The sequence below is a fragment of the Papaver somniferum genome, chromosome 5, assembly GCF_003573695.1.
Source record: "Papaver somniferum cultivar HN1 chromosome 5, ASM357369v1, whole genome shotgun sequence".
Lineage (NCBI taxonomy): Eukaryota > Viridiplantae > Streptophyta > Magnoliopsida > Ranunculales > Papaveraceae > Papaver > Papaver somniferum.
In genome coordinates, this window is record NC_039362.1 from 135,605,399 (window position 1) to 135,677,487 (window position 72,089).

At 36.7% G+C, this 72,089-nt stretch overlaps 3 protein-coding genes across 5 annotated transcripts; 2 read left to right on the forward strand and 1 right to left on the reverse strand.

Moving 5' to 3' along the window:
* Positions 1-7,012: 7,012 nt before the first annotated feature.
* LOC113282823 (CBL-interacting serine/threonine-protein kinase 24-like) lies at positions 7,013-12,288 on the forward strand. 3 transcript variants are annotated; one of them, XM_026531926.1, is made up of 15 exons: positions 7,017-7,676; positions 7,773-8,007; positions 8,501-8,563; positions 9,131-9,202; positions 9,277-9,384; positions 9,491-9,565; positions 9,684-9,734; positions 10,208-10,333; positions 10,465-10,554; positions 10,651-10,773; positions 10,943-11,059; positions 11,204-11,320; positions 11,553-11,609; positions 11,720-11,794; positions 11,894-12,288. In XM_026531926.1, exons 2-15 carry the CDS (start codon positions 7,849-7,851, stop codon positions 11,987-11,989), a joined length of 1,329 nt encoding a protein of 442 aa, XP_026387711.1. In that variant the 5' UTR covers positions 7,017-7,676; positions 7,773-7,848; the 3' UTR covers positions 11,990-12,288. The 3 variants fall into 3 exon arrangements, with proteins under 3 accessions (XP_026387712.1, XP_026387713.1, XP_026387711.1); XM_026531927.1 differs by having other exon boundaries at positions 7,013-8,007; positions 11,754-11,794; XM_026531928.1 differs by lacking the exon at positions 10,208-10,333 and having other exon boundaries at positions 7,016-8,007.
* Positions 12,270-14,032, reverse strand: LOC113282822 (pentatricopeptide repeat-containing protein At1g52640, mitochondrial-like). The gene has a single exon (XM_026531925.1). The coding sequence runs from the start codon at positions 14,021-14,023 to the stop codon at positions 12,341-12,343; it is 1,683 nt and encodes a 560-aa protein (XP_026387710.1). The 5' UTR covers positions 14,024-14,032; the 3' UTR covers positions 12,270-12,340.
* Positions 14,033-37,011: 22,979 nt separating this feature from the next.
* LOC113279648 (protein MAINTENANCE OF MERISTEMS-like) lies at positions 37,012-37,803 on the forward strand. The gene is made up of 3 exons (XM_026528323.1): positions 37,012-37,262; positions 37,340-37,505; positions 37,585-37,803. The coding sequence occupies exons 1-3, from the start codon at positions 37,012-37,014 to the stop codon at positions 37,801-37,803; spliced, it is 636 nt and encodes a 211-aa protein (XP_026384108.1).
* The last annotated feature ends 34,286 nt before the right edge of the window (positions 37,804-72,089 follow it).

Consider the following 72,089-nt stretch of genomic DNA (forward strand, 5'->3'; position numbering starts at 1 on the left):
CCCGTATTAACCCGAACCCGTATAATCCGTAACGGGCAAGCCCCGACCCGCCCGTTTGCCATCTCTAAGAGCAACTGCAGTGGACGACCAAACCTATAATTATGGTCCATGGACGAGATGCAACGGGACGGAGTAAAGATTAAAATCTGGACCAAAACCAAATTCAGGACCATATTTGGTCTGGGACCAAGACCAAAAAAGTATATATAGTGGAGCGGATGTATAATCACCGTTTGTCATCGGGCGTGTATATAATCTACGCCTGTTGTGAAACGCACGTAAAGTCACCGCCCCATAAAGAGGCGTGTATATAAGTTACGCCTGGTTGAGGCGTTGCTGAAATGTTCACCTGTTGGGACGTTGCTAAAGTTTACGCCCCACGCCAGGCGTTCATAAAATTAATGCCCCATTGAGACGAAGATTATACATACGTCCCAACCCGGCGTTTATATAGTTAACGCCCCACGCCCGGCGTTTATATAGTTAACGCCCCAACCCGGCGTATATATAGTTAACGCCTGTTGTTGAGCGGACTTAATAGCTCCGCCCCATTTACATGTGCATAGAACAGAAGATCAGCGTTGAGAATTCTAACCACAGCTTTTATTGCCAACAACTACAAAGCTTGAGTAGGAAACCACTTGGCTAACAACAATTTGATCTTTTCTCACTGAACTCTTCTTATTGAAAAAATAGAAATGGAGTTATTTACTTACAGTTACTGTTTCCACTGAATAATAACCACGATCCACATAGTCTCCCATAAACAAATAATTGGTATCTGGACACTACACCAAAAGAGAAAGAAAAAAAACATAGATTAAACCCCAAATTCATCAATGCATGCATGTGCAAGAGATTTTCAACACAAACAGGATTATCACAAGGAAACCCAGTTAACAATAGCCTTCTAATCATCGAACATGTATCATGTCCCCACTCAAAACAATGACCTTTGAACTCATGTGTTCTTCCTCGTTCAAAAACTGCTACATGAAAAGCACGATTAGAATGCTTTTGTACATCTGCACACGATCTTATCATTATGTAAGCATGTGATTTCCCCAAGTTTGCATGCCGTTTTTTAGAGCAGTTGCAGGGGATAAAAGCTAGGAGAGCATTAATTGAGTAGGAGGCGTTGATTATACGTACGCCTGAATGAGGCGTTGATTATACGTTCGCCACACCAGGCGTAGATTATACCTACGTCCCTTCTCCGAGCGTGAACTATATGTACGCCCCACAACCAGCGTATTCTTTACCAACGCCTCACAACCAGCGTAAACTATATCCCCGCCTGGCCCAGACGAAGATTATACGCACGTTCCACATGCAAGCGTAAATTATACATCCGCCCGACTAAATATACTCCACTACCGTAACGTGACACTACAGACTAAACTCAAATTTGATCGTTTGTTTTGGTCTTTGATCTTTGGTTTTGATCGTACCACTGTGGACGCTCTAATCCCATCTAATATTCTCCATATGGGAGTATTTATAGTTATGGTTTTATTTGTTGTTTATTATTTAGTCTTTACTGTTTGCTTTAAGTCGGTGAAAAAGTACATGAAAAGAAAGTTAAACAGAAAAAGGTAAAAGAAGAAGACAACTTAAATCTTTTCTCTACTTGTCTTTTCATTTCTTTTATGAATGCTTTTGATTAAAAAGGTGCTTGCTTTACTCCTAATCCCATGATTATTGATTATGTCATAAGTATATACCACGTTGCTAAACGACTTAAAATGAACTTTACATGATTTTCGTTTTGATTCAAACCCTTTGTAGGGTGATTTAAGAACATTGCGTCGACCACAGAAATAGGAAGTTCAATTGACCAGCTTAGATTAGCCAAGCGGACCAAAGTTTAAAATTTTAAACTTGACACCATTTTTCATTTTAATATTTTTTTTTTGTTGAGAAAGGTTAAAAACTTAGCATCGCCTACAATTTGAAATCGAGAGTCTATTTACAATCTATGATTACTTTCAAGTTTCAAGTGGGTTATTACTAGATCTCGAAAAGTTACTGTCCTAAACTAATTCCCAGGCGTGCCCCCAAGGTAAGTTGATGACAACTGCCTCTGACCAGGGACTTTTATTTGCCATAATTATTGGTGCATAACGGTCGAGTCGGTCAACGTTTCTAGGCCAAACCGTTGGCTGAACCGTTGACCATCAACGAGCAGTTTATGGCTCAATTTGAGTCGGTTCAGGTTTTTCTTTATGGTTTTCACATATTATAAATGGATCAAAAAAAAAAAATCTGGAACTTTAAGTTTTTATTCAATCTCTATTACAAAAATTCAACCTGAGAAATCTCCAATTTTTACGGTTTGAAGAAGATATGATCCAAAGAAGAAGAAATAGAGGCAGAGAATAAATTGAAATAACAAATACCCAGACGCTGCCTCTCAAATCTCTTTTTTATTTCTAAAATCCATCACTGAATTTAGATAGAAATGTTCAATTTCCTTTCATTCTTCATCAAGAATCAACATTAACAGCAACCACCTTTTATAGTTTCTTGGCCTGTAATATTGGGTAGAAGAACAAGAATCAATAAGGAGAAGAAGAAGATGGTGATTGCGGTGGTAGTGACTGTAATAAGAAAATAGGCAGAGACGCAAAGGCGAGTGTGAAGAGAAAGAGGGAGAAAGGCGTGAGAGACTGCTGCTAATTAATTAGGGTTTGGGCTTGTTTATCAATGGTGGGTTGTGATTAATAGAAACTATAATATCAATGGTGATAAATAACCGGTTTTATCGGTTCCGGTCGGTTGGTTTTGAGAGTGAAATTGTTGATTCAGCCGAAGATCCTACGGTTATAAATGTTGAAATTGCCACCGACCGTTGGATGAACGGTTCAGATCGGTGCAAGTTTGGCCGATTTTGTTCCGGTCAGTCGTTCCGACTCGAAACAAGTGCTCACTCCATGGAACAAATCCTAATGACGGTAAATATACATTTATGTATACATTCGATAATATTTGAGCCTAAGAATTTAATGAGAATGACATTTGTTCTTAAAAAGGTTCTCATCTTATAGTGAATGAAAATACGAATCCGACGAGCAAGAATCATTCAATTTTGTGCTATAACGAATAAATTACGAGTGATTTATTAAAAAAATACTTTTATGTGTGGCTAAAGTTGATTTCGTGAATAGGAAATTGTACACGGAATTTTAGCAACAGTTCGAAAACTAAAACCGTGAATACCTGACTAAAGGATTATTTTAGTCAAATATTTGGTATTTCCTTTCCTATACAAGGTAGCTTTGTTTCCAAGCTACCTAGCCTTAATCATTCACTATAAATAAAGGTTTCATGTAACCACACAAATCATCCCTTGGGAAATTTTGTGTGTGTTGCATAAAGTTATTTTTCATATCTTTATTCTTCATAAACAACAGTGCAATTTCAAAAGACTTTACTTGGGGATTGTAAAGCGTAGGCAAGCTATCTTCTTTGATAGTTACAGAACCTGTTTTCCAAGTGTTTTTCATAAACCTATATTTAATAGATCAAGATATCTCTAGATTGTTTCTAAATGATCTTGTGAGGAAGAATCAATTAGGTTGCGGAAAGTGTAAACCCTAATTATTGATCGGAGTATCCGCTAAAGAGAATTAATGTTCCGCTAGAAATTTTCAAGAGCATCTTCTAAAGAGAACTGGCGTTCTGCTAGAAGATTCACAAGAGCAACTTCTAAAGATAATCTGTGTTCTTCTAGGAGTTCTACAGGTGTACGAATACAATAGTCCGAAATCTGGTAGTAGGTAATTGGTGTAACAACTTAAATCAGTGTGTGTTCAATCTGGATTAGGTCCAGAGGTTTTTCTCAAAGATTGTATTATTCCTCGAAAAACAAAAATCTTTGATGTCTGTGTTATTTCTTTTTCACATTATATTGATTTATCTTTATAATTGAAATATCGAAAGTTGTACGTATTTAAACCTAGATAGTATTAACTCAACTGTAAAGAACCTACAAGACTCTTTCTTGTTGAATTCGTATCTTGAAATATATTCTGCAAGACTTTTTCTTGTTGGAATTTTGTTCGTGAACAGTTCAGCTATGTTTACCTTGTTAAAATAATCTTAAATACGGTTTCTTAACCAAATGTATAGATTCTACAAGGATTGTATATATAAGTTCTCAAAGGAAAAAGTTGTTGGTGTACTAGTTATCCTCTCCTTTTCAATAGCGCTAATTTCTTTCTTACCCTTTGCTTAGCAGGATTATGGCCAAGCCAATAATAACCATAATGTTTGTTTTAACTTGTTTTCTACGTGCGAGTGTCGTTGATTGTCTTTTCTGAATGTCAGTTGTACATGGCTAATATTCTCTACATGATATAATCATATTCGATACGAATAGAAAAAAGTCTATTTGATTTTGAATGATTGAACTCTATCAAATTCGATTATTTATTTATTTATTTTTGTATTTTTTCAACATCTCCCATGAAACAATGGTCGGTAATTATACATTCTTCTAAAAATCTATCGAATAAATCAACATATTTATTATTAAAATTTTGATCGTTTTGATTTAGTTTTTTAAAAACTTAATTAATATCTTTTAATTGATCAATTGTAATGATTTTTTTTTCAAAAACTTTTTTCAGAAATTTCAATAGATATAAAAATAAAAATAATAGATACAAGTATGCTTTTGGGGACATATATAAAAACTAAATTCTACAGAATAATTTTGATTTTAGTGAAACATAGCTAGTACTTTTTGAACGCGTAAAATTAGCAAAACCTCTCTTTTGAGGTCGAGATTATAGCATGTTTGGATACACATCAAGAATTCAAAAAGCAAGAAGTCAGTTTGAATATAAAATTTCAGAACGAGTTCTAGAAGAAGAAAAGTTGACTTTTTGTGAAGCAATATATCTGGCCTTCTGCTTCTTCAGAAACAGAAGTCAGAAGCAAAATTGTATCCGAATGCGCTATTATAGGGTGTTTGGCAACATCATGAGAAGTTATTTCTTGACTTAATTAAGTCAAAAAGAAATAAATTAGACATGGTGTAGATCAACTTCTGGAAGCAAAAAAAAAATATTTTCAAAACGAAACAAATATTTGTTGCTTCTGACTTCTCCAGGAGCTACTTCTCGGATTTTGAGAGAAACTAAAAACGACCCCTTCCTATACTTCTTTCTTTCTTATGCTTTCTGGATCAGACTCGTCTTCTTTCTAAACTATGTTTTCATTATATTTTCTATGTTTGAAATGATCAGTGCAACATCGATTTAGAGGTATTTAAAAAGAAGTTAGAGAAGAGTACAAATACAACCAAATAAATAATTATCGTATCAATTTCATGAAGAAATCTGAGACATCAAAAAATGATGATTTTGTATGATTTGAATAATTTCAGTTATTAGAAACTGATTATGAGGGTAATAATCAAGTTATACTATGGAAAAATGTGGGTTGAGATTAAAGTCTAATAACATATTGCATGCTCTTAAAGAATTTTTTTCCAGACTGGTTTTCCCAAATATTGATTAACCTTGTTGGGTTATTAATAAATTGTTTATAGTACTTGAATCTCGGTTAGTAAGTTTCATGTATAAAATTAAGTTGAGTGCATAAGGGTTTATGGCTTTGGATGAGGAAGATGATCTTCTAATTTTGATGAAACCAATATAAATTGGTTGTCATCTTCAATTTTATTTTCGTCCAGAAAAACACATCAATAATCATTACAATTTGAGATTGGGTTGTAAGTTGATGAATCATCATCCACTCTTTACAAATTATTGATTCACGGTATGAAAATAATTTACATTTTTTGCACAGAGGGGTGCAATTTCTAAAATGTTACAATACAAACTTTAAATTGAGTTATTGACTAACAGAAGTAAGTGATTTGCCACACTAACTTCTTTGTCCTTTTACTCCTCAGAAGTACTTACGAGAAGTCCAAAAGCACAAGCAGAAGTCCCTCTGGTTGACAAACACCCAATTACTTTTTGAACGCGTAAAGTTAACAAAAACTCTTTTTCAGGTCGAATTGGACTTAAGATATGGTACGTCTGCTAAATCATTTCCATAAAATTATGTGTGATTATATGGAAATAACTTACATCTGGTTGTTGAAAAAAAGCTCCAAAAATATGTTTTATATGTACGAAGATTTTTTTCTTTGGGGATCTCTTTATGTGGAAATCGTATGTGAACCAAAAGCTAAATCCTCGGGGACTTGAACTTAACTAATACTCTTATTGAAAAAATGTTCTAACTTGTAACTGACTATTGTTCTAATGCTAGGTGTAGAACTAGAAGTATGTTTTTACTTCTCTAAAAATAGAAGTTAATTTCAGAAATTAGAAACAAATTATTTTGCTTCATGGAAAATTAGTTTTCTTTTTCATTTTGAAATAATATTGCCAAACTAATTGGTTGCTTTTTGATTCCTAAAAATGGTAAAGTTACTCCTTCGTATAAATCCAAACATGTTATAGAACTCCTGTTACAAAAGGAGTGAGGGTCGACCTCGAAAACTTACCAAACCTTCGGCAAGAATCGACTGTAGTCACTGTACTTACCAAACCCGGCATTGTTTATTTTCCCTTTCTACATCAACTTTTCGCCAAACTCTTCGTGGCGGGCCTGACTAATGTCTCCAAAAGGACATAGATGATGACACATATCTGACCTACAAACAGTCAATTATTTTATTAATTGAAAATGCTTTATACCCGCTTTTTTGCCCCCAAACTTTGCACCCGCGACGTGTCATCGCATTAGTGGCTAATCCAACACCAATGGACCCCTGCTTGCTCCAGCACCAATGAAAAATGCCACATCGCGGGGAGAACGGTGGGTACGAGTGGGCATACGTAGCACTGTCGTTTATTAATCCTCCAATTACCTGTCTTCTGACAATTTCTCTTGATTTTGTCTTTCTCTTAATCTTTGTTTATTTTTCTTAATGAACTCTTAATCTTTATTTTAACCGCCAGAAAAGTGTACTATTAATAATATTGTACTTGTCAAGTCCATATTTCGTTTTCGCCGTTCCATCAAAAAAATAAAATAAAAAAAGAAATGAAGGAGTCTCATTTCTGTCCAGCTATTTCTCAATCCGACTCCTATCGGAAATTTTCAGCCGTAAATAATTTATCGGTTCAAAATTAATGAGTTCAACGAGATTTTTGAAGTTCAGGGTTCATGGCTCACTCTTAATTTCGATATAAGAGTCATTCCAGTTCGATTGCCGGGGCCATTGGAAAAAAAATGTTAGGATGATATCTCAAACGCACATGCCATTTAAGGAAGGATCCTTAAAGCAGTTTGATCATTGATTTAGTATTATTTCTCCACCATTTTTCACCAAAATCCACCGGCGGCCAGACTAAAGTCTCCGACCAAGATGACATTTGCAAGATTGTATAGCCACGTCTGAGACGCCTGACTGATGTATTTTAATTTTTAGTAATAATTAAATCCTCTTGTTATTACGTGGCCAATTTCTCTTGCTATCTCTGTCTTCTCTGCCTGCCCAATCTATTTTTAACCGCGAGAAAAATAAATATATTTGCAGGTCAAATTCCAGTTTTGCCATTCCAAAATCCTCTTTTCAATTCTCTCTGATTTCTTCCTTTGATTCCAGTATTTTCTCAGTCGAAATCCTGTTGAAATTCTTCAGTTTTCCGGTGGGGTTTCTGAATAGTTAAAAGAAAAACTTTTTGTTAGTGCTGAATCGAGGGTTTATGTTTTGATTTTATTGGATTTTTTTTTTTTTTTTGAAGAATTTTCATTTGTACTAGTTGAGGATTGTCTGGAAGAAATGAAATTGAAGAGATTGTGACAAAAGGAAGAAAAAAAATGGTGACAAGGAAGCTTGGTAAATATGAGCTAGGAAGAACAATTGGGGAAGGAACTTTTGCCAAGGTTAAGTTTGCTAAGAATACAGAAACTGGAGAAAATGTTGCTATTAAAGTTATGTCTAAAGCTACTATTCTCAGACATAAGATGGTGGATCAGGTAAAAAAAAAACACTTAGTTCCAATTTGTATTTTTACATAAAATGTTATGTTTAACTTCTGAATACAGCACGATCATTATAGCTTGTTCCAATTAGACGAAGTTTTCTGGATGGGTATAGTGGATTCAAGTGCAAGATTTTGATGTAAACCGGGGTTGAGATCGAATTCTAGTACACTAGCATAGTTGTACTTGATCCAATTAGACCAAGTTTTGTGCATGGTTATGTTGATTGAGTTCTATAGAGTAGGAAAGATTTTGATGTAACGTTTAAAGAAATGATGGTAGCAAATGTAGTTTTAGGCATTGTTGTTCTAGGTTAGTACTACTATGGCTTGAGTTTGGAACTCTTCGGCATCTTAATTTTATATTGATATGGAGCAAAAATAGCTATAAAAAGGAAAAGCTAGTAGGCTTTTATACCTTATAGCTCACTATCTTTTGGGATTATTGATCGATTAATTGGGCCTTATGTTTATGATTTGTTTTGCAGATCAAGAGAGAAATTTCCATAATGAAGATTGTGAGGCACCCGAATATAGTTAGATTGCATGAGGTATTGTTGGTATATTTGCTTAAAGGGAATGACTACCAGGGGGTTAGTCCACGAGTGAGTTTGGGGGAGTTTAATGTATTTTGAATCTTGGAGATTTTGAGGGAGTGTAAGAGAGTGTGGGGAGTTTGATAGAGTTTGGTGTTTTGAGTGTGGGGAGTTTGAGAGACTCTCCAGAAATCTTTACTTTTTTGAGAGATTTGGAGTGAGGAAAAAATACACTATAAACTCTCTAGAACTCCCCAGAACTCCCCCCCAAACACCAACTCCCTAGCATTCTAATTTTAACGACTAACAGGGAGTTTGAGAGTTTCTTTCAAACTCCCCCACGACTAACAGGGTTTTCTAGGGAGTTTGGGAGACTATTCTAAATTCTCCCACGACTAACAGAGATTTCGAGAGACTCCTTTGAACTCCCCCACGACTAACAGGAAAAAACCAAACTACACCCAACTCCCCCAACTCCCTTGAGGACTAACACCCTGGTACACATTGTTTTTGCTTTGATGATTTTCTTGATAACTAACTAATTATGTTATAATGCTCTTTTGGATATGCTTTAACTATCAGGTGTTGTCTAGCCGGACAAAGATATATATCGTTTTGGAGTTTGTCACCGGAGGAGAACTATTTGATAAAATTGTAAGGTTTTTGAAGATTATCATTGCTCAATTGTGAAGAAATGTCGTTCTTTTCTCACTGTTATGATTTTGCAGGTTCACCAAGGAAAAATCAAGGAAAATGAGTCCCGGCGATATTTTCAGCAACTTATAGATGCAGTAGATTATTGTCACAGGAAGGGAGTCTATCACAGGGATTTGAAGGTGTGGTTTGGAATGGTGCTTAACATTTCACTGCCTGTACTGCCGAGTGGCAGTTGTATGATTTTGCTCTAAACCCTGATCTAATTGTTTTATTGTTTTCCTGTAGCCTGAGAATCTTCTTCTTGATTGTCATGGTAAATTGAAAGTTTCTGACTTTGGGCTAAGTGCACTACCCGAACGAGTAAGCTTGTTGGAGTTGTTTACTGCATCAATCTCATTAACTCGAGTTCTTATATTCTTCCATTTTCTTTTAAAGAATAAAATGTACTGCAGTTAATTGGTGTTTTGGCTGTCTGCAGGGAATTCTTCTTCATACAACATGTGGTACCCCTAATTATGTTGCACCTGAGGTACTCTTCCTGTACTTCCGTCTAGGTTCTAGTGATTGAATTATGTATGCTTAGGCTATGCAACTGTGTTTTCCTAGAGAAGCGAACTACGTTCAGCATAATTTGTTGGTTATTTGTAATTCAAGATGATACTTCGGGTGCCATTTATGGCTTATCTCCTCTGCACTGTCAAGCTCATAACTTCCCTTATTTGGTGTGTGGGTCAATTTGTCTACCTAGTGTATTATCCGTTACACCAGTTTCGGTATACAACGGAATACTTAATATCTTGTAGTTTGGTGATTGTTTCTGTTTTGCAATATGTACTCTGACAAACATTGGATACAAGACTTTTTTATTTGCATATCTAAGTATGACGTACCAAATTATTGTAAATCGTACTTTGTTTTAGTACTTCAAATAAATGACTTGTCATCATTTTGGTGAAAGCTTTGATGTATCTCCATTCTGATATACGTTGTTCTTACCTTTAGGTTCTTAGTCACCAAGGTTATGATGGTTCCAGTGCTGATGTGTGGTCGTGTGGTGTTATCCTTTATGTCATAATGGCAGGATACCTTCCGTTTGATGAGACAGACCTTCCTGCACTATACAAAAAAGTAATCTACCTTTCTATGCCTATTGGTGTTTCGGTTGTGTAGGGATTCATCATGATAATCTCTTGTTAATATTAGTAAAAATCTGGGAAGACATGATTGAGGAGTGTCTGACCACTTTCGTTCATGTTCAGATTAATGTAGCAGAGTTCTCGTGTCCAATTTGGTTCTCTCCTGGGGCGAAGGCATTGATACTAAAGATACTTAACCCCAACCCCAAAACAGTGAGTATTCACAGCATTACTTCTATTGCTATATTATTCTATATTTCATTTCCTGGCCTTGTCATTTTTTTTTTAATTCTCTCACGCTTCATGCAGCGAATATCCATCGAGGGGATAAAACGTGATCCATGGTTCAGGCAAAGTTATGTGCCTGTTAGATATGGCAACGAGGAGAAAGTCAGTCTGGATGATGTTTGTGCTGTCTTCAATGACATTGAGGTTGGTAGATTACAGCTATCAGTTTATCATTTTTGCCTAAATAGAAACTGTTTGCGTGTTGACATTATTATCCAGTGCTATCCCATTATGCCAAGAAAAGTACTCTTATTATCCTTTGCTTCTATCAATCTGTGTAGCTGACGTTTCGTTGCTCTACGGTTTCTCGCAGGACCAATATGTATCTGAGAGGACGGGTAATGATCAAGGCCCTTTGATTATGAATGCGTTTGAGATGATCACGCTTTCTCAAGGACTGAACCTATCAGCTCTCTTTGACCGGAGACAGGTACATTTCTGTACATTTTTAATTTTATCAAACACATGATCTTTCTTTATCTCCCACATCTCAATATATAGCTTCCCAAGATATACTAGAATAAGAGTTTAAAAAGGGAAGTGAATCAAATTTATCTTACATTCTTTTGGCCAGGACTATGTAAAAAGACAGACCCGCTTTGTCTCTCGCAAACCAGCGAATGACATCATTTTAGCTATTGAAGCTGTTGCTGCGTCCTTGCACCTCAGTGTCCATTCTCGTAACTATAAGGTAAACCTAAAGATGATATCCTCTCTATAGTAAAGACTACTGCATGTTATCTCGGCTTATGGCATCTTATCTCGGAACTGCTCTTTTTACCTTCTCCAATTGACGTTGTTCGTAAAGACTACTGCATGTTCCTCAGAAAATTGATTCGCTTTCTTGAGTGGTGGTGCTTTTGGTAATTGATTATCCTTGAACTTGTCTAATTTTCCCTTCGTCTATTTCATCTTTACCACAGATGAGACTGGAAGGTTTATCTGCTAATAAGATCGGGCGGTTTGCTGTTGCCTTGGAGGTACCTTTCTGTCACTGTTTTTCTGGTATTACTTATCCATGAAGAAGCTGTTCATGTTGAAATATTCCAAAATAATTAGTTCTTACTGCAACTTATTGTTCTCGAATCAGATTTACGAAGTTGCGCCTTCTCTTTTCATGGTAGATGTTCGAAAAGCCTCCGGAGATACTCTTGAATATCACAAGGTGAGCTTGCATTTCTTTTTTTGAAATTCTAATTCATCTGCTGTTCACTATATAATTTAATCTTTACTGGTGTAAACTTGCATCTTGCACTTTTGACAGTTCTACAAGAATTTGTGCTCGAAACTTGAGCATATAATTTGGAAACCAACAGAAGATAGTGCACCATCTGGATTGCTGAAATCAATGACTTGCTGACCCAATCCAAAAGGGTGTGATGCAAATCCAAAAAGCAGACAAGCTAATTCTTCGTAGGACCTAAATAGCCAACTGTTTGATCATCTTTGCGGAAAGCCTTCTCCCCTGTAATGTTGTACAATTTACACTAACGGTAAATAAAGGGAATGCAAATAATTGAGTTTAGTTTATGGGTTTTAGTTTTTGTTTTGTTGTAAGTGTAGCAATGATGCGGTTCGTCGTTAAGTTTGCAGAAGTACGAGTTAAGAATCCCAAAGTTTTGACCTTGTATAAAAATAAATACTCAAGTTGATTTTATATATTTCACTATGCCAGTAAACAAAAATGTTCCAACTCTATTCAGGCGTTCTATCATCCATCTGATGATTCTGATTCACAATGTTCATACCACATTCGTTTCTGCACTTCTTCGTCTTCCTTTCTCGATACCCCATCAATATCTTCTTCACCCCTCATTGTGCTGGACAGCTCCTGGATAGTGCAAGACGTACTGCGTTGCATTTTATCCGCAAGTATCCGAGTTTTCTCCTCAAGTCCTAAGCTCAAAAGACGGTCTCTCAGCAACTTGCAAGTACTACGATATGGTGGTATGCCTTCATCGACCATCATTTCAAAGAATTTACACGCATCATCAGTTCTTCCTTTCTTTTTACAAAACCCATGGATCATTACAGCATAAGTTGATGCAGAAGGAAAGAATCCCTTTTCTCCCATACTTCCCCAAACACCCATAGCACGATCGAATCTTCCCACTCTGATGAGCATTTTTAGCAGCATGTTATAAGTATGTCGATCAGGCAAACAAGAATCTTTCTCCATCTTAGAAATCAACTTCAATGCTTGATTAACTTCAGTGCGATTGCAATGGAACGCCAAAATCGCGTTATAACTCCACACGTCCTGGTTAACGCCACCTTCAATCATTTCATCTAATAGTAAATAAGCCTCATCCAGTTGTTCGTTCTTGACATAGAGCTTGATAATGGTGTTAAAAGTGAAAACTTTTGGAACTAAATTGTACCTCTTCATTCTATCAAGAACTCTAATAGCGGAATGTATATCATCTGCTTCGCAGGCGGCATGAATAAATATCGAATAAGTAAATGCATCAGGCTTCAAATTGCACGAACCCATTTCGCGAAAAAGCTTATAAGCTTCAGCTGGTTTACCCCCACGGCATATAGATTCCAACAAAGTATTAAACGCAACCAAATCCATTTTACATCCTCTTTCAAGCATTTCATCGAACAGTTTTCGTGTCTCATCTGAATCTCCCAAATCACCCCAACCCATCATCAAAATGGTATAAGTTTTAGGACTTGGATCAAATTCCAACTTAACTTTATCAAAAAACTCTTGTGCCGGTTTAACAAGCTTTCGTTTGCATAATGCAAACAGAAGATTATCAAGATCAGTAATACCAGGTTTGAGATCGAATTCTTTCATTCTTTTAAAAGCTCTAATAGCATCACCAGGCAGATTAGCTCTAGCATAAGCACGAAAAATATTCCAGAAATTCTCATGGCGAAGTTGATGAATACCATCTTCTTTAATCTCTGTAAGAAAATCCCAGAGCAATGGAAACTGTTTATTACCACCAAGGATGTCGATAAGAATGTCATAACTATCTTTACTGTGACTGAAATTTTGTAAATTTTCAGCCCAGAGGAAAAATCTGTATGCTGAAACACCCAGATTCTTGCATCTTTTTAGAACTTGTTCAACTAAATCTGTTGATATCTTAGTTGAGAATGGATTCAGAGCTGATTCGATATCGTGATGAGGACTACGGTAATCACTAAGTACACGAGATATCTCATTCACATCGTTGGTGGGATTGTTTTGAAGATTTGATTGTGAGAAGTATCTGAGAAACTGAAGAGAATTGTTTGTACGAAACCCATTTGCAGAAAGTGAAGATGAGATTGATAGAACTCTAGCTGGTTGAAGATGGCAAGTTCGAGAAGAAGAATGTTGGCAAAGGAAGAGTGAGAGACATGTTCTAGTTTTAGAAAGGAGCATTTTGACTGCCATTTGCTCCTAGGAAAGGAGACTAACATAACAACATTCTAATCCGCAGATTAACTGGTTTTGTTGACACATTTTTCAAGGTTGCTATTGGGGAAACCGATTTGATTGGGGTGTACCAAAATACAAATAAGATAAAACAACATTGACAAATTGATACCCCATCATCAGCCTTGCATTTTTTTGGGGCCAAGCCGGTAATGGGTAAAAGCGGGGAAGTTGCCTAGCCAGGAATGGCCAACCAGTTTCCGAAACCTACTTACACGGCTACGTACGATAAACCAACGGAGGGGTATTTACATTTGTGAGAATTTTGATAAAGTACCCCGCTTTTTGGATACCCACTAAAAAAATATCCACATTTTTTAAAACTTGTTAAAGTACACTCACGTTAGTTTTTCCATCTAGTATTAGTTAAGGCTAATTTACTTTACATATTTATTCTTTTATTATTGCCACATTGATTTTATACATTATTTTTCAGGTTCGTCGAGTTCGGTTCAGGATCGTTACACTGCTTTCAGGTTTTTTACATCATTTCCCATAAAGGGTTCATCATTTCAAGAGTTTTGAGATTTTTGGTTGGAAGAAAACGACCTTCTACAACATTTTTTTTAGGTTTGTCGAGCCTAGTTTAGGATCGTGACAACGCTTTCAGGTTCGTCGAGACCGGTTCAGGATTGTTACACCGTTTTCAGGATCGTCGGATCATTTACCCTTCCCACCAAGAAGATGTAGTTTAGGGGTAAATAGGACTTTTAATTGGAAAAATAACTGCCACCTAGCACTTAACTAGATGAAATTTGTCTTTTGAATAAAACATGGTATTTTAACAAATTTCTGAAAAACGAGGACACTTTTTTAGTGTAATGTGAAAAGTCGAGATATTTTATCAAGAAACCCTACATTTATTTAGGTTACTAACTATTATTTTTTTTATTTACTATTTTTTTTGTCCTAATACGGTAATTACACCTTGCACCTCAGGAATGTTTTCTATCCATCAATAAAATAGTTTAATTCGATCATAATTCGGAAAGACTAAATTAGTTAAATAACTATTGGATTTAAAATACAAGTAAAATATGACTATTATTTAAATAACCAAGAATTCAAATTCTATCCTTTTTGGATATTTCACCCAACCTTTATGACTGACTTTTTTACTCACTTACTAAAATAATACATTTTTATCATCAACGACGATAACATCTTTATTTTTTTTTAATTGAAACAACCTCTTCTTTTTCTTCAGTTCATCACCGGAAGCTATACTAGTGTAGGCAATTAAAATAAAAGAGTTTATTAGATCATTAATAATTTTTTAATCTAGCACGAGAGAATTTGAAGATAAGAAATAGTTTTCAGGTAAGTAATTTTCCAATTTTATAGTATCCTAATCTTTGTGTTTTTCAATGTTCAATAACATAAGTAGTACATTTTGAAAAAGCAGAGGTCTAACAACAACACCCAATATTTCCCTTAGCAATATGTATGGACTAACTCCGAAATACTTTGCTAGAGCATCAACTAGACAGTCAGACTCAATCTAGATAAAAGTATCTCAAGGAGTTAATATCTCTCTCTTGTTTTTGATATTACTCTAGCTAATAGAAATCAGTGAGTCCTAATCAAACACAAGGAATACTTGGACGGTACCAAAGACCAATGTCCAAGGATCAATCAATATCAATCAACAACAGAAGGTTGGATTTCCAATTGATGATCACGAACGCACAACCTGTATTATTTCAATTATATTAAATATAATGCGAAAAAGAAATAACACAGACACCAGAAATTTTGTTAACGAGGAAACCGCAAATGCAGAAAAACCCCGGGACCTAGTCCAGATTGAATACACACTTTATTAAGCCGCTACAGACACTAGCCTACTCCAAGATAACTTCGGACTGGACTATAGTTGAACCCCAACCAGTCTCCCACTGATCCAAGGTACAGTTTTACTCCTACGCCTCTGATCCCAGCAGGATACTGCGCACTTGATTCCCTTGGATGATCTCACCCACAACCAAGAGTTGCTGCAACCCAAGATCGCATACTTGATAATAAACAAATCTGTCTCACACAGAAAAGTCTATCAATGGATAAATATGTCTCCCACAGATAAACCCTAGGTTTTGTTTCGTCTTAAGAATTAAAATCAAGGTGAACATGAACCAATTGATAATCACGTCTTATATTCCCGAAGAACAACCTAGATTAATCAATCACCTATCTACAATCCTTCTTGACTACACAGGCGGTTTCTCGAGGAATCACAAATAGTGAGACGAAGATGTTTGTGACTTCTTTATCTTGACTATCGGAGAACTCTCACGATCTCAATCCAATCAATCGATTGTGCTCGTACGACAGAAGATGCAAGATCAGATCACACAACTAAGATAAAAGTATTATCGGTCTGGCTTCACAATCCCAATGAAGTCTTTAAGTTGTTAACCTGGTTTTAGAGAAGAAAACCAAAGGTTAAAGGAGAATCGACTCTAGCGAGCGCACTAGTATCACACAGATGTGTGGGGATTAGTTTTGCTCAAAGCTAGATGTCTCCTTTATATAGCGTTCAAATCAGGGTTTTTCCTCAGTTACAAAGCAATCCATATTCACCGTTAGATGAAAACCTGATTTAGATTCAAGCTAATATTTCTCAACCGTTAGATCGAAAACTTAGCTTGTTACACACACTTGGGTAGACGTTTACTGGGTTTGCGAAAATCATGCCCAAACGTGTACGTGTATATTGGTTCAACATAGTAACCCAAAAGATTAACCATATGAGCATTTCATATTAACCTTGTTCTTCTTCACCATAACTAGTTCAATTGACTCAAATGAACTAGTTAAAGAGTTGTTCAATTGCTATGAGATCTTATGTAATCACAAGACACAATTGAAACAAAGATGATTCGATTCGATTGAATCGGCTCATGAACATTATAGCCACGGTTTGCATAAAGCATTCCTTAGTAATTTGATGTTTCATGTTCAGAGCACATCTTTAGATCATAACCTCTTAAGTTCACAAACAAGTTCGCGAACTTAAGTTAATCGGTTGAGTTTTCCAAACTCAGCAGAAATTCTCGGAAAGAGAACTTCCTCCAGTTCGCGGACTGAGTTCGCGGATTAAGCACACAAACGAGTTTTGTAAAATCCAGCAGAAATTCTCGGTCGAGAACTTCCGACAGTTCGCGGACTTGGCAAGCCAATTCCACAATCCTTCCGATTTCTCTTGATCAAAAAAGTTCGAAAACTTCGGTTCAAGGAATACATGGTTATGTAATCTAAACTCTCATTTCAATCATTGAGACATTCTTAGAGACGCTATGTAGTCGTTATTCAAAGACCGATTCACGTCAGAGCGATTCTCAAAGTGATTGAAACTTTTCATGACTTTCGTCACTAGGTAAAGATAAACTTGATCAAAGCGAAACGCTTTACCAACACATGATTTCGAGAAAAAGATAAGCAATGAATGCTCAGCTCGAAATGTCAAATGTGTATAATTTAGTTTATATAGCATACGAATTTTGTCTCATAAGAAGTAGGAGACAGAATAGATAGACTTTTGAGTGATAGATAAGTTTAAGTCTCCGCATACCTTTTTGTTGATGAAGTTCCACGGTTCGTTGTATAGATCTTCGTCGTTGTATGATGAATCGCCATGAAGTCCTTGAGCTCAACTACACTTTTCTATCTCCGAGACTTAACTATGTAGGATAGAAATCAAGACTCATGGTTTTGATCACTAACATTGACAAACATGCTTGAGATAGCAACGCATGCGAGGTCGACCGAGCAATGCTCTAACAATCTCCCCCTTTGTCAATTTTAGCGATAAAACTATTAATACATATGGAATACAAAAAAGATAAACTTTAGTGGCTCCTATTCCATAGTCTAATCTTCAACGTTCCCTGAAATCTTCGTCCTTCCAAGTACTCCAATGATACCAAAGGTTGTAAGTTTAGCATCACCGTTGTTGAAGATCCGTAGCGATAACAATGAGAGAAATCGAGATTCTCGATCATCATTATACAGTGACATAGTATTATTATGTAACATCAAAGTCCAATTGTATCACGACTTTAACAATAATACTACGGTGATATGTATCACTCCCCCTTAGTCAATACTCCATCTCGATCATGGAAACCACTCCCCCTTACACAATGATCCGAAAACCATATGTATTTGTAGTGTGAACTATATTATTTCTCCCCCTTTTTGTCAATAAAATTGGCAAAGGTACAAGAACGGGATCATAATGAAATTTCCACAAGAGACATTGAATAGACTAAAAGAAAAATACATACCAATTTAATTTAGATGCAATCATAAAGCCGAAGCTAAATGCATTCATCAAGAAGTTTTAAGATACAAGATAACCCCTATAAAATTCCACAGCCGCACACCCCGCAAGATATTACCATTAAGCACAAGTTCAAAAGAACTCTCTCCCATTTGATGTCATTCCCGAACGAACAACAAGAGCGACCTTAATTTTGAAAGAAAAGAAGGATTTTTAAATTGGACACCAAAAACCATAGGAATGATTTTCTATATCCAAAATTCAACCAAATTAATCACAAGTAAACCCATGATTAAAATTGGAATACACAACCAAATCAAACCACAAAAGTGATCAATTTAATTGAAGGTGCTCAACATAGGTAACCTTTGACTAAGATAATCATACGGAGATAACTAACTTAATCGTTCACATGCTCAACATAAGGAAAACCTTACGGAATATATGACTACATTAACCAATAGAACATGATTTGTAGCCGCTCATATACTCAACACAAGAATTTGTGGAATATATGAAAACTCAACTAGACTAAATACAAGAGAACTTATAATTAATATAATTGGAATACAAACAACCAAACTAATCGCCGAAGTAATCAATTTAATTATTTTGGGCTCAACATAAGAGAACTTATGGAACCCCGACTAAGTTCATCATAGAATATGACAACCTTAACCGTACATGTACTCGACATAAGAAAGAAAACTTATGGAGTACAAACTAAATAACCAAACTGGTTGATTAATTTAGTTCATAATGCTCGACATATAACATCTTATGGAACAACCAACAAGCCAATAAGAAAAATCGACTTAGTTGTATCGTGCTCAACATAAGACACACAATGGAGCCTTCACGGTAATACATAACAAGATGGATCAATGAAGATCAATACCGTGGATAACATACAAGGATCTATTCTATTTTCCATCATAACGACATAATAGACTTTATCCTTGTCAAACAAAAGATTTTATCCTAGTTTCCATCAAATACATGACTACATAGGCATAACTTTTGAATTTGTCAAAAGTCCATTCGTCCTTTCATCAATACGAATACTAATTCATGAAAAACTTTACTTTTGACCGAAATATGGGACCTTCAAGTTCACGGATGTAAACAATACATATCCCATAAACATATTGCAATATCATAAAATCATAAAGATTAATACTGCAATAACGGTCTTTGCCCTTAGAAGGTAGAATCAATCTTTTTCGCACGGAATTATACCAAGAGTGGTTACCAAAAGCGTATAAAAATATTTCCTTAACAAAGAAGAACATACAAAGTCATTGACGACTATGCACCATAGTTCACATGAGATGATTGTGAACACTCAAGAATATATAGCAATGTATACTACTACCCATTCTCGAACTTCCTTCTTTGTGATTCACCAACATCACTCTTGTAACAGCCACAAAATAGCTTAGAATAGGATTTCTCCAAGAATCCCAGTGCCCAAGTCCAAGAGAATAGAACAAGTGCAACGAAACGGAGCAAACTCTAAAAAACAAGAGACAGGACAAAGACCAATATTAAGTCATCCAAATTCAACAATTCTCATCTCCATTTTTAAGGTAATTCAATAAGGAAGAGAATTCAAAAATAATGAGGTAAATCCGAGTTCGGACGAAGAAGTTACGGCCAAAACAAGTTTACCGAATATCGACGTCAAGTATGCATACGGGTTTGCGAACTTAAACCCCTAAATTTTGATTTTAAATGTTGTTATGCATACTTGGTATGTGTACCATGTAATCCAAACATCCCGAACTATTATTTTCAAACCTAAATATTTAAGAACCTTAAACACAGATCAAGCTAGGTAGAAATGAACGATAAGCAAGATTATTATAAGTAATCTAAGCAAATAAAAGTACAAATCTTGCTCAAGTTTACAAACATACCTTTTTAGATGAATCCATTGAATCCTTCCGCCTTACCGAGCATAATATGTGTTCCCCAATTTTTGTGCTTCCCTCACCGTATACAAAGCAGGGCATTCCTTGGTAAGGATGCACTTCCAACACAATCAAGTTGCGTTGGGGTGAACAAAGTCTTGCTCACCACAAGTGACCTTTGGATTATCATGAAAGAGATCACTTTTAGAACCTTTCACATCCAATTCCATTTTTCCAAAAAACTTGTTAAGTTCCAACATCATGGATACTGCTTTTTCCATAGTCATGGAGTTTTCTGGATGATCATTCCTTTTCACACTCAAAACATCACTGTCTTTCTTCGGTATCCACTTCTGAGTGCGTTTAGGAACAGTCAGAACCTTCTTCCCATCACTCTCTTCTATAATTCTTGGAAGAGAATTATATTGACTATTCTTTTGCAAGTTAGTCTTTCTCCAATTGGGAGCATCGGATCTTGTCTTCGTCTTTACGAAGTTATCCTTTTGATAACCATTACGATTATGAAAAGGATTGGTACGACGTTTATAGGCAAATCTAGGTATATCATAGCACTGATTCCTTTGCCTAAAGGTCGTACAATTACAACCTGTAACGTTAAGAGGATCAGTCTTAATGTATGATCTTGGTTTCACAACTTCTTGTGATGCCCAAACAAGAACATCATGAAGTTTCTCATTCCTTATACGGAACGACATCTCCTTTCCAGGTGACCTTTATTTCCGCAATAGTGGCAAACATAAGGAATGTTCTTACCTCGATCCGTGTGTGCTAACTTTGGAGGTTGATAAACCTTGCTTTTTTGAACCTTAACTGCCGGAGAAGGTATTTCACTTTTTCCATCATTGGAAACCTTTTGTTGAGAAGAATCACTAGCCTTGACAAATTTTACCTCTTTGCTAGTACTTGGAGCATCTATTCCCTTATAGCCCAATCCTCGTGTATCACGATGATTTTTACTTTCTCCTAGCATAGTGGTTAACTTGGTTGAACTAGTATTGAACTTTTTCAAGTCATCTTCCAACATCTTGATTGTATCAAGAGCAGCAGCTAAATCAGCCTCAAGGCATTCTTCTCGAGTGAGATAAGTGCTTTCTCTGTTGTCAAAACTTGTTTGCTGGGAGTTAAACCTTGCTTCAGATTCTACAAGTTTCTCTTCCAACAAAAAGTAATTTTGATAAATGTTATCACATTCAAGCGACTTCATACGTAGGTTTTCCTCAGAATCCCCGAGGATCGATTCGGTAGAACGACTCTAAAAATAAACACCTTCATAACATCTTCTCAATTTCTCGTTTTCTCGACAGAGAGGAGTCAGAAGAGGTGTGACATGAGAAGTTGTAATCTTCTTCATATTCCACGAATCCAAAAACTTAACATACTCTGATACTTCCTCATCAATATCTCTATCAATAACTGAATCACCTTCATCAGAAAGTTCATCCAACTGTTCTTCTAGGAGAGTTTCCCAATCAACAGTTTTTACATCAAGAAAATGTTTGGATATTGACTTAGATGTGACAGTTCTCTCAGGTGAATCCAAGCTTTTAGAATCATCTGGTAATTTCTGAATTGGTACGTTATTAGAGATAGACTCGTCCATAATCAGATCACTACAAACACAGACTTATAAGGTCTTTAACGTGTTTGCCTGCTCTGATACCAATTGAAAAAGCGGGGATCTAACAACACCACCCAATATTTCTCTTAGCAATCTGTATGGACTAACTCCGGAATACTTTGCTAGAGAATCAACTAGACAGTCAGACTCAATCTAGATAAAAGTATCTCAAGGAGTTAATATCACTCTCTTGTTTTTGATATTACTCTAGCTAATAGAAATCAACGAGTCATAATCAAAAACAAGGAATACTTAGACGGTACCAAAGACCAATGTCCAAGGATCAATCAATATCAATCAACAACCAAAGGTTGTATTTCCAATTGATGATCACGAACGCACAACCTGTATTATTTCAATTATATAAAATATAATGCGGAAAAGAAATAACACATACACCAGAAATTTTGTTAACGAGGAAACCGCAAATGCAGAAAAACCCCGGGACCTAGTCCAGATTGAATACACACTATATTAAGTCGTTACAGACACTAGCCTGCTCCAAGCTAACTTCAGACTGGAATATAGTTGAACCCCAATCAGTCTCCCACCGATCCAAGGTACAGTTGTACTCCTACGCATTTGATCCCAGCAGGATACTGCGCACTTGATTCCCTTAGCTGATCTCACCCACAACCAAGAGTTGCTGCAACCCAAAATTGCAGACTTGATAATAAACAAATCTGTCTCACACAGAAAAGTCTATCAAAGGATAAATATGTCTCCCACAGATAAACCCTAGGTTTTGTTCCGTCTTAAGATATAAAATCAAGGTGAACATGAACCAATTGATAATCCGGTCTTATATTCCCGAAGAAAAACCTAGATTAATCAATCACCTCTCTACAATCCTTCCTGACTACACAGGCGGTTTGTCGAGGAATCACAAACAGTGAGACGAAGATGTTTGTGACTTCTTTATCTTGCCTATCGGAGAACTCTCACGATTTCAAGCCAACCAATCGATTGTACTCGTACGATAGAAGATGCAAGATCAGATCACACAACTACGATAAAAGTATTATCGGTCTGGCTTCACAATCCCAATGAAGTCTTTTAGTCATTAACCTGGTTTTAGAGAAGAAAACCAAAGGTTAAAGGAGAATCGACTCTAGCGAGCGCACTAGTATCACACAGACGTGTGGGGATTAGTTTTGCTCAAAGCTAGATGTCTCCTTTATATAGTCTTCAAATCAGGGTTTTGCCTTAGTTACAAAGCAATCCATATTCACCGTTAGATGAAAACCTGATTTAGATTCAAGTTAATATTTCTCAACCGTTAGATCGAAAACTTAGCTTGTTACACACACTTGGGTAGACGTTTACTGGGTTTGCGAAAACCATGCCCAAACGTGTACGTGTATGTTGGTTCAACATAGTAACCCAAAAGGTTAACCATATGAGCATTTCATATTAACCTTGTTCTTCTTCACCATAACTAGTTCAATTGACTCAAATGAACTAGTTAAAGAGTTGTTCAATTGCTATGAGATCTTATGTAACTACACAAGACACAATTGAAACAAAGATGATTCGATTCGATTGAATCGGCTCATGAACATTATAGCCACGGTTTTCATAAAGCATTCCTTAGTAATTTAATGTTTCATGTTCAGAGCACATCTTTAGATCATAACCTCTTAAGTTCACAAAAAAGTTCGCGGACTTAAGTTAATCGATTGAGTTTTTCAAACTCAGCAGAAATTCTCGGAAATAGAACTTCCGCCAGTTCGCGGACTAAGCACGCAAACGAGTTTTGGAAAATCCAGCAGAAATTCTTGGTCGAGAACTTCCGACAGTTCGCGGATTTGGCAAGACAATTCCACAATCCTTCCGATTTCTCTTGATCAAAAAAGTTCGAAAACTTCGGTTCAAGGAATACATGGTTATGTAATCTAAACTCTCATTTCAATCATTAATACATTCTCAGAGGACGCTATGTAGCCGTTATTCACAGACCGATTCACGTCATAGCAATTCTCAAAGTGATTCAAACTTTTCATGACTTTCGTCACTAGGTGAAGATAAACTTGATCAAAGAGAAACGCTTTACCAACACACGATTTCGAGAAAAATATAAGCAATGAATGCTCAGCTCGAAATGTCAAATGTGTATGATCTAGTCTATATAACATACGACTTTAGCCTCATAATAAGTAGGATATATAATAGATAGATTTTTGAGTGATAGATAAGTTCAAGTCTCCACATACCTTTTTGTTGATGAAGTTCCACGGTTCCTTGTATAGATCTTCGTCGTTGTATGATGAATCGCCATGAAGTCCTTGAGCTCAAATACACTTTTCTATCCTAGTCCGAGACTTAGCTATGTAGGCTAGAAATCAAGACTCATAGTTTTGATCACTAACATTGACAAAAATGCTTGAGATAACAACGCATGCGAGGTCGACCGAGCAATGCTCTAACACATTTGATGATATCAGATGATTCAAACATGAAATCAGTGAGCGATGTTATTTGATGGGAACCTAAAATGGAGTAAATGAGTGTAGTTGCTCCAACTATCAGACGTAACATAAAAAAGAGAGTAGTTGTTTCAGTTGGTACCTAACGATTAGTTTTTGATTTTCATGATTACCTAAAATTGGTCTGACTTGAACTACAAAACAGGGAAGCAGATGGGTTTCACTGAAGAATGGTGATCGATGGAGGAGATTAACAAGTATTTTAGAGTTTATAATGAATTGGATGTTGGGTTTTGGTTGTATTTGTGTTTGATTCAAAATTGCAGGAGGCATAGAAGTTATAAATTGGAATGAAGATTACATAAACAAACCAAACCTTACACCTCTCAACTGCTCCAAGAAAATCTCCAAAGAGATGAGCAAAAAAGGAAAAGAAAATGAACCTAAATAACCTCAAAATTGATATTACTAGGTAAACGTATCTAGATTATCTGATTTTGGAAGTTATAGTGTACATAATTTGTCCCTTTTTGTTCGGTTCCTAGATTTTTTTAAACTATTAGATTTATGCTTGTTTTGTTGGTCTGGAAATGAACACCGCGTTACCTCTTATGTACGAACACTTGCTTAAATGCCTAAATGAGCTGTTTTGATTACCAAGGCTTGTTGTAAGCTAGCCATGGTGCTTGTTATGTTTTAAAGGGTTAAGAGGATAATTTAGAAACCTAAAAGGGCCAGCAACTGGAGTTGGTAATTGGGTTTGGATAGTGAAGTAAGGTGTTGGTGAAGCTGTTTGTTTAATGACAGAAAAATACACAAGATGCACCTAAGTGCATAATGTATATTCTGACAGAAAAATAGGGTTTGGCCTGGATGCACCCGAGCGCACAATGTATATATTTATTTATTGATTTTTTTGTTGTTCCTCTTATTTTTCTTCGTTAATACTTGTTTTTGGTTGATTTTTTAATAGTGAACATGATGGTAATGTGGTGCATTCATTGCTAGAGATCGTGAACTAGTGGCTTCGACTTTATATAATATGTTGTAGGTGATTACTAGGATAAACCTAGATTTATCCACGGAATACAGAAGATGCACTTGAGTGCATAATGCATATTATTATAAGAAATAGGTTGTTAGAGCATTGCTCGGTTGAACCCGCCAAGCATTAGTATGTCAAAGTTGTTTGTCATACTTTAGTTCCAAAACTCAAGGTCGCTTGATTAGATTACTAGAGTCAAATTTTCTAGGTTCGATTAGAAAGTTCAGAAATGTTGAGACATACAGGTGTCACTCTGAAGAGCTTGGAGATTCTGAAGAAGTATCGACATTAACAGACACATCATTCTTCTACTCGAGGTTAGTAATATCATACTTGAATTGTTTCAACTTCTATCTACGTTATTTTCAAGTCGTTTAGATTGAAAACATAACATGCGAAGTTATATATATGAAACTCTAGTATTAGAGACTTGATCATCTTATTATGACCAAAGTGTCCATGAATAATATACAAGTTCTATCATGTATTATGTATATCGAATTACGGAGTATTATGCTTATCTTTTGAACTTCGAAATTGTGACATAGACACTTTCTTTGTTACTTGTTACTAGATTGTGTAATGAGCTTAGGATTGATTCCATACCTAGAAACTATGTTTAACTAAATGAGTTTAAATAAATAGACTTGCGAAACTTGTTTCGTAAAATCATGGGATTAGTGGTCTGATTCCTATTGGGGATCTATAGCAGGACCGATCAACATTGGAAGATCTATAGCAGGACCGATCCATGACTTGGGTATGTATAGCAGAACCGATCCCAATTTGGGATATCTTGCAGGACTGGTCCCAATAACAAATATCTTATTTCAAGTTTTACATATATTTTAGAATTTTGTGAAAATCGGAATTTGAGTTGCTATTAAGGAAAGTTCAAGTTGTCGACATTGTGAGTAATTTGAAGACGAGTTAAAATCTTAGGATTATAAACAGATGTACCCCTAATATTACACCCGATAGACAAACAAGCCCCCATTTTTTCACTTTTACAAATATAGGCATGTTTTCAGTTTTCTATCCTAATCCGTTTATAAAGTCAATTTCTCAGAGTTTTGGTCATCGTTGACGGATATGAGAAATTAAATTATAAGATTACCGTTTCACCCTTCAGCATATATATTATATATGTATGATACGTAGCGAGATCTGTACGACATGACTTCTCGGAGAGAATGGACGGCTGCGACTTAACACTTCACATTGTTACTATTAGTTGGCGAGAAAATATGCATAGATGTGGTTGTCTTTTCTTCTCCATTTATTCTCGTTTCTGATGAAACACATATATGGTCAGTTTAAGTTTTGCTCGAGTCCTTTGCTGATTAAAAAAAAAAAGTTTTGCTCGAGTTTTGTTAGCTACTTGATGACTAAGACATTTGCAAGTAAAGTTATTTGAAGTCGAAAACAACAATCAGAGCAATGGATCGTCCAAACAAGTAAGTAAATCAAACCCACATTTTTGTTTCTTTCCCTTTTCACATGTTCAATTGACTAATTGGTGATGTAATTTTAATTTTAGGGTATATAATTGAAATTAAATGAAGTATTAGCATGTTTTCAATTAGGTTTTATTGAAGCTGGGGATGTATCTTAAAATTAGGGTATCAAACTAGGTTTGGTTTACAACGGGGAAGTGAAGAGTTGTGTTAGATGAATTTTTTAAGAAGAAAAGAAAATATTTGTTAGAAGGTATCACAAAAAGTACGAACAATTATCAATTTTTTCATCATGAATTGTTACTATTAGTTGGCGAGAATATATGCATAGATGTGGTTGTCTTTTCTTCTCCATTTATTCTCGTTTCTGATGAAACACATATATGGTCAGTTGAAGTTTTGCTCGAGTCCTTTGCTGATTAAAAAAAAGAAGTTTTGCTCGAGTTTTGTTAGCTACTTGATGACTAAGGCAGTTTCAAGTAAAGTTATTTGAAGTCGAAAAAATCGGAGCAATGGATCGTCCAAACAAGTAAGTAAATCAAACACACATTTTTGTTTCTTTCCCTTTTCACATGTTTAATTGATTAATTGGTGATATAATTTTAATTTTAGGGTATATAATTGAAATTGAATGAAGTATTAGCATGCTTTCAATTGGGTTTTACTGAATCTGGGGATGTATCTTAAAATTAGAGTATCAAACTAGGTTTAGTTTACAACGGGGAAGTGAAGAATCGTGTTAGATGAATTTTTTAAGAAGAAAAGAAAAGATTTGTTAGAAGGTATAACAAAAAGTACAAACAATTAACAATTTTTTCATCATGAATTGTTACTATTAGTTGGTAAGAAAATATGCATAGATGTGGTTGTCTTTTCTTCTCTATTTATTCTCGTTTCCGATGAAACACATATATGGTCAGTTGAAGTTTTGCTCGAGTGCTTTGCTGATTAAAAAAAAAATGTTTTGCTCGAGTTTTGTTAGCTAATTAATGACTAAGACAGTTGCAAGTAAAGTTATTTGAAGTCGAAAACAACAATCGTTGCAATGGATCGTCCAAACAAGTAAGTAAATCAAACCCACATTTTTGTTTCTTTCCCTTTTCACATGTTCAATTGACTAATTGGTGATGTTATTTTAATTTTAGGGTATATAATTGAAATTGAATGAAGTATTAGCATGTTTTCAATCGGGTTTTACTGAATCTGGGGATGTATCTTAAAATTAGGGTATCAAACTAGGTTTGGTTTACAACGGGGAAGTGAAGAATTGTGTTAGATGAATTTTTTAAGAAGAAAAGAAAAGATTTGTTAGAAGGTAGAACAAAAAGTACGAAAAATTATCAATTTTCATCATGAATTGTTACTATTAGTTGGCGAGAATATATGCATAGATGTGGTTGTCTTTTCTTCTCCATTTATTCTCGTTTCTGATGAAACACATATATGGTCAGTTGAAGTTTTTCTCGAGTCCTTTGCTGATTAAAAAAAATAAATAATTTTTGCTCGAGTTTTGTTAGCTACTTGATGACTAAGACTGTTGCAAGTAAAGTTATTTGAAGTCGAAAACAACAACCGGAGCAATAGATCGTCCAAACAAGTAAGTAAATCAAACCCACATTGTTGTTTCTTTCCCTTTTCACATGTTCAATTGACTAATTGGTGATGTAATTTTAATTTTAGGGTATATAATTGAAATTGGATAAAGTATTAGCATTTTTCAATCGGGTTTTACTGAATCTGGGGATGTATCTTAAAATTAGGGTATCACACTAGGTTTGGTTTATAACGGGGAAGTGAAGAATTGTGTTAGATGAATTTTTTAAGAAGAAAAGAAAAGATTTATTAGAAGGTATAACAAAAAGTACGTACAATTATTAATTTTTTTATCATGATTTTATTAGGCATAAATTATAACGGAACTAATAGTTTGGAAAAAGTAATGATGTCCCGTATGCATCACGAGCATAAATCAAGTCTAGCGTAATACTGAATTTAACTAAAATATTTTTCGAATTCAATAGTTGAATGAAAGTATATCTAAGCATTTGATACATCCAAATCTATGCCATGGAGCATAGAGAACGACAATGTCATTAAGAAAAAAAAAGTCCCAGTTTCGATTAGTAACTGTCAATCTCATCAGTACCACCACAACATATTGATATTTATGTGGATAGAGTCAACACGACACGGATACGGCAATACCCAGTAGAAACCATGTTTGAGAACAATAAATTTGACAAATTTCCCACAAAGCAATTTGTAGTCCTTTGAGAAACCGGACTCAATCACGTGCGCTATTTGACATTTTATATTTTTGTATTGTTTTTCAGAAAAATTGGGATGTATTATAAAGAAACTTTATACATAGATGCAAGTACAAAAAAGAAAAAAAAAAAGAACAAAAAGGAAAAAAAAAAAAGAAGATCAGACATACTTCAAAGGTAGTTAGGATGATTAGTCGAACTCAATGTACAATTTTTCTTGCATCATCCAGATATAACGTTACTTCAGAGTTTAGAGATAAGTACTTTTTCTTTGTCTTCCACATAACCATTGATGGCCCAACATAAACAAAAGGAGTTACTGAGATAATACAGGTAAGAAGATAACTTCTTCCAAGCCTCAAGCTTATTCGGCATAATCTTCTTTGCGATAGACAAAAATTTCAATGGTATTCATTAATTCATTTTGCTGTGTTGATATCACCATTTTGTTGTAGTTGCAAATGAGAAAGAAGTGATACCAAGATCCAGTAAGAGAAGAACAACAAAATAATAGAAGCAAAAAATAAGTTAGAATTGTTGGAAAATAAGCTTCTTAATGATCTTCACTTGAACCTAAACCTGATCCTAACCAACCTTATGCCGAAATCAGAACTTAACACTAATATTAGAATACTCAACAATACACAAAACATCTGATACATATGATCTCTATACCTTGGTAGCTATTACTATAAAGGCGGAATTCAGTATAATAATAGACAAGAAATTTAGAAAGACACATAACACAAGTAGTAATTCGAAGAAAATATCTTCTCTAGATTATGAACAAGAAAACGATTACAATTCTCTCTTTGTTACGCTCACAATCTTCTCTAAATAGTGGATTAACCTTAAACTGTTTGCTAGATTTTCTGTGCCTAGAATCTTGTGTCTTTAGCTATTAGCCAAAGCCATCTATTTATAGCCTTCATCGTACTCATCCGACCAAGGACTTCTATTAGGAATCTATTTCCTAAACTAAGAGTATTGCTTAAAACAAAACTCTTCCCTAACTAGGAATTCTGCCTAAACAAGGATTCCTTCCTAGAATAGGATTCTTCCCTCAACTTAGCTTGAGGTTAACTAAGTTCCCTAAAGGAGTACGGATACACCTGTATCATGGGTCCCCCTTTTAAGAACTTGAACTCCTGTGAGAGTTAGAAATGAAGGTTAGGGAACTTAAGAGTCCCCTTTTCCTTGTTAAACCACTTAGCCTTGCTAGGAACTTGACCTTGACATCCAATTAGAAAAGCTTATTTCTCTCCTTGTCGTGTTTTAGTCACTCTTCTCTCCAATATGCAGTCTTCCTTGAGTGGTTCCTCTCTATCAAACCATAAGTCTTCTACTCATGGTAAGATCATAGTGTCGTCGCCGTCATCATCAAGTAATGGTGGTTCAAACAACTTCAAGTATTCGGCATTTATAACCGAGTACATTCCAAGATAAGGTGACAGATCCATACGAAAGGTATTATCACAAATCTGATCGAGAATACGAAATGGTCCATACCTCAATGGATTCAACTTCTTACCTTCCCCCCTTCAATCGCTCCTTAACCAATTTTAACCATACCAAGTCATCAACACCGAAATTACAAGGTACAAGATGCTTGTCATGCTTCGCTTTCTATTTGGCTTGTGACTTTTTAGTTGTGATTCAACAGTCGCATGAATATGAGATATCTTCTCCAAGAACTTTTGTGCCTTTTTGTATTTCACTTCCTTCCTTCCCCCCATTGAGGTGTCACTAGAAAATACTATATCAAAAGGACTAGGTGGTAAATAACCATAGCACGTCTCGAAAGGAGATTTTCCCGAAGAACCGTGAACTTCTCTATTGAAAGCAAACTGTAGATATGGTAATCTCTCATCCCAAGTTTTAGGATGCTTAGAATTATATCCCCTTAACATGTGAACCATAGTCATGTTGACCACTTCTGTTTGTCTGTTTGTGGATGAAAAGTTGTACTCTTATTCAACCTAGTGTCCATCATCTTCCATAAAGAATCCCAAAAGTGACTAAGGAACTGACTATCCCTATCAGAAACAATCGAAGTAGGTAAACCAAAATGCTTCCACACGTGCTCAAAGAAGAACTTTGCTGCACTGGCTCTCGTTACCGTCTTTGTACATGGAATTAATGCAATCATCTTGATGAATCGGTCGACCACAACAAACAAGTAATCATAACCAAATTTGGTCTTCGGTAACCCACCAAGAAAATCAATAGAAATACTCTCCTAAGGCCTTGATGGTACTGGTAATGGTAGATATAACCCACGTTTTCTGTTGGAACCCTCGAACTAACTTAGCCACATCATCTTGCATTTTTGGCCAAAAGACATAACGCTGGAGGTTAAGTAGAATTTTATTCATCCCAAAATGTCCAGCAACTCGGGAAGTGTGTGCTTCTCTCAACCACTGCAAACGATCTCCATCTTCTGGAATGCAAAGTAACTGACCCTTGTATAACAATCCATCCTTGAGTTCAAACTCGCCTTTCAAACCTCTGTTTACACCTTCTAACACCTTCTTGAAGTCTTTGCTAGATGCGTATGACTCTGCATACTCTTGAGGAACAATCGGCTGAATTCTCATGCCATCATTAATGCTCGGACTGATGGACGAGATAACATATCTGCCAACTTGTTTGTTACCCCCTTCTTGTACTTAATGAGAATGTTGAAACTCATCAAGTAATACATCCACTTCATGTGCCGGGCTTGTTGTAGTTTAGTTTGTGCATGTAGATACTCCAACGGTTTGTGATCTGAATGTACCACTACTTCTTTACCTAAGAGGTACACTCGCCAATGCTTGATACATTGATATAAAGCATAAAATTCTTTGTAATAAGGTGAGTAGTTCTTAATAGCACCTGAGAACAATTCTGAATGGTACTCCATTGGTTTACCATCTTGTAACAACACTCCTCCCAATGCATAGTTAGAAGCGTCGGTCTCAACTTCAAAAGTACGATGTAAGTTACGCAATGCCAACACTGGTGCGTCTGAAATCTTCTTTTTTAGTAACTGAAAAGCGTCTTCATGGGTTTGCTGCCATTAAAACTTTGCCTTAGCTCCCATCAAGCCATGTAATGGTCCTGCAATATTTGAAAAATGCCGGATAAACTTACGCAAGTAGGTGCAAGCTCCTAAGAAACTCCTGATTTCAGTTATAGTACTAGGTATAGGCCACTTAGTGATCACTTCATCCTTCTTTGAATCAATCTTTCGTTGTCAACCACCAACAATAAATCCAAGATACACCAACTCCTCCTTCCAAAACTCAGACTTCTTTACGTTCAACTTCACCTGGACTTCATGTAACACTTTAAACACCTTCTCAACGTGAACGAGAGGCTCTTCCCAAGTTCTGCTGTATATTAGGATATCATCCAAGTAAACAATCACAAAATCTTCTATAAAAGGTCGTAACAAATCATTCATCAAACGCATAAACGTCGCTGGAGCGTTACAAACCAAAAGGCATCATCAACCATTCGAACAAGCCCTGTTTGGTTTTGAAAGCAGTCTTCCACGTATCATCTTCTCGAACTCTCATCTAGTGGTATCCGAATTTGAAATCCAACTTTGTAAAGACTCGAGCTTTTTCTAACTGATCCATCATGTCGTCTATCCTAGGTAGAGGGTAACGATTCTTGATAGTGATCTTGTTAAATGCTCTATAATAAATACACATACGCCAGCCTCCATCTTTCTTTGGAACCAACAACACCGCTGATCCACAAGGTGAAGAACTTGGCACTATCATTCCTAATTCTAGAAGTTCCTGGACTTGTTTCTTGATATCATTAGATTCCTAACTCTCTCCGGTCAACATGATTTCATGCTCCACACTCCTCTTTGGCGGTAATCCCGTGACATCAGAAAACAAATCCTTGTATTTCAAGTTCAACCTTTCTAGGTCGCCTTCTTGTTGAGAAGTCAAGGATGCTAAACATACTCTACTCGGCTCCTCTTCAAGAGAACGGATCACAAGGATAATGAACTTCGTGCTAGCATTCACCAACCGCTTAGCCTGAGTGGCTGTGATCAAGCTTGCTCCCTCAAGAGGAGAATCTATATCCCGAATCACAAAACTTTCCCCATCTTTGGTAAAGGTGTACTTTTGTTCCCTACTGTGTAGAGTTGCATCTCTATCCCATAGGTAAGGACTACCTAGTACAACCTGAGAAACATCCAAAGGAACTACGTCACATGTAACTTCGTCAATATATGATTCATCTAGAGCAAATTTGAACGTGCACTACTTTGAAACTTGTAAGCCCCCTTCCTTTTGAAGCCATCCTAAAGGGTATGGTTTTAGATGATTGGAAGTATTCAATCCTAACTTCTGTACCAAAGAATTTGAAAGTAAATTCTTCGGACTTCCCGGGTCAATAACAGCATCAACTAGTGTTGTTTTGACTTGCATCTTCACTGTGAAGAGTCGCTCCCTAAGATCATCTTTAGAAGGTCTTTCTTTTTTCCCTGTCATAAGAGAAACCTTTGAATTGGGTTCGGTTAGTCCATGGACTTCCTTTGGAGTTTGAGCGATTAGTGCTGTCTTCTTGGCTTCTTTCCTCTGCAACCCTTTAGGCTTTGGATGAGGGTTCTTAACCCAACACTTTTCCATAACGTGACTTGTTTGCTTGCAATGGGTGCAAGACAAACCTTCCTTGTCATTGGACTTCCCTTCTTCTTTGCTCCTTTCACCTCATTTCACAGTGGTACCTCCAGATTTCACCTTAGTGTTTCCCTTTGAATCAGATTTCTTAAGCCTGCCTTCAATGGCATTAACTTTTATACTTGCTTCGGAGATAGTATCTACCGAAAACATCTTCAAATCCTTCCATATATACTCATGGAACCCGGAAATATACTTCATATAGATAGCATGATCTTCCAAATCTAAATCCAAAATCATAGCTTGATTCTGAAATTCCGTAGTATATTCTTGCACGATTTGGTTGTAGATCTACTTCAAGTTGTACCACTTGAACCATATCTCCTCAAGGTAGTCAACCGGATAAAACTGTTTCCTTATAACTTCCTTGAATCTTTTCCACGACAATACTCCTTTACCTAGGTTTTGTCTTTGATAAGCTTTCCACCAGATTAGAGCATGCTTGTAGCTTCAATGCCGCGAAAGCAATCTTTTCCTTTGAACCATATTCAAAGAAATAAAAATACGTCTCTAGACGTTCAATCCAATCATCCAATTTTTCTACATCAACACTCCCATCATAAAGTGGAATATCAACACGAAAATCAATTTTCAGATTCTTACCATGAAGTTTAGTTGAAGTAGGACTTTTCAGAATCTCACTTTCCTTCTTTTCGTCCTCATCATCATCTTATTCTTCTTCTTCTTCTTGTTCTTCTTATTCTTTTTCTTCTTCTTCATCCTAATCTTGTTCTTACGAAGCTTCAGGTGAAGGTATAATCTTTTTCTTCGCCTTCGGCTTGGGTGTATGAGAACGAATACATTCAGTCAATTCTGCAAGGGTGGTTTGAATCGGCTTCATGTCTGTTTGCAGCGCAGCCACATTTTCTTCCGTAGTTTGTGGTTCGCTATGCTTAGGATCATCTTCCGTCTTTGTCATCCTTGATCCCCTTGTTGTCTTAACGTCTTCTATCTTCTCGAGTACCTAACCAAGCTTTATGTAAAGAGATCTAGTGAAAACCATAAACCACTGGGATTTACCCTAGAAACTAACCTTGCTCCTGATTCCAACTTGATACGTATGATCTCTATACCTTGGTAGCTATTACTATAAAGGAGGAATTCAGTATAATAATAGACAAGAAACTTAGAAGAACATAAAACACAAGTAGTAATTCGAAAAAAATATCTTCTTTAGATTATGAACAAGAAAACGTTTGCAATTCTCTCTTTGTTACGCTCACAATCTTCTCTAAACAGTGGATTAACCTTAAACTATTTGCTAGGTTTTCTGTGCCTAGAATCTTGCGTCTTTAGCTATTAGCCAAAGACATCTATTTATATCCTTCATCGTACTCAGCCGACCAAGGACTTCTATTAGGAATCTATTTCCTAAACTAAGAGTATTGCTTAAAAAAAAACTCTTCCCTAACTATGAATTCTGCCTAAACAAGGATTCCTTCATAGAATATGATTCTTCCCTCAACTTAGCTTGAGGTTAACTAAGTTCCCTAAAGGAGTACGGATACACCTGTATCAACATCACCATATGTTGCAAGAACACTACATATAGTTCATATTAAAACAGGGTGAGAACAAGGAAATAGATACACGCAAGACATTTAACCTTTCATGACTTATTATCAACTTTTATTTCCTCATATTACTTTATCCTGGCTTGATTAGAGTATACCCAAACTAATTGGGGTATACCCAATTTTAAGTGGACACTTTTTTAAGGCAAAGGGGGAGACCAAATGGGTAAAGTTACAAAACTTCCCTTACCCTTTATAATCCTAATTACCCTAAATCAGTTTTCATTCTCTCCATTTCATCTTCTTATTCTCTTCTTCTTCTCATCCTTAAACACCATACGAATCCTCCATCCCCCAACACCAAAACTCGTCGATTAATTCGTTAAAATCGTCGATTCGAAAACTCCGATTAATCTTCATCAATGGATCAGCCACCACCTAGGAATAGTAAGATGAAACAAACAAATAGAAAGTGCAATGAATATAACCTCGAATTTGGATAAAACCATCAATGGATCTGCCACCACCTGTTTTAATATGAACTGCCACCACCTGTTTTAATATGAACAGTATGTAGTGTTCTTGCAACATAATGGTATTTGGATAAAACCATTCCAGCTTTTTGTTGGCCGGCATGTAATTTAGGTATCAACCCTTCCGGCCATTTGTCCGTCGGATAGGTTATATATGTCGACCCTGCTGACCTGTAATTTTTTTGTTTCTTAATCGTTCTTGTTCAGGTTGCAAAAGGCAAAGAAGAAAGCTCTGAAAGATCGTACTCCTCCTTCAAGACCTTCTCGTGTTGGTGATAAACTCTTGACTTCAACACATCGAGGGGCATATGTTGTTCCAGGAACGCTCAAGATCATTGTACCGAATGATCCTGGACCACCATCGGAACCCAGTGATTCAGAAAAGACTCTAGACGAAGACCAATCAATTCCATCTGGTAGAAGAGGTGATGATGATGATGTTGATGAAAGTACTCTGGATGCTGGAGGAGGTAACAATGATGATGATGATGGTGATGAAGAAATGCCTAATGTTGGAGGAGGTAATGATGATGATGATGGTAATTGAGATAAAGGTAAGAATATCCAAGATGAAATTGTTGAAGAGGCATATGAAGAAGAAGAGGAAGAAGAAGAAGGCGACAGAGATGGAGAACAAACTCAAGCTAATGTTGAACAAACCCAAGCTTCAACTTCAACTGAAACCAGAAAGAAAAAGAGGGTGACCACTAAACCATCTAATTCCCACATGCCTTCCCGTCACTTGATGCTTACACTAAAAAAAGGTGAGCTTCCAAGGGGGACCCCAAGAGATGGTGGAAATGTTCTTTTTGGATACAAAGACTCACGGGCATGTACGATCCATAATACTATCATAAGTAATCTCAATCCTTCTTTGTTCTTTATTCAAGTGTGTAATTATCTTAAATTTTCGTCAAGTGTATGTATTTCTTTTTATTTTATTTTTTTGGTATTTAGGATCACAAGTATGCCGTCCGTCTCATGAGGCGCCAAGCTTCGTGTTTAGTGACTAATACTTGGGATCTTGACAAAGAATGTGAGGAGGTGAAAGTGATTTTCAAGAACTCCGGGTTGTGGCCTGCGGTGGAGAGTTCGAATATTGAGAATGATAAAGTTACCGTATGTGCATTCTGTGAGAGGTTCTACGGAGAGACTAATACAATGTTATTCTCATTCGGTGATATGGCGATAACTCCCGATGATGCTCAACAAATTCTAGGACTCGAGGTTGATGGAAAAGCAGTCACTGAGGGATTCAATAATAAGTTTTCTTTCAATGATATTTATGCATTGAGCCAGAAATTGTTCGGTTTGAATCATATTGAGAGGGAGTCTGTTCTTGAGATGAAGGATGGTCGTCTAAGCAAGAAGTTTAATCTGAAGAAGTTGAGGGACACCTTATGGGAGACAAAGAAAAGGATAAGGAAGGAATGGTGAAGCCGGTGCGAATCAATGCTACTGCGTCAGCTTATTTGCTATACGTCCTGGGAAAATGTATCTTCCCCGACAGTTCCGGAAGCTTGGTCGAGGCCAGTTACTTGCAACTATTGGATCCCTTGGATAAGATGCGTGAGTATTCTTGGGGTACTGCGGTGGTCGCCTTCTTGAAAAATGAGTTGACAAAATGTTCTAGGGAACTCACTAAGCAAGTTAACGAAAACACATGTCTCTTCCAGGTAATTTTATTATCTAAATCATTTATATTTGCAAAATTCTCGTAAGATAAGATTCTTACTGAACTTTGTGTTCGCATAGGTTTGGATATATTTGCACTTCCCTTCTTTGTTCAAAGGCAACTCCTACGTCATAGTGGGTGAGAATATTGCGATTAATAAGCCAAGAGCGCAAAGATACAGTTTTAAGGGTGGTCAGGATAAGGAAATGCCACAACAACTTATGAAACTCCGAAACGCCATCGACAAATTGACTGCGGATGATGTGATATTTGATCCGTATCGAGATGATAGAAGATAAGGTTTAATCCAGAGGAGAGATGAAGTTGCATTATACTATGGACCCTTGATGAATATGTATGATGGATATTAAATGTACGATCCACATCGGGTAATGCGACAATTGGGTTACGTCCAAGAAGAACCTCATTTCAATGAAGAAAATCTGTTCTTTACTGTGAACATGGCTGAATGCACCACGTCCCAAAACAGTATTAATGTCTCTTTCGATACAGCACCAACTCAAAAATATTGGGATGGTAGACGTCGTCGTAACATCGATGTGAGTCTTTTGGACGAGGTGACCACCGGTCATGAAGCTAGTGATAAATACATGGCGTGGTACTTGGGTTGGGCTCGTCCTACTGTGATTAGGGAAATGACTGCTGAAGAACTGGCTTGTAAGAGGAAGATGGCATCGAAAGACCCAACAATAAGTCTTAAGTTCTTTGTAAGTATTATAGAGTTGCTCTTACTATTTTAAGATTACATTATCGGATCGTTCTATTAATTGTTTGTTGTTTAATTGAAAGTAGAAGGAGAAGTTGAAGACCTTTGTGAAGCTGTTGTGTTGCGCGAAAGACAAAGGAGAGCCTTTGTCGACTGAAGAGAAAAGCAAGCACATTGACTATGCTTTAAATGTTGACAATGAGGATGCCCATGAGTTGTTCAAGAAACTTGAGGCTGAAGTAAAGATGGAAGAAAAATCTAGGAGGGAAGCAAAAGCCAAGTTGAATACTGACAAAAAGAGGGCTCGTAGCGGTCGTAGTGGTGAAGGTAGCAACAGTGGTAGTGTTCCTAAACGGGGCCGTGGTCATGGTCGTGGTGAATGAATGCTTTTCTAGTTTATTTCTTTATGTTGTGGTGGACAAATGTTTAAGTTAATGGTGTAGACAATTTTTTTTTTACAGTTTATGGGACATGTTTTCGTATTTTGGACAAAAAAGTGTTGGATTTCTAGTTGTTAAATGAATGGTTTTTTTAGCTATGTAAAGTTTCAATATTTATGCCGGCATGCTTTTCTTAAGTTACATTGCCGACTATCCCAGGGCCGTCAAGGTTGTGAATTGTCAGACTGCCGACCCTGACAGATGAAATTGTGTAGTTACCAGGGCCGGCAAGGTAATCAGATTTATTCATAGCCGGCTTTTTTGTAGCCGGCAAGGTAATATTTTATAGACCTTGCCGGATATGTGTGGCAAAAAAACCTTGCTCCTGATGCCTAAAATCATATAAGGACTGCATGGTAACAAAATTCAGACCTTGCCGGCCGAATCCTAGCCGGCATGCTAATGACCCAATACAGTTCCGGCGGATACACAGAAGAAAAAACTTCTCCTGATGCCTAAAATCATATAAGGTCGGCATGGTAACAAAATTCATACCCTGTCGACCAAATACTAGCCGACATGCTAATGACCCAGTACAGTTCTGGCGGATACACAGAAGAAACTGGTCCCCTGATGCCTAAAATCATCATCAGGTCGGCATGGTAACAAAATTCAGACCCTGCCGGCCTGATTTAGTCGACTGATAGACGCATTTATGTGTCTAATTTGTCCTCAATGTTTCGTATTGTTAGTACTCGTTTTCGTCCTTATTATGGTGTTTTGTGTGTTTGTAGGTATTTTTTTGGAAATAAATATTTTTGGAAATTTCGGCTCGAAAAGTTGCCCGGGGCACCCTTGGAGGACACGTGTTATTCGGACTCTCACCGTTGGTTAAGGGGCACCTCAATTGCTAAGGGGCACCTTCTTTGCTATTCGCACCCCATCTGTTGGTTAAGGGACAACCCCTTCTTCTTCATCTTTTGAAAATTGAAATTGGCGGGAAAATAGTCACAGTTGCTGGCAGAATTTTCGATCGAATTTCGGACGTGATTTAGTGAGATTCAATCCCTGAAACTTAGTGGGTAGACGTGATATGTCATAACAAAGCTGGTATGGGCGCTTGTTTCGATCGAATTTGGCTGGATAACTCGTAAGAAGAAAACAGGGCAAGCCACGTATAGGAAAGATACTCGGGATTTCTGTGCCATGTTGAGGAGACTTCGTGAGGATATTGCATGTATAACTGATACTGGTATTAGGTAGAAACGTGCTGGGGCAATTCCGTGTACAACAGGCGCATGAGAGAGTTAATTCAGGGAAGAAAATATCCGAAGAATATTTTTTCTTCAAGACGAGTTATGGAGAATTTGATGAAGTTATGACGAGATATTTTGGTGTTAAAAGGCTATATAAGTGGCTGAGGATTAGTAAGAAGAGGGGAGGGAGTTAGGGAGACTTTAGAAGACAACAGAGGCGAGAAATCAAAGTTGCAGAGAACTCCATTGTTGCTGCCGGTGAAGAACACACGAAGAACAACGACCCACACGAAGAACCGTCGTTCATGCTACAGTGGAGCGGCAAACTTATTTGCACAGTAACAGCGACACTAGGGCAGACTTATTTGCACAGTGACAGCTACACAAACCTTATATCATTCCTTGTAACAGTTTGGTTTGTAACAGAAATAATTATTACAAACCCGGTTTAAGCATTATTTCTCCCATTTTCTTCATTTGTAAACCCCTTGAGCAATAAAAATGATTTTTGAGCGTGTTTCCAACATGATGATGAGCTAATTCTCCCAAAACCAAGGCAGTGAGGAAGCTATTTACGCATGAATAATTGGTAATCATTTATTTCCTCTAATTTATAATTCACTCAATCACTGCTTTTGCAGAGTTTTTGATTGTTTGCAAAAATTTTCTTCATTAGTTGTGATTCAATTAGATAGGTTATGCTTTGTTTAGATAATCTATGCTTAGGGATACAATTAATTTTTGAGAATTTTCCAGATTATTTGTGAATTAAGAAATAAGAGTCTTAAAATATAATTAGAGTTTTGGATTGTTTACCATAATTTATTCATGTGTAATAGTGAAATCAGTGTCTTGGTTGTTTTCTAATATCTTGAAGTCAATTTTGTAATAAGTTTTCTTTGTTTTTAAATTTTTATTAATTCTAAAATTCATTGCCTTCACAAGTCTTAAAACAACCTTTTTATCACTATCTATAACAAATTTGAGAACACATCAAATTTTTGGCGCCGCCGACGCGGACTTGTCTTTAGGATAGAGTTTTTAGATTTTTTTTTTAGTTTTTTTTGTTCTTCTTTACGTTTTTGGGTTTTTGTCTTTTCCTTTCAGATTTTGGGAATTTGGAGCGAAAGAAATTTTTGCCAAAGCTTTTGGCGAATATTTAAAGACTTGAAGTAAAAGGCAAAGCGAAAGGAGCTAAAGAAGAAGAATTTTTTTTTTTTATAGAAAAAGAGAGAAAAAAAAAGAGAGTGTTATTTTATTAGATTGTATTAGGAATTCTTTTTATTTTGTAATTTTCTTTTTCTTTTTGTACTTTATTTTTTGGACCTTTCTTTTGGACTTTGGACATTTGGACATTAATTTTTTTTAATACCCTACAGAAGGGTAGATTAAATATTAAACTGTTTGCAGAGAAGGACGGTGATTACGATATCACCTCGGCCCCTCGAGTTCGTACACAACATAGGAGTTGTGGTCCGAGTCGACGACAACGGTTCATCCCCCGTCTGGAACGGGAGGTAAGTCTGTCGAAACACTCGCGAATCCCCTGTCAGCGAGTTACTGTATTCCTTCGTTTGCATATATGCCGAGGAACTGAAAACGGTTGTTTTAAATTCCTAATAAATGGCAAGGACTGGCCATACAAGATAAGGGTTCGGATTTCATCACCGTTCTCCCTGCCTTAGGAAAACGAAACCAAACGCGAACCTAAGCTTTAAAATTTGGAATAGAACGAGACCTATAGGGTAACGAGCTTAGTAGGAAAGTCGTTCGGAAAATATTGGTTACTCTTTTAGCATACTTCGAAGTTCATGATGGCTTCTGTGAGTTGAATGCGTGACTGCGCCGCCTTATGATAGCGGTGAGGCCTTGGGTATCAAATCTCCACTGAGCTTCCCTCGCCTCAATTCAACTTACTTTGACTTGGATTGATTCCATAGGGGTTTGCTTAAATTGTAACGAATTCCCTTTCGAAGGATTAGAAGCTGGTCTAGAAAAAATCTAAGTGGAACCATCATGCTTTTTGTTTGCTAGAAATCAGTAGGTTTGCTGTGGTGGAGTCAGCCTTGTTTGTGTTTGCATAAAACTTCCCTTCCTTTTAGGATTTTTTTTGTTTTTTTTAGTGTATGCCCGAAAGGGCTTGGAAAAGAAATACTTTTGGCCGTTTGATTAGTGACGAGCCTAGAAGTTCTTCTTGTGAAAGCGGGGAGCTCGAAGACTCTTCTTTTGAGAGCCCCGTTTTTGGAAACTTCAGTTTTGAAAATCTGTCTCTTCGTGAGGAAGGTACCCCTAGTACTTCAGCTGTGCCAGCGATGACAACTTTGAAAGATTACATGTTCCCAACTAGGACCAACCGAGCTTCGTGCATTAAATTGCCAGCCAGTACGGCTAATTTCGAGATAAAACCTAGTATTCTTCAGATGATCCCTATGTTCTTAGGAAAAGATGATGAGAACCCTTATTTTCATATTAGGGACTTTGAGGAAATTTGTGGGACAGTTAGAATAAAAGACCTCATTGATGAGGTTTTGAAACTTAAGATGTTTCCCTTTTCCTTGAGAGATAAAGCCAAGACCTGGCTGAACAACCTACCACCCGAGTCCATTGAAACATGGCAGGAACTTGTTGCTGCTTTCTATATGAAATTCTACCCTAAGCATAAAACTGCAGCTGTTAGGCAGAAAATTAGTGCTAGTGTGCAACAAGAGGGAGAGTCTCTTTATAGGTTTTTAGAGAGATTCAATGATCTCCTATCCCAGTGTCCCCACCATGGATTTGATAAAATGAAACTTGTTGAGATTATTTATAATGGTTTAGACTATTCAACCAAAGCCATGGTCGAGTCTATGTGCGCTGGTGAGTTCACCAGTAAAAATGTTGATGATGCTTTTACCTTCTTAGGAGTTATCGCTGAAGAATCCCAACAGTGGGAGTCTTTTGTTGAACCCCCTAAAAGACTCTTGGTCAATAGAAGTAGCACCAATGTGGTAGATACAAGCTTCGAGTCAGATGCTAAGTTTGCTGCTTTGTCTAGAAGGTTAGAAGCTTTGGAATTGAATCAGCCTAATTATAGGTCTCTTGTTGAACCTGATGATAGGATTAGAGCCGCTCAAGTCTCTAGTTGTGGAGTAGAGCCCAATAACTCGTTTTGGGAAGGTCATGTTAGTGAAGAACAAGCCCATGCTGTCTATAACAACGCTAGGTTTGAGAACCGTCAGAAGTTTTACCCATACTCAGAAACCTACAACCCTGGTTGGAGAAACCATCCTAATTTTTCTTGGTCTAAGGGCCAGAATCAAGGTCAGTCTAGTAATTCTCAGCCTCCCCCAGGTTTTGGTTATGTTAAGAACTCTTCAGGTCAACCCTAGTTTCAGAACCCTTCGGATAAAAAGATCACAAGTTTAGAAGACACTCTAGCCTCGTTTATTAAAAACTCTGATAAGATCAACCTAATGGTTGCTCAAGGGATAGAAGAAAGTAAAAGTATAGGTTATGCTAACTCCCAAGCTATTTCTGAGTTAAAAAACCAGCTTAGTCAGATAAATGAATCTTTGAGGGAAAAAGGTAAGTTTCCTAGTCAAACTCAACCCAATCCTAAAGCAGAGAAATCGTACAATCATGTGAACTCTATTACAACCCTTAGGAGTGGAAAGAAAGTTGACAATAAGGTTGCCATGCCTGATAGTAAACATGATGTAGTTCACCCTTCTGATCCAGAAAATGAGGAGACTGATAGAGTCTCTAAAAAGACCAATGAGGGTCCTGCTGAGCCCGACTTTGTTCCCAGAGCCCCGTTTCCCCATCTGCTAGTTCCAACTAAGAGCGAGTTGAACTTTAATGATATATTAGAGGTTTTTAAGCAGGTTACTATCAACCTACCATTGTTGGATGCGATTAAGCAGATTCCCCCTTATGCTAAGTTTCTTAAGGACTTGTGTACATGAAAGCGTAAGCTTAATGTCCAAAAGAAAGCCTTCCTAGCTATTCACGTGATTTCCATTATTCAGAATACCACTACTTCTAAGTATAAAGACCCAGGGTCCCCTACCATTTCTTGCACAATAGGTAAATACCGTGTTGAGAAAGCTTTGCTTGACTTAGGAGCCAGTGTGAATTTACTTCCATACCATGTGTACCTCAAGCTAGGACTTGGTGATATGAAACCTACCCAGATGACACTTCAGTTAGCTGATACGTCCGTTAAAATTCCTCGTGGTATGATCGAGGATGTTCTTATTGAGGTCGACAAGGTTATTTATCCAGTGGATTTTGTTATCCTAGATACCCAACCTGTCCCTGACCCAGAGAACCAGATACCAGTGATTTTAGGTCGCCCATTTTTAGCAACATCCAATGCGATCATTAATTGTCGAACTGGTATTATGAATTTGTCTTTTGGTAATATGACTATTGAGCTGAACGTCTTTCATATTAGTAAGCTACCCTCTGAACTAGATGACTCGAGCATAGAAGAGGTAAACATGATAAGAACATTAGTCGAGGAGTCATTACCAAACACTTTGTTAGAAGATCCGTTAGAGAAATGCCTAGCTCACTTTGGGATTGATTTCGATGATGATAATGTGATTAATGAGGTGAATGCTTTGTTAGATTCAACCCCTTTGTTAGAAATTAGTAACGGATGGAAACCTAAGTTCGAACCACTACCAGTTTATAAGTCTACCCTCGTTCCTTCGTTAGAAGAGCCTCCTAAGTTGGACCTAAAACCATTGCCAGATACCCTGAAGTATGTGTTTTTAGGCCCGTCTGAAACTTTACCTGTGATTGTTGATTCTGACTTGGATAGTGATCAGGAAAGTAGGCTAGTGACCGTCCTTCAAAACAACAAGGAAGCTTTAAGGTGGACCATAGCAGACATTAAGGGTATAAGTCCTACTGTTTGTATGCATCAGATCTATTTAGAGGAAGATACCAAACCTTCTAGGGAGATGCAACAAAGACTAAACCCTAATATGAAAGAAGTAGTTCGAACCGAGGTTCTTAAGCTGTTAGATGCAGGCATTATCTACCCCATTTCAGACAGTAAGTAGGTCAGCCCCGTTCAGGTTGTTCCCAAGAAATCCGGTATTAATGTAGTCCAGAATGATAACAATGAGTTAATCCCGACCCGAGTGACCACGGGTTGGCGTGTTTGTATTGACTATTGGAAATTGAACAAGGTCACTAGGAAGGACCACTTTCCCCTTCCCTTCATCGACCAAATGCTAGAGAGATTAGCTGGATATAGTCATTACTGTTTTTTAGATGGCTACTCAGGCTACAATCAGATCGTTATTTCCCCAGAAGACCAAGAAAAAACTACTTTTACCTGTCCCCTTGGTACCTTTGCGTATAGACGCATGCCTTTCGGGCTATGTAACGCCCCTGCGACTTTTTAGCGTTGCATGATGAGCATATTTTCCGATATGGTAGAAAAGTTTTTAGAGGTCTTTATGGATGATTTTTCAGTGTTTGGTTCGTCTTTCGATGAGTGCTTGCATCATTTGTTATTAGTGTTGACTAGGTGTAAGGAAAAGAATCTAGTGCTTAATTGGGAGAAATGTCATTTCATGGTTCGATCAGGAATTGTCTTAGGGAATATCGTATCTTCTAAGGGTATAGAGGTAGATAAAGCCAAAGTTGACCTTATCAAGACTTTACAGGTCTCAAAAACCGTAAGAGATATTAGGTCATTCTTAGGGCATGCAGGTTTTTATCGTCGATTCATTAAGGATTTTAGCTTGATTTCTAGACCTCTTTGCAACTTGCTTGCAAAAGATGTTAAGTTTGTCTTTGATGATGCTTGTTTAGAGGCTTTTGAGAAGCTTAAGACTTTACTCACTACCACCCCCATAGTCCAGGCACCCAACTGGAACTTACCCTTTGAGATCATGTGTGATGCTTCAGATTATGCTATTGGTGTTGTGCTAGGTCAGCGAGAAAAAAAATTACTTCATGTGATTTACTATGCTAGCAAAACTCTGAATGATGCCCAGTTGAACTATACCACTACCGAGAAGGAACTGTTAGCCATCGTGTTTGCCTTAGACAAGTTTAGACCCTACCTCTTAGGTTCTAAGATCATCATATATACTGATCATGCTGCTTTTTGAAATATCTTTTGTCTAAGAAGGATAAGAAACCTAGATTGATTAGGTGGATAATTTTGTTGCAAGAGTTTTCTCCAGACATTAGAGACAAAAAGGGTGCCGAAAATGTAGTAGCAGACCACTTGTCTAGGCTAGTTGTTGATTCCAATGATGAATCCCTTCCTATAAGGGATAGCTTTCCTGATGAACAACTGTTCTTTGTCACCCATGGTATGCGAATATAGTGAATTATCTTGTTACTGGTCGAATGCCCCAACATTGGGTAAACAAGAACGTTCTAGGTTTTTAGCCGAGGTTAAGCACTTGTTTTGGGATGATCCTTATTTGTTTAAGTATTGTCCATACCAGATTATTAGGAGATGTATACCTGAGAGTGACCAGTCCAGTATTATTTCCTTTTGTCATGATCATGATTGTGGGGGTCACTTTAGTGCTAAGAAGACTGCTGCTAAGATATTGCAGTGTGGATTCTATTGGCCTTCGTTGTTTAAAGACTCCAATAGTTACTGTGTTACTTGTGAGCGTTGCCAGAAATTAGGAACCATTTCCCATAGGAACATGATGCCCTTGAACCATATTTTAGTTGTTGAGGTCTTTGATGTGTGGGGTATTGACTTTATAGGTCCGTTTCCTAATTCTTTTGGTAACCTATACATCCTTGTCTCCGTAGACTATGTCTCTAAGTGGATTGAGGCGGTTGTGTGTAAAATCAATGACCATAGGGTTGTGATTGAGTTCTTGAAAAATAATATACTTACACGTTTTGGTACACCGCGAGCTATAATTAGTGATGGAGGGTCGCACTTTTGTAATGGACCTTTTAGGCTTCTGATGAAGAAATATGGTATTACACATAAGGTAGCTACCCCGTATCATCCGCAGACTAGTGGTCTGGTAGAGGTTTCCAATAGGGATATAAAACGTATATTAGAGAAAACAGTTAATCCTAATCGGAAAGACTGGTCGTCTAGGCTTACTGATGCCTTATGGGCTTACCGTACTGCGTTTAAGACCCCCATTGGAATGTCGCCTTATCGGCTTGTGTATGGCAAGGCATGCCATTTACCTCTTGAGTTAGAACATAGAGCTTATTTGGCTATTAAGCAGCTAAATTTTTCACTTGACAAGGAAGGATCCCATAGGAAACTCCATCTCAATGAGTTGGACGAGATTCATATAGATGCTTACGATAGTGCGAAGGAGTATAAGAACAAAATGAAACTTGTGCATGATATAAATATTTTACGGAAGTCATTTTCTCCAGGTCAAAAAGTTCTTCTGTATGATGCCCGTTTACATCTTTTCCCTGGGAAGTTACGTTCTCGGTGGAAGGGTCCTTTTATTGTTCGCACTGTCTTTCCTCACGGAGATGTTGAAATTGAGACACCGGATGGTAGTAGTTCTTCGAAGGTTAACGGTCAGAGATTGAAACCCTTTTTAGAGCCCTTTCCTACAGGTGATGTTGAGGAGGTCCCTCTGGAGGACCCTGTTTACCCTTGATTGACCATCGAGGAAGTTGTATGTTGTATATTAGTTTTTGATTTTCTTCACCTAGGTACTATCTTTCCAACTTCTCCTCGTGTTATTTTACTTTTGGTATTGCTCTTTCATTAGAAACATTGAGGACAATGTTAGATTTAAGTTTGGGGGTGGGGAAGAACTTTTTAGTTGCACTTTTGAAACTTCTAGCGTCACATGGTATCCGGTTAGCTAAATTTATATACTGTTTCTCACCGAAAGATAGAAATTGGAATGCTAGGGATAACAACCTTTTGAGATATTAGAGAAAAAGACATTGAGATCCTTGAAATTCAGGAGAGAACTTGTTCCTTTTAGAGGGTAACCGTGATGGACCTAACCATACATGATGAAAAGGCAAGTAGGTCAGGATATGCCATAAAGACAAAGCAACCTCACAATGTAGTCTTAGTTACTGGATTGCGACTCTCTCTCAGTAGAAACTTATCATCATCAACAAGCGGAGTGACATCAAAATCTATGAAGAAATTTGAAGACGTTTTAGGTTTAGAAGCAACAATAGAAAAGAATAATCCAAAAATCAAGTTGAAGTTATAAGAGCAAATGATATAAGTTGTTAGAATCCATGACACCAAGACATCACAAGTTGCGAAGATCCAAGTTTTGAAAGTCCTTCTCTCATGGCCATGTAAATTGTTGTCTTGTAATTTTTTGTTACCGAAAAAAAAATGAAAAAAATGAAAACAATTAAAAAAAAATGAAAAAAAAAAAATCCAAGTTTTAAAGTCATTACGTTCTTTTTGTTCAATAAGGCCATAGGGAAGTAGAAATTTATAAGTCAAGCAAGAAATCGAAGAGAAGAGTAAATTGTCAAGGTTCTATGAGGTTCGAGAGTTTATCATCAACAGTTGAAGACCGAAGAAGATGTTGTTTCTACTGAGCACTATGAGAGAGTCGAAGAAAGATGCATTTTGGTTGCTTTGTTAGTCCGCTTTCAATCTGGCACAAGATCTTTCTAGCACTGGTTTAACTCATCACACCTAATTAGTCCAGCTGTGTAGCAGATGTCCTTCTCATCTTTATCTCTCTCCTAATCTTATCCAGCTGTAAAGCAGCGGACGCATCTTACAACGTTTATCTAGCTGTGTAGCGGATATCTCTTTATCTAGCAGTGTTGCGGATATGTCTCCCCTTTTCTTCAGTCAGATTTAGAGCTGACACCTTTAATTTCCCTGGCATTCTAGTTACTTGGAGATAGGTTGAGAATATGTATGTCCTCATAGCTTTTTGGATACTTGTGACCAATTAGAAGTAATGGTTTTGCGGGTACACCTCTGGTAAACCCTCCCGAGCTAAACTCGGTTTTATTTTTTATTATTTTTGCTCGAGGACTAGCAAATAATAAGTTTGGGGGTATTTAATAGACGCATTTATGTGTCTAATTTGTCCTAAATGTTTCGTATTGTTAATACTCGTTTTCGTCCTTATTATGGTGTTTTGTGTGTTTGTAGGTATTTTTTTGGAAATAAATATTTTTGGAAATTTCGGCTCGAAAAGTTGCCCGGGGCACCCTTGGAGGACACGTGTTATTCGGACTCTCACCGTTGGTTAAGGGGCACCTCAATTGCTAAGGGGCACCTTCTTTGCTATTCGCACCCCATCTGTTGGTTAAGGGACAACCCCTTCTTCTTCATCTTTTGAAAATTGAAATTGGCGGGAAAATAGTCACAGTTGCTGGCAGAATTTTCGATCGAATTTCGGACGTGATTTAGTGAGATTCAATCCCTGAAACTTAGTGGGTAGACGTGATATGTCATAACAAAGCTGGTATGGGCGCTTGTTTCGATCGAATTTGGCTGGATAACTCGCAAGAAGAAAACACGGCAAGCCACGTATAGGAAAGATACTCGGGATTTTTGTGCCATGTTGAGGAGATTTCGTGAGGATATTGCATGTATAACTGATACTGGTATTAGGTAGAAACGTGCTGGAGCAATTCCGTGTACAACAGGCGCATGAGAGAGTTAATTCAGGGAAGAAAATATCCGAAGAATATTTTTTCTTCAAGACGAGTTATGGAGAATTTGATGAAGTTATGACGAGATATTTTGGTGTTGAAAGGATATATAAGTGGCTGAGGATTAGTAAGAAGAGGGGGGAGAGTTAGGGAGACTTTAGAAGACAACAAAGGCGAGAAATCAAAGTTGCAGAGAACTCCATTGTTGCTGCCGGTGAAGAACACACGAAGAACAATGACCCACACGAAGAACCGTCGTTCATGCTACAGTGGAGCGACAGACTTATTTGCACAGTGACAGCGAGTATTTCAAAGTTTCCATCGTTGGCACAGCTGAAGTACTAGTGCCTTATTTTGATAAAGACTCGCTATTGTTTTTAGCTTGAGTAAAATTCAAATCAAGAGAGAGATATTAACTCCTTGAGATACTTTTATTTAGATTGAGTCTGACTGTCTAGTTGATTCTCTAGCAAAGTATTTCGGAGTTAGCCCATACAGATTGCTAAGCGAAATATTGGGTGGTGTTGTTAGACCCCCGCTTTTTCAGTTGGTATCAGAGCAGGCAAACACGTTTAAGACCTAACAAGTCCGTGTTTGTAGCGATCTGACTCTATGGACAGAGGTTCTATCTCTATTAACGTACCACCAGTCTTCGATGGCTCCAATTACTTATGGTGGAAAATTGCCATGCGAGATTTTCTTCAATCGCGTGATTTTCAATCATGGGTATATGTGGTTATGGTTATGATGATCCCATTGTGGCAGTCGGTGATGTAAACGTTCCCAAACCTATTGGTGAATACACCGTTGTTGAGATAACTGCTGCAAAGCAAAATTCCGACGGTTTGAATGCTATGATACATGCCATTACCCCAAATCTTTAGCATCATGTGACGAATTGCACTAGATCTAAAGATGCTTGGGAAATCTTAGAAACCGTATTTGATGGAAACTCCAGTGAAAAGGATGCTAGGCTTCAAAACCTTAGTTCCGATTGGGAGAACCTTCGTATGGAATATGAAGAAACATTTGATGAGTTTAATCACAAAGTGTCTGAAATTGTTAATGCATCTTTTGCATTGGGTAAGACTATTCTTGAAAAGGACATTGTGATGAAAATTCTCAGATCGCTGCCATCTAGATACGAGTCTAAGAAGCATTCCATCGTTGAGGGGAATAACCTCGATAATCTTTCCAGAAACACCTTGGTTGGAAAGCTTAAGATATTTGACCATGAGAATACATCCAAATTCGGTAAGGATGTTGTCTTTAAAGCACAAAAGAACACTAAATTACTTGTCAAAAGTAAAAGTGTTCATGTCTCTGAGGATGATTTTCCGGATGAAGATCTTGACAAATCAGTCTCCTTGATCACAAGACAATTTAGGGATCTTCTATTGAAGAGAAGTAAACGGTTTTCAAGAGACAAACCTAAGTCATCAGACAAACCTCACGGTCGCGTACCTCATAAAAACAGGGATGTCGAGGCTGATGACGAGGACATGCCTCATTGCTTTAAGTGTAATGGTTTTGGACATTTTTCCAACGAATGCCCAAATCGTAGAAAATACACTGGGAACAAAGGTATAGCTTTTACACTTGATGAAATGTCTGAAATCTATGATTCTGATGAAGATAGGAAATCAAGTGTAAGGCTTCTTTGTGAAAACATCGGTTTTTATACTTGTAGCAATACATATATCAACCTCAATGGGTTCAGAGAAGAGGAAAACCCAATCAAGCTGGAAGATTCACTGAATCCGATAACTGGAAACCCTATTAGTGATGTTTCAGGATCAGCTGTATGTCTATCTGCTTGCACATCTCAGATGCCTGAATACTATCCAAGTTTGACGTGCTCGTTTTGTTCGATGAAGGGACACAAACTATCAAGGTGTTACAAATACAAGCACCAAATAAGGCACGCCAGCAAACTTCAACGAAGAGCAGATCGATTAGCAAGGAAGCTGAAACTTGCTCAGAAGACCGCCGAGGTATGTAGGATCTTATCTTCGTCTAAGAAGTTGGTTTCCAAGGATAGAATAAGACCATTTGAAAAGAAAATATGGTCAAATCGTTTTGATAGATAAATATCAGAGGATTCCTCCCATGAGGAAAAAGATGGACAAAACGTTGTTCATCGCAACAAAACTTGATTGTGTTGTTGGGAAAATCTTGTTTCATGTGCCTGTTCGAAAAGAGACAAGATTGTGTGCTGATCCAGGCTTCAGAAGAGTTTTTCCTTCTTTTCTTGGTTTTGTTATTTTTTGTCTAACAAATAAAAGAAAGGGTTATTATCGATAATTCTACTCTTTATAGGGTTTTAGAGTTGGGAGTATACGAACCTGTCAATAGATTTCGAACCCTACATTCTTTTTTCCTCTTGACATCCTATATAAGACTGCTTGTTGAGTTAAGTGATTCAATCACACAAATCCAGTTGTTTATAATTGTTCTCAAAGCACTATGTCGTCTGTTGGAAAGGATGTCAACATGATTGTTAAGTCTTCAATCAAGGAAAAAGAAAAATCTCTTGTTTCTAAGTCCCTCAAAAGAAAAATAAGGAATACAAGAAAACCCAGGGATGTTCCTTTTAACTCTCAGAAGTTTTCCGATGTTCTTGATGAGTTAAAGGAAATAAGAAGAGAGCTTTATGAAATAAAGACGTTCGTGTCTAAATCTTTGGAAATTCAGAGGACCCTAATTCGACCTCTTCATCCAAGTCAGTTCGTGGGTATTGACACTTATCTCCGTGAACCTTATGTCCCGATGATTGTCGATAACAAGGAGTTCGGGAATGATAAAGAATTTCTCAAAGGAATTGTTGCCTAGTATGTCTTCTTTTTGGTTAGTTGGAAGAATAACTAGTGCTTTGGATAGTGATGATGGTGACTACACATAGCTATTTTTGTTTTCATCTTCTTATGTTATTTTTTAGGTTTATTGGTTTTTAAATTCTAAAAATATTTGGAGGATGATGTTATTGCAGTTTTGATCTTTATAATTTTGTGATATTGCAATTTGTTTATGGGATATGTATTGTTTACATCCTTGAACTTGAAGGTCCCATATTTCGGTCAAAAGTAAAGTCGTTCATTAGTTGGTATTCGCATTGATGAAAGGACGAATGGACTTTTGACAATTACAAAAGTTATGCCTATGCAGTCATGTATTTGATGGAAAATAGGTTAAAACCTTTTGTTTGACAAGGACAAAGTCTATTATGTTGTTATGATGGAAAATAGAATAGATCCTTGTATGTTATCCACGGTATTGATCTTCATTGATCCATCTTGTTATGTTATACCGTGAAGGCTCCATTGTGTGTCTTATGTTGAGCACGATACAACTAAGTCGATTATTCTTATTGGCTTTGTTGGTTGTTCCATAAGATGTTATATGACGAGCATTATGAACTAAATTAATTATCTTGGTTGGTTATTTAGTTATTTTCTCTGAAAGTCTTCTTTTGTCGAGCAAAATCTTTTGACAATTAAATTGATTACTTTTGTGATTAGTTTGGTTGTTTGTTTTCCAATTAGATTAATTATGGGTTCTCTTGTAATTAGTCTAGTTGAGTTTTCATATATTCTACAAATTCTTGTGTTGAGTATATGAACGGATATACAAATCATGTTCTATTGGTTGATGTAGTCATATATTCTGTAAGATTTTCCTTATGTTGAGTATGTGTACGATTAAGTTAGTCATCTCCGTATGATTATCTTAGTCGTAGCTCCGTAAGTTTACTTATGTTGAGCACTTTCAATTAAATTGATCACTTTTGTGGTTTGATTTAGTTGCGTATTCCAATTAAATTAATCATGGGTTTTCTTGTGATTAATTTGGTTGAGTTTTGGATATAGAAAATCATTTCTATGGTTTTTGGTGTCCACTTAAAAATCCTTCTTTTCTTTCGAACTTAAGGTCGTTCTTGTTGTTCTTTCGGGAATGACATCAAATGGGGGAGAGTTCTTTTGAACTTGTGCTTAATGGTAATATCTTGTGGGGTGTGCGGATGTGGAATTTTTTAGGGATTATCTTATATCTTAAAACTCATTGATGATTGCATCTAGCTTCGGCTTTATGATTGCATCTAAATTAAGTTGGTATGTATTTTTCTTTTGGTCTATGAAATGTCTCTTGTGGAAATTTCATTATGATCCCATTCTTGTACCTTTGCCAATTTTATTGACAAAAAGGGGGAGAAATAATGTAGTTCACACTACAAATACATATGGTTTTCGGATCATTTTGTAAGGGGGAGTGGTTTCCATGATCGAGATAGAGTATTGACTAAGGGCGAGTGATACATATCACCGTAGTATTATTGTTAAAGTCGTGATGCAATTGGACTTTGATGTTACATAATAATACTATGTCTTTGTATAATGATGATCGAGAATCTCGATTTCTCTCATTGTTATAGCTACGGATCTTCAACAATGGTGATGCTAAACTTACAACCTTTGGGATCATTGGAGTACTTGGAAGGACGAAGATTTCAGGGAACGTTGAAGCTTAGACTATGGATAGGACCACTAAAGTTTATTTTTTTTGTATTCCATATGTATTAATAGTTTTGTCACTAAAATTGACAAAGGGGGAGATTGTTAGAGCATAGATCGGTCGACCTCGCATGCGTTGGTATCTCAAGCATGTTTATCAATGTTAGTGATCAAAACTACGAGTCTTGATTTCTAGCCTACATAGCTAAGTCTCGGACTAGGATAGAAAAGTGTAGTTGAGCTCAAGGACTTCATGGTGATTCATCATAAAACGACGAAGATCTATACAAGGAACCGTGGAACTTCATCAACAAAAAGGTATGTGGAGACTTGAACTTATCTATCACTCAAAAGTCTATCTCTTCTATCTCCTACTTCATATGAGACAAAAGTCGTAAACTATATAGACTGGATCACACACATTTGATATTTCGAGCCGAGTATATCTCGCCTATCTATATCTCGAAATCATGTGTTGGTAAAGCGTTTCGCTTTGATCAAGTTTATCTTCACCTAGTGACGAAAGTCATGAAAAGTTCAATTACTTTGAGAATTTCCCTGACGTGAATCGATTTGTGAATAACGGCTACATAGCGTCCTCTAAGAATGTCTCAATGGTTGGAATGAGAATTTAGATTACATAACCATGTATTCCTTAATCTGAAGTTTTCGAACTTTGTTGATTGAGATAAACCGGAGGAATTGGCTTTGCCAAGTTCGCGAACCCATTCCGCGAACTGACGGAAGTTCTCGTACCGAGAATTTGTGCTGGGATTTTCCAAAAACTCGTTTGCGTGTTAGTCCGCGAACTCAGTCCGCGAACTGGCGAAAGTCTCCTTGCCGAAATTTTCTGCTGAGTTTGGAAAACTCCGCCGGTTGTCTTAAGTCCGCAAACTTGTTTGTGAGCTTAAGTTGTTATGATCTAAAGATGTACTCTGAACATGAAACTTAAATTACAAGGAATGCTTTATGCAAACCGTGGCTATAAAATTCATGAGACGATTCAATCGAATCGAATCATCTTTGTTTCAATTGTGTCTTGTGTAGTTACATAAGATCTCATAGCAACTGAACAACTCTTTAACTAGTTCATTTGAGTCAATTGAACTATTTATGGTGAAGAAGAACAAGGTTAATATGAAATGCTCATATGGTTAACCTTTTGGGTTACCATGTTGAACCAACATATACGTACACGTTTGGGCACGGTTTTCACAAACCCTGTAAACATATATCTCAAGTGAGTGTGACAATCTAAGTTTTCGATCTAACGGTTGAGAAATATTGGCTTGAATCTAAAACAGGTTTTCATCGAATGATGAATATTGATTGATTTGTACCTAAGGCAAAACCCTGATTTGAAGACTATATAAAGGAGACATCTAGCGTTGGGAAAAACTAATCCCCACACGTCTGTGTGATACTAGTGCGCTCGCTAGAGTCGATTCCCCTTTAACCTTTGGTTTTCTTCTCTAAAACCAGGTTAACGACTTAAAGACTTCATTGGGATTGTGAAGCCAGACCGATACTACTTTTATTGTAGTTGTGTGATCTGATCTTGCATCTTTTATCGTACGAGTACAATCGATTGATTGGCTTGAGATCGTGAGAGTTCTCCGATAGGCAAGATAAAGAAGTCACAAACATCTTCGTCTCACTGTTTGTGATTCTTCGACAAACATCATGCGTAGTCAGGAAGGATTGTAGAGAGGTGATTGATTAATCTAGGCTGTTCTTCTGGAATATAAGACCGGATTATCAATTGGTTCCTGTTCACCTTGATTTAATATCTTAAGACGGAACAAAACCTAGGGTTTATCTATGGAAGACAGATTTATCCTTTGATATACTTTTCTGTGTGAGAAAGATTTGTTTATTATCAAGTATGTGATTTTGGGTTGCAACAACTCTTGGTTGTGGCTGAGATCATCTAAGGGAATCAAGTGCGCAGTATCCTGCTTAGATCAGAGGCGTAGGAGTACAATTGTAACTTGGATCGGTGGGAGACTGATTGGGGTTCAACTATAGTCCAGTCCGAAGTTAGATTGGAGTAGGCTAGTGTCTGTAGCGGCTTAATACAGTGTGTATTCAATCTGGACTAGGTTCTGGGGTTTTTCTGCATTTCGGTTTCCTCGTTAACAAAATTTCTGGTGTCTGTGTTATTTTTTTTCCGCATTATATTTTATATAATTGAAATAATACAGGTTGTGCGTTCGTGATCATCAATCGGAAATCCAACCTTTGGTTGTTGATTGATATTGATTGATCCTTGGACATTGGTCTTGGTGCCGTCCAAGTTATTCTTTGTATTTGATAAAGACTCGCTATTGTTTTTAGCTTGAGTAAAAATCAAATCAAGAGAGAGATATTAAATCCTTGAGATACTTTTATATAGATCGAGTCTGACTGTCTAGTTGATTCTCTATCAAAGTATTTCGGAGTTAGTCCATACAGATTGCTAAGCGAAATATTGGGTGGTGTTGTTAGACCCCCGCTTTTCAGGACTAACTCCGAAACACTTACTAGAGAATCAACTAGATAGACAGACTCAATCTAGATAAAAGTATCTCAAGGAGTTAATATCTCTCTCTTGATTTGATTTACTCAAGCAGAATCTGCGAGTTCTAATCAAATACAAGGAATAACTTGGACGGTACCAAAGACCAATGTCCAAGGATCAATCAATGATAATCAACAACCAAAGGTCGGATTATACAAACTGATGAGCACAAACGCACAACCTTTATTATTTCAATTATATAACAAATAAAATGCGAAAATAAAAATAACACAGACACCAGAATTTTGTTAACGAGGAAACCGCAAATGCAGAAAAACCTCGGGACCTAGTCCAGATTGAATACACACTGTATTAAGCCGCTACAGACACTATCCTACTACAAGCTAACTTCGGACTGGACTATAGTTGAACCCCAATCAGTCTCTCACTGATCCAAGGTACAGTTGTACCCCTACGCCTCTGATCCTATCAGGATACTGTGCACTTGATTCCCTTAGCTGATCTCACCGACAACTAAGAGTTGTTATGACCCAAAATCGCAGGCTTTAACAATAAAGAAATCTGTCTCACATAGAAAAGTCTATCAAAGGATAAATCTGTCTCCCACAGATACAGGGTTAAGGGGTGGCTTGGTTTTGTTTCAAAATAACCAGATTTTGTCTTATTGGGTATACCCCAATTAGTTTGAGTATACCCCAATCTCGTCTGGTACTTTATAATGGATGAAAACAGATTTGTTTTCAAAGAAAACATGTGAGGCTAGAAGAGAGTCCTAATCATGATTTCCATATGTCACTCCAACCTTTACATCATGAGTTGAAGGACACCTCATATGACATGTCAAGCTAAAGGACTTGTCATGCTTAGAGCATCTCTAATGGGATATTATGATATTCACATTTTAACGACCACATAGGATTTATGTTTATTTTCCTAAAAATTCATCTCCAACGAGAATGTTAAAAGAGGATGTGAGGATTATTTCGCAAGAAGTTAGATTTATATCCTCTGGACCATCTTCTTTTTCCATAGTTTTCGATTGAGGATGTAGAAAACCTAGTCATCACTATATATGATTATAATTATATTATTTAATAACCAATTTTAAATCCACTGGTTTAAGAAGTTCTCAACAAAAATTAAAATAATCATGGTTGGAGAAGCTTTTTTCACCTCCTTATATCAAGGAGATTTTGATCTCACATCGGTAAAAAAGAACTTCTACATAGGTTTCACAACGGATTACCAATGAAGATGCTCTTAGACTCAACCTTATCTAGCATAAACCTTAAGCTAGACTCTAAAGGAAGATTAAGAAATAAACAAATCATAAAAGATATTATAGCAAATCATGTTTACCTTGAACTAAACAAAAATTACCTTAACCATATGAGTTTTGTTGCGCAAAACAAAAAGAAAAATATAACAATAATGACCTTCCTTAGTTAGAGATCACAGGATATAAACTAAAATGTCGTGTGATTTTATTAGAAAGAAAATCACAATTGTAATGGAAATCTTATGACCTTAACAGCCTGAAAAGTGATAAAGCAATGTATATTACTCGATGCAAATAAATACGAAAACAAGTAAACCAGATCAACTGAATTTAATCTTAGTTAGGAGGAGAGAGAGTGAGCGTTGACATGATAGAACAAATTAGAGGAGATTTCTTAGATCATCTTTTCTTTCATTTTTTTTTTACGGAGAATCCAAATTCTTCTCATCTTTAACTGGTTTGATATCAAATCAAGTTAATGAAAACACGATTAAAGATGGAACAATCTTTGGGTTAATGGATTTTGCCCCATTAAATGATTCTCATGGTTCTTCTAGAGCTCATGTTGTTAACCCTAAAATTATTTCATCTATTCAAGTGGGTTCTGATGGTGTTTCTGGCGAAAAGATTCAAAGCAGTTCAGATATAGTGTCTCATGTTGTTGAAGAAAACATGATAGGCATATTTTTGTGTCTTAGTTTTCCTCAATTTTCTGTATTTTTGGAACTCGGTTTTGTAATTTGTGTTTTTATGTATTTTTAGGTATTTTTGGAAATAAACATTTTTGGAAAAATCTGCTCGAAAAAGTGTTAAAGGCACCCCCAGAAAATTACTAAAGACACCCTCATTTTGGATAAGGGTGCCTCGGGGAACCCCATATGTTAAAAGAAATCACAGCTTGGATAAGGGCACCCTTCATCTTCTTCTTTTGAAATCATATTTTGGCGGGAAGATTCATTTGAAAACCCGATGTTCTGCATGAGATTTTGGAGGAATGTGGAAGAGATTTTGGGCGGAGATTTGGTCGGATATTGATTGGCATTGACTTATTACCTATAAAACAGGGTTGATAAAGTTTTTATTTTCGAAGAAAGAAGATATTTTCACGTCCGCCTAAGTACCATGAACACCAACATCTCCAAATACCACCATCCATAACAACACCTCCTTATCAAAACAACTAAGTCCACCAATTCAACTGAATCATAATCTAACTCATTTCATTCTCCACCTCCACCAGTTACATGATTTGTAGGTTCCTCTTAATTAACTTCAACATAATCTTCATTTACATCAATATCGTTACTCAACTTCTTGGTCTACAACTATAAACTCAAATCCAATTCAATCAGCTCTATCTAGCAAAGACGTCAGAATTGAATTCTACAACATATCATCTCAGGTACACTACATATTCAATCTCAACATATAAATCAACTGCAATTTTAGTACCTTTCGATCACAATCATCTTCATTATCAGTTCCCTGTCAATCAACACAAACAACACCATCAGTTCAGCTCTTCATTGTTCTCGCCAGTCCAACTCCAATAGTGTTATCAACTCTCACTCTTCCCTGCCATTTTCAATAACCCTGCTATCCTCAATCACACACCATCATATCACACCATCCTACAAAAAAACAACATCAACAACTTATTTTGTTATTCATCTACAGGTTGAACTTCATCAACAACAATTTTATGTAAATCAATCCATCACCTTAAAAGTAACATCTTCTTCGCCAATCTTTACTTGATGTTAGCATGAAAGGAAGAATATTTCTTTTTGATTGGTGTGAGATGTGTGCCCCAAAGGTTATATCTATTTTATGCAAATCTACAAGAGTGAAAAGTTGCTGCCACTATTATATAGGCTGGTACATGCCTATATATTCCCTATTTCTGTACGGGCAACTCATGTCTCACACATGGATGTTTATTGTTCCTTTAAATTACTTTTCAAAGATATTATGTTATATTTTGGTGTTTAGAGAGAATGGTGTTGGGAATCTTATATATGATTGTTGAATTTACCCGTGGACGGATACGGCTATTCATAGGTACTTTCTTCGATTGGATATAATGTTGTTACCATTAGTTTCTTTAATTACTTGATATGTAGAGTGCGCGTACTGTTAGAGCACTGCTCGGTCAAACTCGCATGCGTTGCTATCTCAAGCATGTTTGTCAATGTTAGTGATTAAAACTATAAGTTTTGATTACTAGTCTCTTATGGATAAGTCTCGGACTAGGATAGTAAGTGTAGTTGAGCTCAAGGACTCCATGGCGATTCATCAAACAAGTAAAAGGACTACTCAAGGAACCGGTGGAACTTCTCGACAAAAAGGTATGTGGAGACTTGAACTTATCTGTCACTCAAAAGTCTATCTATTCTATCTTCTACTCTTTGAGACAAAAGTCGTATGCTATATATATATATATATATACTAGATTATACACATTTGGTATTTCGAGCCGAGTATACCTCGCCTATCTATATCTCGAAATATATGTTGGTAAGCTTTTCGCTTCGACCAAGTTTATCTTTACCTAGTGACGAATGTCATGAATGTTTCAATCACTTGGAATTTTCTTTGACGAGAAATGGTGTAACAACTGCATAACGTCCTCAAAGAATGTTTCAATGATTGGAATGAGAGTTTAGATTACATAACCAATGGATTCCTTGAACCGAAGTTCTCAAACTTTGTTGATCAAGAGAACCGTAAGAATGGCAAGTGCCAAGTCCGCGAACTCAGTCCGCGAACTGCCGAAGTTCTCAAACCCGAGAATTTCTGCTGGAGTTGACAAACTACTTGCGTGAGCCAAGTCCGCGAACCCAGTCCGAGAACCGGCGAAGTTCTCATCCCGAGAATTTCTGTTGGAGTTTGTAAACTCTGTCCGGTTCCTTAAGTCCGCAAACCTAGTCTGCGAACTTGAGAAGGTTATATATCTAAAGATGATTTCTGAACTTAATCTTAAAAGACTAAGGAATGCTTTTGCAAACCGTGGCTATTGAAGTTCATGAACCGATTCGAGTGAATCAAATCATCTTTGCTTCAATTTTGTCTTGTGTAGTTACATAAGATTTCCTTGCAATTGAACAACTCTCTTAACTAGTTCATTTGAGTCACTTGAACTAGTTATGGGGAAGAAGAACGTGGTTGGTATGAAATGCTCATATGGTTAACCTTTTGGTAAACTATTGTTGAACCAACAACGTACAAGTTTGGGTGCGGTTAACAAACCTAGAAGCGTACAGTGAATTGTGTATAACAAGCTAAGTTTTCGATCTAACGGTTGAGAAATATTAGCTTGAATCTAAATCAGGTTTTCATCTAATGGTGGATATTGATTGCTTTGTAACTAAGGCAAAACCCTGATTTGAAAGACTATATAAGGGGACATCTAGCAACTCTGCAAAAAAAAAATCCCCACACCTTACGTGCGATACTAGTTTGCGTGCTAGAGTCGGTTCTCCTTTAACCTTTGGTTTTCTTCTTCTAAAACCATGTTAACGACTTAATTACTTCATTGGGATTGTGAATCCAGACCGATACTACTTTTATCGTAGTTGTGTGATCTGATCTTGCATCTTCTATCGTACGAGTACAATCATATTGATTGACTTGAGATTGTTTGATTTCTCCGATAGGCAAGATATAAAAGTAATCACAAACATCTTCTTCTCATTGTTTGTGATTCCGCAACATCTTGTTTCGCTACCATACGATTAAGATTGTTATGAGGTGATTGATTAATCTAGGTTGTTCTTAGGGAATATAAGACCGAATTATCAATTGGATCCTGTTCACCTTGATTATTATTAAAAGACCGAACAAACTCTTTTAGGGTTTATCTGTGGGAGACAGATTAATCCTTTGATATACTTGTCTGTGTGAGGAAGATTTGTTTATTGTTAAAGCCTGCGATTTTGGGTCGTAGCAACTCTTAGTTGTGGGTGAGATCAGCTAAGGGAATCAAGTGCGCAGTATCCTGCTGTGATCAGAGGCGTAGGGAGTACATATGTATCTTGGATCAGTGGGAGACTGATTGGGGTTCAACTATAGTCTAGTCCGAAGTTATATTGGAGTAGGCTAGTGTCTGTAGCGGCTTAATACAGTGTGTATTCAATCTGGACTAGTCCCGGGGTTTTTCTGCATTTGCGGTTTCCTCGTTAACAAAATTCTGGTGTTTGTGTTATTTCTATTTTCACATTATATTTGTTATATAATTGAAATAATAAAGGTTGTGCGTTTGTGATCATCAGTTTGTATAATCCGACCTTTGGTTATTGATTATCATTGATTGATCCTTGGACATTGTTCTTTGGTACCGTCCAAGTTATTCCTTGTATTTAATTAGAACTCGCAGATTCTGCTTGAGTAAATCAAATCAAGAGAGAGATATAAAATCGTTGATATACTTTTAATTGATTGAGTCTTGTTGATTCTCTTGAAAGTATATTCGAGTTTGTTCATACAAATTGCTAAGAGAAATATTGGGTGGTGTTGTTAGACCCCCTCTTTTTCAATTGGTATCAGAACAGGCAAACACGTTCAAGACCTTACAAGTCTGTGTTTGTAGCGGTATGACTCTATGGACAGTAGTGCTATCTCAATAAATGCACCACCAGATCCAGGGATTTCAGAATTCTCTTCTATGACTGATTTAATAAAATTTGTAGAAGAAATTCTATCTAAACCTCCACCAGGTTCTCCCTTGAAGTGTTTTCAGGGCTTGAAAAGAAGCTTGAGAGCTTATTTCTTGATGTTGAGTTATACCTCCAGAAAGAGCAAGAATCTCTTCACAGGCTAAATCAAGTTATGATGAATAATATTCATGTTTAGGTTGATATTGATTTACTAATCAGTGAGAGCAATGCTCCTCCTCTGCGTAATCCAATTAGTTGTGATAAACTAAACGAATTACAAGAGGAGTTTAAATCTCAATCATCTGAGTGTATCACCTCAAAGCATGAATTGATTCGTTCCTCAATTCCTGATACTTCCTATCAAGAGAGTAGTATTGTCTTCTTTCATGAAGAATCTAGGACGTCTCTTTTTATCAAAGGAGTTTCCCTTCACAGTACTAAAAACTATCTGCAGAAACTACTTTTTATATGTTGGAAAACAAGAAATCAGAAACACAAATCTTTTTGGGTTCTCTTGAAGTTCTTTGATAGACTTATAAAAACAGTTCCTTGGGTATTTCCCAACACTACAAGATTTAAGAGCTGTTGGAAAGAAACTCTTTCTTGGTGCCATGGTGAGCAAGACATTGTTCACCTCAACACAACTTGTTTGTGTTGAAAGTGCATCCTCACCAAGAAATGCCCTACTATGTATACGGTGAGGGAAGCACAACAACTGGGGCGCACAGATTATATTCGTTAAGGCTGTAGAATTCAATTGGACGTTTCTAAAAAGGTATGTCTATAAACTTGAGCAATTTTTATGTTTTTATTACTTGTTTGAGTACTTATAATGATCCATGTACCTTGATTATCGTTCATTTCTACCTAACTTGATCCGTGTTTAAGGTTCTTAAATGCTTAGTTCGGGATGTTTGGATTTCATGGAACACATAACAAGTATGCATTACATAATTTAAAACCAAAATCCAGGGGGTTAAGTTCGAAAACCCCGTCTGCAAACTGCTCCAGGATACGAAAATTCGTTTGGAAACCCCTATGCATACTTGACGTCGATATTCGGTAAACTTGTTTTGGCCGTAACTTCTTCTTCCAAACTCGGATTGACCTCATTATTTTTGCACTCTCTCCCTCTTTGAATTATCTTCAAAATGGAGATGAGAAACCTTGAATTTGGATGAGTTAAGATTGGTATTTTTCCTGACTCTTGTTTTTTAGTATTTTGCTCCGTTTCGTTACACTTGTTCCACTTCTCTTGAACTTGGGCACTTGGATTCTTGGAGTACTATTCTTATAAGATAATTTGTAGCTTTTACAATAATTTTGTTGGTGAATCAAAAAGAAGGAAGTTCAAGAATGGAAAGTAGTACGCACTGTTATGGAATTCTTGAATGTTCACAATCATCATATGTGAACTATGGTGCATGGTCGTTATTGACTTTGTATGTTCTTCTTTGTTAAGAATTTTTTTTTATACGCCTTTGGTAGCTATTTTGGTATAAATCCAGGCGAAAAAGATTGATTCTACCCTCTAAGGACAAATCATCTTGTATGTGCATTACGAGTTTGTCTTGATGCCTAGAAAACTTCTTATGAGAATTTATTCATATTTTTGGGAAGAATAACTAGTGCTTTGAATAGCGATGATTGTGACTACACATAGCTATTATTTTCATCTTCTTGTTTTTAGGTTTTTGGTTTAAATTCTAAAACTATTTGGAGGATGATGTTTTGCAGTATTTAATCTTTATGATTTGTTATATTGCAATTTGTTATGGGATATTGGTGTTTACGTCCGTGAACTATGTTGTCCCATATTTTGTCAAAAGTAAAGTCGTTCATGATCGATATTCGTTTATTGGTTTACGAATGAATAGACTTTTGACATATACAAAAGTTAAGCCTATATTGTCAATCTTTGACGGAAGATAGGTTAAAATCTTTTGTATCCAAGGATAATTGCTGTTGTATATACGTGTGCAAAAGAATGAATCCTTGTGTATTCCACGGTATTGATCCTTATTGATCCATATTTTTGTATTACCGTGAGGTTCCGTAATGTGTCTTATGTTGAGCACGATACGACGAAGTAGATTGATTTTTGATTAGATTTGTTGGTTGTTCTGTGAGATGCATTATGTTGAGCATTTTAGAACTAAATTAATCATCTTGTTGGTTATTTAGTTATTACTCCACAAGTTCTCTTGTGTTGAGTATATGAACGATTAAGCCAATCACTCTCTTGTATGGTTAACTTAGTCGTTGCTCCGTAAGTTTACTTATGTTATACACAATGAATTAAATTGATCACTTTTGTGATTAATTTGATTATGTATTCCGATTAAATTAATCATGGGTTTTCTTGTGACTAATTTGATTGAGTTTTGTATATAAAAATCATTCTCATGGTTTTGGTGTCCAATAAAATCCTTTTTTTCTCTTGAAATTAAGGTCGCTCGTTGTTGTTCTTTCGGGAACGACATCAAATGGGGGAGAGTTCTTTTGAACTTGTGCTTAATGGTCATATCTTGAGGGGTGTGCGGCCGTGGAATTTTAGAGGGGTTATATCGTATCTTTAAACTCCTTGATGAATGTTGTTAGCTTCGGCTATATGATTGCATCTAAATAAGTTGATGTGTGTTTCTTTCTCTCAGTCATGAAATGTCTCTTACGGAAATTTCATTATGAACTCGTTCTTGTACCTTTGCCAATTTTATTGACAAAAAGGGGGAGAATTAATATGTAGTTCACACTACAAATACATATGGTTCTCGGATCATTGTGTAAGGGGGAGTGGTTTCCATAATCGAGATGGAGTATTGACTAAGGGGAGTGATACATATCACCATAGTATTATTGTTGAAGTTGTGATACAATTGAACTTTGACACTGTGTAATAATACTATGACACTGTATAAGAATGATCGAGACTGATGCTTTCTCATTGTTATAGCTACGGATCTTCAACAACGGTGATGCTAAACTTACAACCTTTGGGATCATTGGACTACTTGGAAATGACGAAGATTTTGAGGAATGTTGAAGATTAGACATGTGAAGGAGCTACTAAAGTTTCATTATATTTTTTGTATTTCATATGTATTGATAGTTTTGTCACTAAAATTTACAAAGGGGGAGATTGTTAGAGCACTGCTCGGTCAAACTCGCATGCATTCCTATCTCAAGCATGTTTGTCAATGTTAGTGATTAAAACTATAAGTCTTGATTACTAGTCTCTTATAGCTAAGTCTCGGACTAGGATAGTAAGTGTAGTTGAGCTCAAGGACTTCATGGGGATTCATCATACAAGTAGAAGGACTACTCAAGGAACCGGTGGAAATTCTCGACAAAAAGGTATGTGGAGACTTGAACTTATCTGTCACTCAAAAGTCTATCTATTCTATATCCTACTCTTTGAGACAAAAGTCGTATGCTATATATATATACTAGATTATACACATTTGGTATTTCGAGCCGAGTATACCTCGCCTATCTATATCTCGAAATATGTGTTGGTAAGCTTTTCGCTTCGACCAAGTTTATCTTTACCTAGTGATGAATGTCATGAATGTTTCAATCACTTGGAATTTTCTTTGACGAGAAATGGTGTAACAACTACATAACGTCCTCTAAGAATGTTTCAATGATTGGAATGAGAGTTTAGATTACATAACCAATGGATTTCTTGAACTGAAGTTCTCAAACTTTGTTGATCAAGAGAACCGGAAGAATGGCAAGTGCCAAGTCCGCGAACTCAGTTCGCGAACTGCCGAAGTTCTCAAACCGAGAATTTATGCTAGAGTTTACAAACTACTTGCGTGAGCCAAGTCTGCGAACCGACGAAGTTCTCATCCCTAGAATTTCTACTAGAGTTTGTAAATTCTGTCCGGTGCCTTAAGTCCGCGAACCTAGTCTGTGAACTTGAGAAGGTTATATATCTAAAGATGATTTCTGAACTTAATCTTAAAAGACTAAGGAATGATTTTGCAAACCGTGGGTATTAAAGTTCATGAACCGATTCGAGTGAATCAAATCATCTTTGCTTCAATTGTGTCTTGTGTAGTTACATAAGATTTCCTTGCAATTGAACAACTCTCTTAACTAGTTCATTTGAGTCACTTGAACTAGTTATGGGGAAGAAGAACGTGGTTGGTATGAAATGCTCATATGGTTAACCTTTTGGTAAACTATTGTTGAACCAACAACGTACACGTTTGGGTGCGGTTAACAAACCTAGAAGCGTACAGTCAATTGTGTATAACAAGCTAAGTTTTCGATCTAACGGTTGAGAAATATTAGCTTGAATCTAAATCAGGTTTTCATCTAATGGTGGATATTGATTGCTTTGTAACTAAGGCAAAACCGTGATTTGAAAGACTATATAAGGGGACATCTAGCAACTCTACAAAAAAAAATCCCCACACCTTACGTGTGATACTAGTTTGCGTGCTAGAGTCGGTTCTCCTTTAACCTTTGGTTTTCTTCTTCTAAAACCAGGTTAACGACTTAAAGACTTCATTGGGATTGTGAAGCCAGACCGATACTACTTTTATCGTAGTTGTGTGATCTGATCTTGCATCTTCTATCGTACGAGTACAATCATATTGATTGGCTTGAGATTGTTAGATTTCTCTGATAGGCAAGATCTAAAAGTAATCACAAACATCTTCGTCTCATTGTTTGTGATTCCGCAACATCTTGTTTCGCTACCATACGATTAAGATTGTTGTGAGGTGATTGATTAATCTAGGCTATTCTTCGGGAATATAAGACCGGATTATCAATTGGTTCCTGTTCACCTTGATTATTATCAAAAGACGAAACAAACTCTTTTAGGGTTATCTGTGGGAGACAGATTAATTCTTTGATAGACTTGTCTGTGTGAGACAGATTTGTTTATTGTTAAAGCCTGCGATTTTGAGTCGTAACAGCTCTTAGTTGTGGGTGAGATCAACTAAGGGAATCAAGTGCGCAGTATCCTGCTGGGATCAGAGGCGTAGGGAGTACAACTGCACCTTGGATCAGTGGGAGACTGATTGGGGTTCAACTATAGTCCAGTCCGAAGTTAGCTTGGAGTAGGCTAGTGTCTGTAGTGTCTTAATACAATGTGTATTCAATCTGGACTAAGTCCCAGGGTTTTTCTGCATTTGCGGTTTCCTCGTTAACAAAATTCTGGTGTCTGTGTTATTTCTATTTCCGCGTTATATTTGTTATATAATTTAAATAATACAGGTTGTGCGTTTGTGATCATCAGTTTGTATAATCCGATCTTTGGTTGTTGATTATCATTGATTGATCCTTGGACATTGGTCTTTGGTACCGTCCAAGTTATTCCTTGTATTTGATTAGAACTCGCAGGTTCTGCTTGAATAAATCAAATCAAGAGAGAGATATAAACTCGTTGATATACTTTTAATTGATTGAGTCTTGTTGATTCTCTTGAAAGTATATTCGAGTTCGTCCATACAGATTGCTAAGCTAAATATTGGGTGGTGTTGTTAGACCCCCGCTTTTTCACGTACATTGAGGTATTGGTAAGATATACATCGTTTATGACTTTGAGGCCAGAAACACTAATGGTACTTTAATGATCATTGAAGATTCCGCAACCGTCATGCCTTGCCACTCCGAAGGAAGACGCCGTTCAACTATTATTTCTGTTGTGAATGTTTGCCGAATGATTGGTTGGTAGAGATTTATATATTTCCGCATGATTTATTATTTAAATATGCTTTATCTGTCTTCCACGTTTTAACGGTTCTGTAAAACCTGCATTGTCTTTAAATTATTCTGATGATTACTCGAAAGTTAGTTGTTATTTCTACTGGGCACCCTTCGGGATGATGTGCTCACTCATTCACACTTTTAGTTTCAGTGACAAATCAAGATGTGCACATGACCATGAAAGCTTCAAGGAGTTGGTTCCGTTAGTTGGTTAGCTTCCGCTATGTTTATTTTGTGTTTGTAATTTGTTTGTAAACCAACTCACAAGTATGTATGTAGTTTAGAACAATTACCCATGTCTGGATGCAACACGGTATGCATACCTAATATGCGAACTGTTTTGTTATGATTCAGGTCTGAAACTCTAGTTTGCGTACCTAGTATGCGAACGGATTTACATGAGAAGGTCCGGAACTCTTGTTTGCGTACCTAAGATACGAACGGGTTTACCTGAGTTCGGTCCGGAACGGTTGTTTGCGAACCGGGTTTCCGAACGGCTTGACTAGGCCAAGGTCCAGAGCTGCTATTCGCGTACTTAGTTTGCGAACACAGTGGTTAAGTTCTAAAATCGGTTATGTATGATTGTCATACTCATGAACTAAAAAAATATGATTTAATGAATGCAATTTAACTTTGCAAACCGTGGCTTAATGTTCAATAATTGATTCTTTTATAAGTACTACGTACGATTACGAATCAAGCCGATTTTGTTTCAATTTGTTCATATATATTTCTATGAGATAGTGAACAATTGAACAACTCTATTTGAAACACAATCAGATTCATTTTGTTATCTTTCATGATTGATTGATCATCATATTTGGTCTAGATGTGTTAGATGAATAATGCTAAGACAAAAATGTGCATACGACTAACTTCAGTTAACTATTATTGAGCCAAATCAATATACACATTTAGGTACGGTTACCCATATCTAAATATAATATAAGTATATTTCATTTGTGTGTAACAAGCTAAGACCATCTAACTGTGGAGATTGATTGCTTAATTTCTAAGAAGGCTTAGCTTGAATCCTAAATCAGGATTTCATCTAACGCTGAATATTGAATGCTTTGTTACTAAGCTATCTTAGCTTTGATGGAAATCAACCCTGATTTGAAAGGCTATATAAGGGAGAACTCTAGCAACTTGAAAACCTAATACCGGCACTTTCCTGTGTCCTAGTTGCAAACTAGAGTCGATTTTCCTTTAACCTAGGTTTTTCCAAAAGCATATTAGGTTAATGACTTGAAGACTTCATTTGGGATTCACGAAGCCAGATCCAACTATTTTCTCTGTAGTTGCATATTCATATCTTACTTGTTCTATCGTATTGAGTTTTATCTTCTCTAAGATTTACTCGATGTTTATCTCCGATGAGTAAGATATAAAAAGTAATCACAACTGTTCTTCGTCTCGGACTCTTGTGATTCCGCAGTATCTTTTTTTGTTAATCAGTTGGGTTATTGTGAGGTGATTGATATTTCTAGGCTTCTCTTCGGGAGTATAAGACCGGGTTACCAATTGATTCATGTTCACCTTGATTTTATCAAAAGACAAAAAAAACGAATAAAGAATAGATATATCTGTGGGAGACAGATTTGTTTATAAGTTTTCGACTTTTGGTCGTAGCAACTCTTAGTTGTGGGTGAGATCAGCTAAGGGAATCAAGTGCGCAGAATCTAACGTGGTTCTAGAGGCGTAAGGAACGGACTGTACCTTAATAGGTGTGAGATTTGGTTAGGGACCAACTACATTCCAGCCCGAAGTTAACTTGTAGTAGGATAGTGTTTTTAGCGGCTTAATACAGTGTGGTGTTCAAAGATGGACAAGGTTCCGGGGTTTTATGCATTTGCGGTTCCCTTGTTAACAAATTTTTTGGTGTCTGTGTTATTTCTTTTCCACATTATATTTATTTATATAATTGAAATATCACAGGTTCTGCATTGTTCAATCAGTTGATGAATCCGACCTTGTTCGTTGGATATAACTTGATTGACACTTGGGCATTGGTCTTTGGTACTGTCCAAGTTGTTTCCCATATCAATCAGGCTCACAAATTTTTATCTGTTCAATTTGCTGATTGTATTGAGAAATAGAGATAAAGCTCTTTGATATATTTCTTGATTAAGTCTCACTTTTAATTGGTGCTCTCAGAATTTTATTGGAGTTTAGTCCATACAGATTGCCGAACGGATTATTGGGTGGGGTTGTTATACCACCACTTTTTCAAAAGGTAAGGTCTCAAGTCAATTAAGTGCACACATTTAGGTACGGTTACCCATATCTAAATGAAGGCACATTTCATTTATGTGTAACAAGCTAAGACAATCTAATGGTTGAAAGATATTAGCTTGATTCTAATCAGGTTTTTATCTAACGGTGAATATTGAATGCTTTGTTACTAAGGTAACATTGACTGCAAACCCTAATTTGAAGACTATATAAGGGAGAACTTTAGCAACTGGGAAACCTAATCGCCACACCTCTTGTGTGATACTAGTTGCGACTAGAGTCGATTCTCCTTTAACCTAGGTTTTTCTAAAACCATTATAGGTTAACGACTTAAAGACTTCATTGGGATTCTGAAGCCAGACCCAACTATTTTCTTTATAGTCGCGTCTTCTGATCTTACTTTTTTATATCGTATTGAGTAGTATCTTCTCTAATATTTACTCGAGATTTAATCTCCGATAGGTAAGATTAAAAGTAGTCACAAACATCTTCTTCTCATCGTTTTTGATTCCACAATAACTTGTTCTACCACCATATAGTTAAGTTATTTGTGAGGTGATTGATATTATTAGGTTTTTCATCGAGAATATAAGTCCGGTGTATCAATTGGTTGTTCACCTTGATTTATCAAAAGACGGAAAAAAACTCGTAGGTATTTCTGTGGGAGACAGATTTATCTATTCAATATACTTTTTTGTGTGAGACAGATTTGTTTATCAAGTCTTTGACTTTGGGTCGTATCAACACTTAGTTGTGGGTGAGATCAGCTAAGGGAATCAAGTGCGTAGAGTCCCTCTGGAATTCAGAGGCGTAAGGAACGCGACTGTACCTTGATCAGTCTGAGATTGGTTAGGGATCAACTAAATTCCAGTCTGAAGTTAACTTGTAGTAGGATAGAGTCGGTAGCGTCGTAAAACAATGTGGTGTTCAAATCTGGACTAGGTCCCGGAGTTTTTCTGCATTTGGAGTTTCCTCGTCAACAAAACTTCTAGTGTCTTTGTTATTTCTTTTGCGCATTATATTTGTTTATATAATTGAAATATCACAGGTTGTGCGTAGTTCAATCAATTAGATAATCCAACCTTTGGTTATTGATATAAATTGATTGACACTTAAACATTGATCTTCGGTACCGTTCAAGTTGTTTCTCATAATAATCAGGCTCGCGGATTTCTATCTGTTTGATTTGATGATTACATTGATAAACAAAGACATAACTCTTGGATGTATTTTCCTTGATTGCGTCTGACTGTCTAGTTGATTCTCTTGGAAATATATTAGAGTTAGTCCATGCAGATTGTCTAAACGAAATATTGGGTGTGGTTGTTAGACCCCGCTTTTTCATCATTTAGCAAGTACATCCAAAATATGTGGCAATGGTCATGGGTAAACATGGGTGATGAGCAAAAAGTCAAAATAAAATCAACAACCTTTCTAAGTGAGGATTCATAGCTTGGGGGAACCTCATAATTAGGACAGATAAGGCAATCCATTTATTCAATTATCCCTCTTCCAGATGGCAAGTTCGTTGTTATCCTCCCAGCTCAAAATGAATTAAAAGAATATTAACTCCAAGAGACAGGTAATCAAAACTCTAACGCGACTTTACTAAAGTTATCAAACCAACAAAACAACTCATAAAAAAAACTCATGCGTATTTATGCCTTAATGAGGGAGCTTGAAAGATGATATTG

Bases quoted from the DNA above. Each gene is read 5' to 3' on its own strand.
- LOC113279648 (XM_026528323.1), top strand. From the start codon at position 37,012: ATGGCGATAACTCCCGATGATGCTCAACAAATTCTAGGACTCGAGGTT. The intron at 37,263-37,339 runs GTGAAGCCGGTG...CTTCCCCGACAG, and splicing joins AAAAGGATAAGGAAGGAATG to TTCCGGAAGCTTGGTCGAGG. The intron at 37,506-37,584 runs GTAATTTTATTA...GTGTTCGCATAG, and splicing joins AAAACACATGTCTCTTCCAG to GTTTGGATATATTTGCACTT.
- LOC113282822 (XM_026531925.1), bottom strand. From the start codon at position 14,023: ATGGCAGTCAAAATGCTCCTTTCTAAAACTAGAACATGTCTCTCACTC.
- LOC113282823 (XM_026531926.1), top strand. From the start codon at position 7,849: ATGGTGACAAGGAAGCTTGGTAAATATGAGCTAGGAAGAACAATTGGG. The intron at 11,060-11,203 runs GTACATTTCTGT...TCTTTTGGCCAG, and splicing joins CTCTCTTTGACCGGAGACAG to GACTATGTAAAAAGACAGAC. The intron at 11,610-11,719 runs GTACCTTTCTGT...TTCTCGAATCAG, and splicing joins GGTTTGCTGTTGCCTTGGAG to ATTTACGAAGTTGCGCCTTC.